We start from the raw sequence: 72,089 nt of genomic DNA, 5'->3' as shown, positions 1-72,089 counted from the left end.
TCCAAAGACTGCTTTCAGAACACGTTACGGTCATTACGAGTTTATGGTCATGCCGTTTGGTTTAACTAATGCACCAGCTGTGTTCATGGACCTTATGAACCGAGTGTGTGGACCATACCTTGACAAGTTTGTCATTGTATTCATTGATGACATACTTATTTACTCAAAGAATGACCAAGAACACGGTGAACATTTGAGAAAGGTGTTAGAAGTATTGAGGAAGGAAGAATTGTACGCTAAGTTTTCAAAGTGTGCATTTTGGTTGGAAGAAGTTCAATTCCTCGATCACATAGTGAACAAAGAAGGTATTAAGGTGGATCCGGTAAAGATAGAAACTGTTGAAAAGTGGGAAACCCCGAAAACTCCGAAACACATACGCCAGTTTTTAGGACTAGCTGGTTACTACAGAAGGTTCATCCAAGACTTTTCCAGAATAGCAAAACCCTTGACTGCATTAACGCATAAAGGGAAGAAATTTGAATGGAATGATGAACAAGAGAAAGCGTTTCAGTTATTGAAGAAAAAGCTAACTACGGCACCTATATTGTCATTGCCTGAAGGAAATGATGATTTTGTGATTTATTGTGACGCATCAAAGCAAGGTCTCGGTTGTGTATTAATGCAATGAACGAAGGTGATTGCTTATGCGTCTAGACAATTGAAGATTCACGAACAAAATTATACGGCGCATGATTTGGAATTAGGCGCGGTTGTTTTTGCATTAAAGACTTGGAGGCACTACTTATATGGGGTCAAAAGTATTATATATACCGACCACAAAAGTCTTCAACACATATTTAATCAGAAACAACTGAATATGAGGCAGCGTAGGTGGATTGAATTGTTGAATGATTACGACTTTGAGATTCGTTACCACCCGGGGAAGGCAAATGTGGTAGCCGATGCCTTGAGCAGAAAGGACAGAGAACCCATTCGAGTAAAATCTATGAATATAATGATTCACACTAACCTTACTACTCAAATAAAGGAGGCGCAACAAGGAGTTTTGAAAGAGGGAAATTTAAAGGATGAAATACCCAAAGGATCGGAGAAGCATCTTAATATTCGGGAAGACGGAACCCGGTATAGGGCTGAAAGAATTTGGGTACCAAAATTTGGAGATATGAGAGAAATGGTACTTAGAGAAGCTCATAAAACCAGATACTCAATACATCCTGGAACGGGGAAGATGTACAAGGATCTCAAGAAACATTTTTGGTGGCCGGGTATGAAAGCCGATGTAATGACCCGGACTTTTACGATTGATCTATACTTATAAGATTAATATTTACATAAATTAAACCTTACCAACATGATAAGCAATCCAAATTGTTGAGACTTATGTTTTTGAAAAGAGTTTTACACAACGTTTGACCGTCTAGTTTGACCGATGATATCACGAACTATATAATATATGATAATTATACGTTTGTGTATATATATGTATATATACATATTTAACATAATCTAAGGATGTTTTAATATTTCATTTTGTATTAATAACAATAAGATATATGTATATTTTGAAACTACTAACTTAAGTTTTCAAAACAATAACCATACGTAACGTTCTTTGATATAAATACTTATAACCTATAATGTTTATACATATATCGTATATGTAATGTATTTAATCACTTTTTAAGAACTTAAATACATAAAACAATATAAGTATATTCACAAAAGATAACTATATTTGAATCCTCGTTCCATTTTCACAAGATTTCTATACATATATCTACGGTATATGTACCCGTAACATACCTAGCTTCTATACGTATTTACTATTAGTATATACACATCAAATCACCACCAACCAGCCCTTGTTCATGCCTTATGTATAAGGTAATTACTTTTGTATGATTGTATGACTAATTACACAAGATTACAACATGTGAACTTGTCCTTGTATACCATAAATCACGCCACCACCACCTTAAATACTTCCATCCATTTTCAATTTTTACCACATTACTTCTCTAGTTAGGAACACATACTTACTAGCTTCATGTATCTCTAAGAACTACAGCAAAAATCCTCTCAAGAATCACCTTAAACACCACCATAACAAGATCAAACAAAAACACTACAAAAATACAACTTTCATTTCAAGTTTATGTCTTAAGTTGCTTCCAATCTTTCATCCAACTCCATCACTCTTTTGATTCTAGGTTTTTACTTCTCTTTTACAACAACCTTGTACAAGTAACTTGAGGTAGTAACTTTGTTCATAACCTTATTCGATTCATATATATATAGTTATCTTATTTTATGGTATAAAATTTTAACAACAAGAACATAGTTTGAATGTTTTCAAACTTGTTTGCAAACTAAATAGATCCTTCTAACTTAACTTTTAAAATACTTCAAGACCTGTAATATATCATAAGGATATGCTAACTTAACAAGGTAAAACTTGGTTTTTCAAAGAACACCTTAAAAACTGAATTTACGTCGTCGGAGTACAACCGGGGGCTGTTTTGGGTTGGATAATTAAAAACCATCTTGAACTTTGAATTGGAGGCTTATTTTCTGGAAAATTGATATTTACTATGAATATTTTAACACATAAAAATTTCATGATTTAACTCAAAGTATAAGTATTTTTAGAAAAATAATCATTTAAGGTTGTTTACATGATGGAAAATGATCAACTTCATAAGTTTCACCAAAGTTTGACCTATGACCTGTGATTTTGAATACAAACTAAGGTATTTACAGTTCATATTCTTAAAGAAGGACTCTATCCAAGGAAGTGGCAAGTTGAACCAACGAAAACGGAGTTGTAACGAAGAAACTTTGACTAAAACAAGATCGGATATCCAAAACTAGTTTAGCCACGAAAATAATTGGAGAAAAATTAAATAAATCACATCTTTCTAAAATAACATGATATTTTATATATATGTACTCATAATTTAATTTTATATATTTCAGGATCACCCATAAACTATACGAGAAGATTAATCATAAGATCCCATGATTGTACGCAATACGTCTTCTTGACAATATAGGTACCATGGGTCAAGATTAATCCCGACCAATACAAATACGATGGGGGTTTTATTTATTTCGATGGGGGTTTTATTTATTTCGATGGGGGTTTTATTTATTTATTAAACACCTAAATATGAACCATTAAAATTGAATTGCTAACTACGGACTAAGAAGACATTAAAAGTATTATAAGTATATATACGTGACGATTGTTTAAAATGAAAATATATTGATATATTATATATAGATAGGTTCGTGATATCAACCGGAGACCAAGTCAAAATATATATATCTTCAAGGCAAAAGTGAGTATATAGTCCCACTTTTAAACTCTAAATATTTCGGGATGAGAATACATGTATTTTATGTTTTACGATATGGACACAAGTAACTGAAAAATATATTCTACGTTGAGTTGTACCACTGGCATAATTCCCTGTAGCTTGGTAACTACTATTTACAGCGGTATTGTAAACGCGAATCCTGTTGATAGATCTATCGGGCCTGACAACCCCAACCGGACTGGACGACCAGTATTCAACGGTTGCACAGTACTTCGTTTCGGTGACTACACTTGGTACGGTGTAGTAAGATTTCATAATAAAGGGAATATGCGACGTGATTAAATGTTAAGTATGGTTACCAAGTGCTCAACCACTTAGAATATTTTTATTAAAATGTTTACATATGAAATCTTGTGGTCTATATTTATACCGCTGCCGGCATTAAACCTATATCTCACCAACTTTATGTTGACGTTTTAAACATGTCTATTCTCAGGTGATAACTAAAAGCTTCCGCTGCAACATGTTGAATTTAAGCAAGATCATGTGTACGCATATTTGTGTCAAAAACAAAACTGCATATCCGAGGAATTGTAATGTAAAATATGCTAGAAATCGTATTGTTATCATCACATATAAAGTTTGTAAGTCTAAGATTATCGCTAAACGATAATCATCTTTTTATTGTCTAAAGCTTGTATTAAAATAAGAGTTATGGTTTGTAATGTAAAATAAATGCAGTTGTTCTTTTAAAAATGTCGCATATAGAGGTCAATACCTCGCAATGAAATCATACGTTATTTAACTCGTTCTTATGGTTAAGGACGGGTTATGACATGTGGTATCAGAGCGGTGGTCTTAGCGAACCAGGTTTGCATTAGTGTGTCTAACTGATAAGTCGTTAGGATACATTAGTAAGTCTGGACTTTGACCGGGTCTGATTTAAAAACCATTGCTTATCATTGTTGGTTAAAATTTATATGTAAATATTATGTAGTACTAATGGGTTAGTTGTTGTGTGATAGATGTCGGGCTCAAAACTTGTTATCACATTCAGCGACTCCGAACCAGAATCTTCAGATGGTGTTCCAGTCATTAACTTATCCGATGACGAAAATAATATCTTTGGGGAAGACTCACAAATTCCGGATGAACCAACTATAGAGAACCCGGAAAGTGAACCCGAGGAGGAAAGTGAACCCGAGGAGGAAAGTGAACCCGAGGAGGAAAGTGAACCCGAGGAGGAAAGTGAACCCGAGGAAGAAATACAGGAAATTACAAAAGACAAGTTCGAACTAGGAAAGAAACGAAAGGCTAATGAATTAGAAAATTCAAATCCCGAGTTTAGTGAGGATGATGTGGCACCAACTCCACTAGACACTACCACCCCTATTCCCGCTATTCCTATTCGTTCTATCCCGGCATCCAGTTCTTCAGCCCCACAGCCAAAATATAGGGAGACACCACCAAAATATAGGCAGACAGCCAGGATAAGCGTTAAGCGATTCTTTGAACCTAAACGTCCTAGAAAATAGACCAAACGATGCGCTGCCGTATTAAACCATGGGATCATATAATGTTTTGTATAATATTATTAGTGTGGTTTGCTTAATGTTCGATGTAAGATAAGCATATGTAAAAGAGTGAAGTATGAAATGCAATAATTTTCCATGGTTAAGTATTATTTAGATGGTAGTAATTGGTTCTGTACTAAGCTATTAAGTATGGACATTAACGGGTAGGTACTACCCTAGATATAATTATAAAACGCTAATAAGAAGAAAAGGCTTTTATAATAATACCTGGTTCATATTATTAATAAGCTATAATGTACTGTAAATATACACTACATCTATAATATTCCATGTGAATAATTATTTTCTTTTCATTCTTATAGAAGAATATGGCGCGATTGAATCGAATGACGGAACAAGAAGTCGAGGAATTCATCAACCAGCGAGTGAACGACAGAATTTTATGGGTCGAGGCTGCAAGAGCTGCTGCAGTTAACCCAAATCCTCGTGTAGGATGCACCTACAAAACTTTTCAAGCTTGCAAGCCCTCATCATTCAGTGGAACAGAAGGACCGATTGGTTTAACCCGGTGGATAGAAAAGATGGAGACTGTGTTTAAAATCAGTGGTTGTGTTGAAAAGGACATGACCAAGTATGCATCGTGCACTTTACAAGATAGTGCACTCACGTGGTGGAAAAATTATGTGAAGGCTGTAGGAGGAGATGTAGCTTATGATACTCCATGGGAAGAATTCAAAATAATGTTAATCAACGAGTATTGTCCAAGGAACGAGGTTAGGAAGTTGGAAGATGGATTACGAAGCCTGAAGGTTGTTGGTACTGAAATCACCAACTACAATCAGCGATTCATGGAATTAGTTTTGCTATGTCCTGAATTGGTTCCAACCGAAGAACGGAAGATTGAAATGTACAAAGATGGTTTGCCCAAAAAGGTCAAGGCAAATGTTACAGCATCGAAACCTAAGACAATTCATGAAGCTATAACCATGGCAAACGAGCTAATGGATCAGGTCATCATGGATAAGAAAGTATCCAATACTGATGTGAAGGTATCAGGTAACAAAAGAAAGTGGAATGGAAATTATGATCGAGGTAACCAACAACAATCTTTTAAGAAACAAGAAATCACGCAAGGTGCGGGTAGTGGTTTAAGCTTTGGTTACAAAGGACAAAATCCTTTATGTAACCGATGCCACAAACATCACTCTGGCTACTTTAATGTGGTATGCAACAAATGTAATCGAAAGGGTCATCTTGCTGAAGATTGTAGGGCTCTCGTTACAAATACAAATGGTACCAAGACTCCTGCCACCAATGCAAATAGAACTGCTTTGGCTACCATTACTTATTATGGGTGTGGAAAACAAGGTCACTATAAGAGCCAGTGCCCGAATCCTGAGAAGAATATCGGACCTGCACGTGGGAGAGCATTTATTATTAATGCTAGAGAGGCATGTGAAGACCCGGAGCTTGTTACGGGTACGTTTACCATTAATAACTTATCAGCATCTATTATATTTGATACTGGTGCCGATAGAAGTTATGTGTGTAGAAATTTTTACACTAAATTGAATTGTTCATCATTACCTCTAGATGCTAAGTACATGATTGAGTTAGCTAATGGTAAACTAATTAAAGCCGATAAAATTTGTCGTGATTGTAAAATAAATTTAGCCGGAGAAACGTTTAAAATTGACTTAATACCCGTAGAATTAGGAAGTTTTGATGTAATAGTCGGCATGGACTGGATGTCCAAAGTAGGAGCTGAAGTTGTGTGTGCCAAGAAGGCAATTCGCATTCCTTGTAAGGATAAAATGCCGGTGATGATTTATGGAGAGAAGGGTAACTCAAAGCTAAAACTCATTAGCTGTTTGAAAGCCAAGAAGTGTTTAGAAAAGGGATGTTATGCTATTCTATCACATGTTAATAAAGTCGAAAAGAAAGAAAAAGAGAAGTGCATCAACGACGTGCCTGTGGCAAGAGATTTTCCTGAAGTTTTTCCAGAAGAGTTGCCGGGATTACCTCCATTTAGATCTGTAGAATTTCAAATAGATTTAGTACCAGGAGCTGCACCAGTTGCCCGTGCTCCATATAGACTTGCACCGTCCGAGTTAAAAGAACTTCAGAGTCAGTTAAAAGAATTACTGGATCGAGGATTCATACGACCAAGTACTTCACCGTGGGGAGCTCCGATTCTATTTGTTAAAAAGAAAGATGGATCTTTTAGGATGTGTATAGATTATCGTGAATTAAATAAGTTAACTATCAAGAATCGGTATCCACTACCGAGAATTGACGACTTATTTGATCAACTCCAAGGATCATGTGTGTACTCGAAAATTGACCTAAGATCGGGCTATCATCAATTACGCGTCAAAGAAGAAGATATACCAAAAACTGCTTTTCGGACACGTTACGGTCATTACGAATTTTTGGTCATGCCGTTTGGATTGACGAATGCGCCAGCTGTATTCATGGACCTCATGAATCGAGTTTGTAGTCCATATTTAGATAAGTTTGTTATTGTTTTCATTGATGACATTCTTATCTATTCCAAGAGTGAGCAAGAGCATGAGCAGCATTTAAGGTTAATATTAGAGTTGTTGAGAAAAGAACAGCTATACGCTAAATTTTCTAAGTGTGCTTTCTGGTTGAAAGAAGTGCAATTTCTTGGTCACGTTGTTAGTAGCAAAGGAATTCAGGTTGATCCAGCTAAAATTGAGGCCATTGAAAAATGGGAGACTCCTAAAACACCAATGCAGATACGCCAATTTTTGGGTTTAGCCGGTTATTATAGAAGGTTTATTCAAGATTTTTCCCGAATAGCTAAGCCGTTGACAGCATTAACGCAAAAAGGGAAGAAATACGAATGGACCTCGGAGCAGGAGAACGCATTTTAATTACTGAAGAAGAAGTTAACTACGGCGCCTATTTTATCGTTACCTGAAGGGAATGATGATTTTGAAATATATTGTGACGCTTCGCGACAAGGTTTTGGTTGTGTTCTTATGCAACGAAAGAAAGTTATTGCATACGCATCCCGACAATTGAAGATTCACGAGCGGAATTATACGACGCATGATCTAGAACTGGGAGCAGTCGTGTTTGCGTTGAAGATATGGAGACACTACTTATATGGGGTTAGATGCACTGTGTTTACTGATCATAAAAGTCTTCAACATATTTTTGATCAGAAACAGTTGAACATGAGGCAACGTAGGTGGGTCGAGCTGATAAACGACTATGATTGTGAAATTCGTTATCATCCCGGGAAGGCGAACGTGGTGGCCGATGCTTTAAGCAGAAAGGAACGAGAACCAATTCGAGTTCGAGCGATGAACATAAAAATTCGCATGAATCTCAACTCACAAATCAAAGAGGCTCAACGAGAAGCACTTACTAAAGAAAATATAGGAAATGAAATAATGAAGAAGTATGAGAAGCAACTCATTATACGGGAAGATGGAACTCGATATTTTGCAAATCGTATTTGGGTACCGAAGTTGGGTGGATTAAGGAAGTTGATATTGAACGAGGCACATAAGACAAGATACTCGATACATCCTGGAGTTGGAAAGATGTATCAAGATCTTAAGACGCATTATTGGTGGCCTAATTTGAAGACAGACGTTGCAACATATGTTGGGGAATGTTTAACTTGTTCTAAAGTCAAAGCAGAACACCAGAAGCCGTCAGGATTACTTCAACAACCAGAAATCCCAGAATGGAAATGGGATGGTATTACCATGGATTTCATCACAAAATTACCTAAGACTGCCTGGGGTTATGACACCATTTGGGTAATAGTTGATCGTCTCACCAAATCTGCACATTTCTTGCCTATAAAGGAAACGGATAGAATGGAGAAACTATTACGATTATACATAAAGGAAATTGTTTCAAGGCATGGAATACCTATTTCCATTATATCCGATCGTGATAGTAGATTTACATCAAAGTTCTGGCAATCATTACAGGAGGCCCTAGGAACTCGTTTGGATATGAGTACCGCATATCATCCGCAAACTGACGGGCAGAGTGAAAGAACAATTCAGACTCTTGAAGACATGCTTAGGGCATGTGTGATTGATTTTGGAAACGGATGGGATAAATATCTACCATTAGCAGAATTCTCGTATAATAATAGTTATCATGCGAGCATTAAAGCTGCACCATTCGAAGCACTGTATGGAAGGAAGTGTAGATCCCCTATCTGTTGGAACGAAGTAGGAGATCGACAATTAACTGGACCCGAGATCATCCATGAAACTACTGAGAAGATAGTGCAAATCAAGGAGAAATTGAAAACAGCCCGTGGTCGCCAAAAGAGCTACGCCGATGTCCGAAGGAAACCATTAGAGTTTCAGATCGGTGACATGGTTATGCTAAAGGTGTCACATTGGAAAGGTGTAATACGTTTTGGAAAAAGGGGTAAACTAAACCCAAGGTATGTAGGCCCGTTCAAAATTATCGAACGCATCGAACCTGTAGCTTATCGACTCGAGTTACCGCAACAACTCGCCGGAGTACATAATACATTTCACGTCTCGAACCTTAAAAAGTGTCTTGCAAAGGAAGACCTCACCATTCCTCTTGAAGAAATTCAAGTTGACGAGAAACTACAATTCATAGAAGAACCAATCGAGATCATGGACCGTGAAGTTAAACGGCTCAAGCAGAGCAACATACCGATCGTTAAAGTTCATTGGAATGCACGAAGAGGTCCCGAGTTTACTTGGGAGCGAGAGGATCAAATGAAACAAAAGTATCCACACTTGTTTCCCGACGAAGCAAAATAGGTACAATTTTAAAATTTCGGGACGAAATTTATTTAACGGGTAGGTACTGTAATGACCCGGAATTTTACGATTGATCTATACTTATAAGATTAATATTTACATAAATTAAACCTTACCAACATGATAAGCAATCCAAATTGTTGAGACTTATGTTTTTGAAAAGAGTTTTACACAACGTTTGACCGTCTAGTTTGACCGATGATATCACGAACTATATAATATATGATAATTATATGTTTGTGTATATATATGTATATATACATATTTAACATAATCTAAGGATGTTTTAATATTTCATTTTGTATTAATAACAATAAGATATATGTATATTTTGAAACTACTAACTTAAGTTTTCAAAACAATAACCATACGTAACGTTCTTTGATATAAATACTTATAACCTATAATGTTTATACATATATCATATATGTAATGTATTTAATCACTTTTTAAGAACTTAAATACATAAAACAATATAAGTATATTCACAAAAGATAACTATATTTGAATCCTCGTTCCATTTTCACAAGATTTCTATACGTATATCTACGGTATATGTACCCGTAACATACCTAGCTTCTATACGTATTTACTATTAGTATATACACATCAAATCACCACCAACCAGCCCTTGTTCATGCCTTATGTATAAGGTAATTACTTTTGTATGATTGTATGACTAATTACACAAGATTACAACATGTGAACTTATCCTTGTATACCATAAATCACGCCACCACCACCTTAAATACTTCCATCCATTTTCAATTTTTACCACATTACTTCTCTAGTTAGGAACACATACTTACTAGCTTCATGTATCTCTAAGAACTACAGCAAAAATCCTCTCAATAATCACCTTAAACACCACCATAACAAGATCAAACAAAAACACTACAAAAATACAACTTTCATTTCAAGTTTATGTCTTAAGTTGCTTCCAATCTTTCATCCAACTCCATCACTCTTTTGATTCTAGGTTTTTACTTCTCTTTTACAAAAACCTTGTACAAGTAACTTGAGGTAGTAACTTTGTTCATAACCTTATTCGATTCATATATATATAGTTATCTTATTTTATGGTATAAAATTTTAACAACAAGAACATAGTTTGAATGTTTTCAAACTTGTTTGCAAACTAAATAGATCCTTCTAACTTAACTTTTAAAATACTTCAAGACCTGTAATATATCATAAGGATATGCTAACTTAACAAGGTAAAACTTGGTTTTTCAAAGAACGCCTTAAAAACTAAAATTTACGTCGTCGGAGTACAACCGGGGGCTGTTTTGGGTTGGATAATTAAAAACCATCTTGAACTTTGAATTGGAGGCTTATTTTCTGGAAAATTGATATTTACTATGAATATGTTAACACATAAAAATTTCATGATTTAACTCAAAGTATAAGTATTTTTAGAAAAATAATCATTTAAGGTTGTTTACATGATGGAAAATGATCAACTTCATAAGTTTCACCAAAGTTTGACCTATGACCTGTGATTTCGAATACAAACTAAGGTATTTACAGTTCATATTCTTAAAGAAGGACTCGATCCAAGGAAGTGGCAAGTTGAACCAACGAAAACGGAGTTGTAACGAAGAAACTATGACTAAAACAAGATCGGATATCCAAAACTAGTTTAGCCAAGAAAATAATTGGAGAAAAATTAAATAAATCACATCTTTCTAAAATAACATGATATTTTATATATATGTACTCATAATTTAATTTTATATATTTCAGGATCACCCATAAACTATACGAGAAGATTAATCATAAGATCCCATGATTGTACGCAATACGTCTTCTTGACAATATAGGTACCATGGGTCAAGATTAATCCCGACCAATACAAATACGATGGGGGTTTTATTTATTTCGATGGGAGTTTTATTTATTTCGATGGGGGTTTTATTTATTTCGATGGGGGTTTTATTTATTTATTAAACACCTAAATATGAACCATTAAAATTGAATTGCTAACTACGGACTAAGAAGACATTAAAAGTATTATAAGTATATATACGTGACGATTGTTTAAAATGAAAATATATTGATATATTATATATGGATAGGTTCGTGATATCAACCGGAGACCAAGTCAAAATATATATATCTTCAAGGCAAAAGTGAGTATATAGTCCCACTTTTAAACTCTAAATATTTCGGGATGAGAATACATGTATTTTATGTTTTACGATATGGACACAAGTAACTGAAAAATATATTCTACGTTGAGTTGTACCACTGGCATACTTCCCTGTAGCTTGGTAACTACTATTTACAGCGGTATTGTAAACGCGAATCCTGTTGATAGATCTATCGGGCCTGACAACCCTAACCAGACTGGACGACCAGTATTCAACGGTTGCACAGTACTTCATTTCGGTGACTACACTTGGTACGGTGTAGTAAGATTTCATAATAAAGGGAATATGCGACGTGATTAAATGTTAAGTATGGTTACCAAGTGCTCAACCACTTAGAATATTTTTATTAAAATGTTTACATATGAAATCTTGTGGTCTATATTTATACCGCTGCCGGCATTAAACCTATATCTCACCAACTTTATGTTGACTTTTTAAACATGTCTATTCTCAGGTGATAACTAAAAGCTTCCGCTGCAACATGTTGAATTTAAGCAAGATCATGTGTACGCATATTTGTGTCAAAAATAAAACTGCATATCCGAGGAATTGTAATGTAAAATATGCTAGAAATCGTATTGTTATCATCACATGTAAAGTTTGTAAGTCTAAGATTATCGCTAAACGATAATCATCTTTTTATTGTCTAAAGCTTGTATTAAAATAAGAGTTATGGTTTGTAATGTAAAATAAATGCAGTTGTTCTTTTAAAAATGTCGCATATAGAGGTCAATACCTCGCAATGTTGCTAAATACGTAGGAGAATGTTTGACGTGTTCTAAGGTCAAAGCTGAGCATCAAAAACCATCAGGTCTACTTCAACAACCCGAAATCCCGGAATGGAAATGGGAAAACATTACCATGGATTTCATCACTAAATTGCCAAGGACTGCAAGTGGTTTTGATACTATTTGGGTAATAGTTGATCGTCTCACCAAATCAGCACACTTCCTGCCAATAAGAGAAGATGACAAGATGGAGAAGTTAGCACGACTGTATTTGAAGGAAGTCGTCTCCAGACATGGAATACCAATCTCTATTATCTCTGATAGGGATGGCAGATTTATTTCAAGATTCTGGCAGACATTACAGCAAGCATTAGGAACTCGTCTAGACATGAGTACTGCCTATCATCCACAAACTGATGGGCAGAGCGAAAGGACGATACAAACGCTTGAAGACATGCTACGAGCATGTGTTATTGATTTCGGAAACAGTTGGGATCGACATCTACCGTTAGCAGAATTTTCCTACAACAACAGCTACCATTCAAGCATTGAGATGGCGCCGTTTGAAGCACTTTATGGTAGAAAGTGCAGGTCTCCGATTTATTGGAGTGAAGTGGGGGATAGACAGATTACGGGTCCGGAGATTATACAAGAAACTACCGAGAAGATCATCCAAATTCAACAACGGTTGAAAACCGCCCAAAGTCGACAAAAGAAGATCCGATATTCTTCAACGAAGATCTCACTATTCCGTTAGATGAAATCCAAATCAACGAAAAACTTCAATTCATCAAAGAACCCGTCGAAATAATGGATCGTGAGGTTAAAAGACTTAAGCAAAACAAGATACTAATTATTAAGGTTCGATGGAATGCTCGTAGAGGACCCGAGTTCACCTGGGAGTGTGAAGATCAGATGAAGAAGAAATACCCGCATCTAATTCCAGAAGATTCGTCAACACCTTCAACAACTTAAAATTTCGGGACGAAATTTATTTAACGGGTAGGTACTGTAGTGACCTGAACTTTTCCATGTTTATATATATTAATTGAGATTGATATTTACATGATTAAATTTTTCCAACATGCTAAGCAATCAAACTTGTTAAGACTTGATTAATTGAAATATGTTTCATATAGACAATTGACCACCCAAGTTGACCGGTGATTCACGAACGTTAAAACTTGTAAAAACTATATGATGACATATATATGGATATATATATAGTTAACATGATACTATGATAATTAAACATATCATTAAGTATATTAACAATGAACTACATATGTAAAAACAAGACTACTAACTTAATGATTTTTAAACGAGACATATATGTAACGATTATCGTTGTAACGACATTTAATGTATATATATCATATTAAGAGATATTCGTACATCATAATATCATGATAATATAATAATTTAAAATCTCATTTGATATTATAAACATTGGGTTAACAACATTTAACAAGATCGTTAACCTAAAGGTTTCAAAACAACACTTACATGTAACGGCTAACGATGACTTAACGACTCAGTTAAAATGTATATACATGTAGTGTTTTAATATGTATTCATACACTTTTGAAAGACTTCAAGACACTTATCAAAATACTTCTACTTAACAAAAATGCTTACAATTACATCCTCGTTCAGTTTCATCAACAATTCTACTCGTATGCATCCTTATTCGTACTCGTACAATACACAGCTTTTAGATGTATGTACTATTGGTATATATACTCCAATGATCAGCTCTTAGCAGCCCATGTGAGTCACCTAACACATGTGGGAACCATCATTTGGCAACTAGCATGAAATATCTCATAAAATTACAAAAATATGAGTAATCATTCATGACTTATTTACATGAAAATAAAATTACATATCCTTTATATCTAATCCATACACCAACGACCAAAAACACCTACAAACACTTTCATTCTTCAATTTTATTCATCTAATTGATCTCTCTCAAGTTCTATCTTCAAGTTCTAAGTGTTCTTCATAAATTCCAAAAGTTCTAGTTTCATAAAATCAAGAATACTTTCAAGTTTGCTGGCTCACTTCCAATCTTGTAAGGTGATCATCCAACCTCAAGAAATCTTTGTTTCTTACAGTAGGTTATCATTCTAATACAAGGTAATAATCATATTCAAACTTTGGATCAATTTCTATAACTATAACAATCTTATTTCAAGTGTTGATCTTACTTGAACTTGTTTTCGTGTCATGATTCTGCTTCAAGAACTTCGAGCCATCCAAGGATCCATTGAAGCTAGATCCACTTTTCTCTTTTTCAGTAGGTTTATCCAAGGAACTTAAGGTAGTAATGATGTTCATAATATCATTCAATTCATACATATAAAGCTATCTTATTCGAAGGTTTAAACTTGTAATCACTAGAACATAGTTTAGTTAATTCTAAACTTGTTCGCAAATAAAAGTTAATCCTTCTAACTTGACTTTTAAAATCAACTAAACACATGTTCTATATCTATATGATATGCTAACTTAATGATTTAAAACCTGGAAACACGAAAAACACCGTAAAATCGGATTTACGCCGTCGTAGTAACACCACGGGCTGTTTTGGGTTAGTTAATTAAAAACTATGATAAACTTTGATTTAAAAGTTGTTATTCTGAGAAAATGATTTTTATTATGAACATGAAACTATATCCAAAAATTATGGTTAAACTCAAAGTGGAAGTATGTTTTCTAAAATGGTCATCTAGACGTCGTTCTTTCGACTGAAATGACTACCTTTACAAAAATGACTTGTAACTTATTTTTCCGACTATAAACCTATACCTTTTCTGTTTAGATTCATAAAATAGAGTTCAATATGAAACCATAGCAATTTGATTCACACAAAACGGATTTAAAATGAAGAAGTTATGGGCAAAACAAGATTTGATAATTTTTCTCATTTTAGCTACGTGAAAATTGGTAACAAATCTATTCCAACCATAACTTAATCAACTTGTATTGTATATTATGTAATCTTGAGATATCATAGACACGTATACAATGTTTCGACCTATCATGTCGACACATCTATATATATTTCGGAACAACCATAGACACTCTATATGTGAATGTTGGAGTTAGCTATACAGGGTTGAGGTTGATTCCAAAATATATATAGTTTGAGTTGTGATCAATACTGAGATACGTATACACTGGGTCGTGGATTGATTCAAGATAATATTTATCGATTTATTTCTGTACATCTAACTGTGGACAACTAGTTGTAGGTTACTAACGAGGACAGCTGACTTAATAAACTTAAAACATCAAAATATATTAAAAGTGTTATAAATATATTTTGAACATACTTTGATATATATGTATATATTGTTATAGGTTCGTGAATCAACCCGTGGCCAAGTCTTACTTCCCGACGAAGTAAAAATCTGTGAAAGTGAGTTATAGTCCCACTTTTAAAATCTAATATTTTTGGGATGAGAATACATGCAGGTTTTATAAATGATTTACAAAATAGACACAAGTACGTGAAACTACATTCTATGGTTGAATTATCGAAATCGAATATGCCCCTTTTTATTAAGTCTGGTAATCTAAGAATTAGGGAACAGACACCCTAATTGACGCGAATCCTAAAGATAGATCTATTGGGCCTAACAAACCCCATCCAAATACCGGATGCTTTAGTACTTCGAAATTTATATCATATCCGAAGGGTGTCCCGGAATGATGGGGATATTCTTATATATGCATCTTGTTAATGTCGGTTACCAGGTGTTCACCATATGAATGATTTTTATCTCTATGTATGGGATGTATATTGAAATATGAAATCTTGTGGTCTATTGTTACGATTTGATATATATAGGTTAAACCTATAACTCACCAACATTTTTGTTGACGTTTAAAGCATGTTTATTCTCAGGTGAATACTAAGAGCTTCCGCTGTTGCATACTAAAATAAGGACAAGATTTGGAGTCCATGTTTGTATGATACTGTGTAAAAACTGCATTCAAGAAAATGATTTCGATGTAACATATTTGTATTGTAAACCATTATGTAATGGTCGTGTGTAAACAGGATATTTTAGATTATCATTATTTGATAATCTACGTAAAGCTTTTTAAACCTTTATTTATGAAATAAAGGTTATGGTTTGTTTTAAAAATGAATGCAGTCTTTGAAAAACGTCTCATATAGAGGTCAAAACCTCGCAACGAAATCAATTAATATGGAACGTTTTTAATCAATAAGAACGGGACATTTCAGTCCAGACCATCTTGATTTCAATTTTCCAGGAAATAGCTTGAATCATGAATTGAAAAGAAGAACTCTGTCTCCTTCTTTAAATTCTTTTGAACTTCTGATTCTTTTATCATGCCATTTCTTCGTTCTTTCCTTATAGATTAACGAATTTTCGTATTCTTCATGTCTTAATTCTTCTAATTCGTTTAATTGACTTAATCGTAGACGTCCGGCTTCATATAAATCAAGATTACATGTCTTCAAAGCCCAAAATGCTTTGTGTTCAATTTCTACTGGAAGATGACATGCTTTTCCATAAACGAGTCTGAAAGGTGTGGTTCCAATTGAAGTTTTGTAGGCTGTTCTAAAAGCCCAGAGTGCATCCTCCAATTTAATGGACCATTCCTTCGGATTTGATCCTACGGTTTTCTCTAAAATACGTTTTAAAGCTCGGTTGGTATTTTCAACTTGTCCACTTGTTTGTGGATGATATGCAGTGGAGATTTTATGAGTTACTCCATATCTTTTGAGAACTTTCTCAAGTTGATTATTACAGAAATGAGTACCCCGATCACTTATTAAAGCTTTCAGTGTTCCAAACCTTGCAAAAAGACGTTTTAAAAAGTTGACTACAACTTGTGCATCGTTAGTTGGGAGAGCTTGTGCTTCCGCCCATTTAGATACATAATCAATGGCTACGAGAATGTATAGATTATTATGAGATTTTGGAAATGGACCCATAAAGTCAATACCCCAAATGTCAAATACTTCACATACTTGAATGACATTTTGTGGCATTTCATCACGTTGACTTATTTTTCTGGCCCTTTGACAAGAATCACAGGATTTGCAAAGAAGGTGTGCGTCTTTGAAAATTGCAGGCCAATAGAATCCAGCATCGTAAATTTTTCTTGCTGTGAGTTGAGGCCCATAATGCCCTCCTGTTGGTCCTGTGTGACAATGGTTTAAGATTTTACTAGCTTCATCTCCGAATACACATCGGCGTATTATTCCATCGGGACAACTTTTAAACAAATGTGGATCTTCCCAGAAATAGTGTTTTATATCACTGAAGAATTTTTTTCGTTTTTGGTACGATAATCCTTTTTCAAGGAATCCACATACTAATTAGTTTGCATAGTCTGCAAACCATGGAATTTCATTATAATCTATCTTCAATAGATATTCATCAGGAAAGTTGTCTTGTATGGCCGATTCATTTAGAACTTCTAATTCGGGATTTTCAAGACGAGAAAGATGATCAGCGGCGAGATTTTCTGCTCCTCTTTTATCTCGGATTTCAATATCGAACTCTTGTAAGAGTAAGATCCAACGGATTAATCGTGGCATCTTGTTTCGAAAATAGGTATCTAAGAGCAGAATGGTCAGTATAGACTACCGTTTTAGCTAAAACGAGATATGATCGAAATTTGTCAAAAGCAAAGACAATAGCAAGGAGTTCTTTTTCAGTAGTTGTATAGTTTGTTTGTGCTCCTTGTAACGTCTTACTAGCATAATATATAGGTTGAAATCGTTTTTCAATCCTTTGTCCTAAATGGGCTCCCATTGCAAAATTACTTGCATCGCACAAAGTTCAAACGGTAGATTCCAATTTGGTGTTATCATGATCGGCGCATTAGTGAGTTTCTCTTTAAGAATATTAAAAGATTTGATACGTTCATCTGAAAAGATGAATGGAGCATCCTTTTCTAGGAATTTATTCATAGGAGTGGCAATTTTAGAAAAATCTTTTATGAAACGTCGGTAAAAACCGGTATGCCCTAGAAAACTCCTAACTCCTCTAACATTGGTGGGATGTGGAAGTTTAGCAATTACATCTACTTTAGCTCTATCCACTTCAATTCCTTTTTTTGAAATTTTATGTCCAAGAACGATGCCTTCTTTGGCATTTCTCCCAATTAAGTACTAGATTTGATTGTTCACATCTAATAAGCATTCGTTCCAGATTAACTAGACATGATTCAAAAGTATCACCGAAGACTGAAAAGTCATCCATGAAAACTTCCATGCATTCTTCTATCATGTCGTGAAAAATCGCCATCATGCACCTTTGAAAGGTTGCAGGGGCGTTGCAAAGTCCAAATGGCATGCGTTTGTAAGCAAAAGTACCATAAGGGCATGTGAATGTGGTTTTCTCTTGGTCTTCGGGTGCTATTGGAATTTGAAAGTATCCGGAAAATCAATCAAGAAAACAATAGTAACTGTTTCCGGCTAATCTTTCCAACATTTGATCAATGAAAGGTAAGGGAAAGTGATCTTTTCTGGTGGCGTCATTTAATTTTCTATAATCAATACAAACACGCCATCATGTTACAGTCCAAGTAGGAATAAGCTCATTTTTCTCATTTGTAATAACAGTCATGCCACCCTTCTTATGCACGCATTGAACTGGGCTTACCCATGGACTATCAGAAATTGGATAAATTAAACCTGCATCTAGCAGTTTAATAATTTCTTTTTTAACTACATCTTGCATATTTGGATTTAGTCTTCGTTGGCGTTGCACATACGTTTTATGACCTTCTTCCATAAGGATTTTATGTGTGCAATACGAAGGACTTATTCCTTTAATATCATGAATCTTCCATGCAATGGCTGGTTTATGAGCTTTCAACACAGAAATGAGTTGTGATTTCTCATTTTCAGTAAGAGAAGACGATATTATTACAGGTAATTCAGATTCACCATGTAAATAAGCGTATTCCAAATGGTTTGTGTAACGACCCGTCAAAATCGCTATTGACGCGGAACGTTAATCATTGATTCCACAGTGAGGTTTTGACCTCTATATGATACGTTTTGATAAAATATTGCATTCATTAAAATAAGTGACTTTCTAAACATAGAAAGTTATAAACATGTGGGCGAGTGCTTAGGTATAAGCAAAACCCCAAAATACATAAGTCTTTAATTTACAGGTTGACATCACAGTCCAATTATTTATTACACAACGCAGTTTTATTTTGAATGCAATAAACTTAGTACAAAGCATGAGAGACTCCATGCAGGCAACAAGCACATCACAGCGGAAGCATTCTAAGGACCTGAGAATAAAACATGCTAAAAAGTCAACACGAATGTTGGTGAGTTATAGGTTTAATTGCTCGAGTCATAAACATATATAAAGATAGACCACAAGATTTCATCAAAAGTTTATCAATAGATTCTACGTAACAGAGCACCCTGGTAACTAAACTTAACGCTATAGTGATAATTACCCCATTCGTTTTAATACACGCAAACCAACGTGTCTTAAACTCAAATAACATACGTCCGTTAAAAGGCTAGCGCTCTAGCTCGGACGGGGATGTCAAGCCCTATGGATCCATATACAATTATTCGCGCCCACCAGTCCATATCCTATGTAATGGCAGCTACTAGTTACCAAAGCTAAGGGATTTTCGGTTTAACTCAGTGTAGAATTTAGTATGTACTTGTATCTTATTGCGTTTAAAATAAATTGCATGTATTCTCAGCCCAAAAATATTTAAAGTATTTAAAAAGGGATCTATAAACTCACTGTTCAATATTGAGACTCAATATTGTAGGCAAATTGCGTAGACGTAATGATGGTAGACGAATGTATGGTTGGCCTTGGATTCAAGAACAATACCCCGAACAATATCCAATACTTCCTTAGCTTAAAGCGGTTTGAAACCTGAATTAAAAACACCCTTGTATATACCTTATTATTATTAAACTTAGATTTAAAATTATAATTATAATATAAATATAAATATTGATTACAGAAAAAAAATGTAAATATTACGTCGAGTAAACTGGCCTTTTATAGGCATGTTTCCTGATTTTGGTCCCCATGCGATCGCATGGGTTTTCAGTGCTTTTGCCATGCGATCGCATGGCTGCCTGAACCCCTTTTGTTTGCTAGTTTGTCGACATCAAATAGTGTTTACTGTAGCTCATGCGATCGCATGGGTTTTCAGTGTTTTTGCCATGCGATCGCATGGCCGTCTTTTCCGTTTTTGTTTGCTAGTTCGTCGACATCAAATAGTGTTTGCTGTAGCAATAGTGTCACTGTAGCAAATAGTGTTTACTGTAGCAAATAGTGTTTTACTGTGTGCAAATAGTGTTTTACTGTAGCAAATCACTGTAGCAAAGTCGTTTTCACTGCAGCACTGTAGCAAAATACGGTTTCACTGTAGCAAATAGTGTTTTACTGTAGCAAATAGTGTTTTACTGTAGCAAAGTAATTTTTACGGTAGCAAATAGGGTTTTACTGTAGGAAAGTCGTTTTTACTTGTACATATATATATACATACATATAATTGTTCATGAATCGTCGAGAGTAGTCAAAGGTAATTGTATATATGAAACAGTTCTAAAATTTTGAGACTCAATCTAACAGACTTTGTTTAACGTGTTAAAATAATAAATCGTATAGAGAATTGGTTTAAATAAGTCAAAAAATTTCGGGTCATCACAGTACCTCCCCTTTAAAGAAAATTTCGTCCCGAAATTTTGAGTAGTACCTGTTTCATGAGTGATATCAGTGAACAAATGTGGATACTTTTGCTTCATTTGATCTTCACGTTCCCAAGTAAACTCGGGTCCTCGTCTTGCGTTCCAACGAACCCTAACTATCGGTATTTTGCTTTGTTTTAATTGTTTGACCTCACGGTCCATGATTTCAACATGTTCTTCGACAAAATGGAGTTTATCATTAATTCGTATTTCGTCAAGAGGAATTACGACATCCTCTTCAGCTAAACATTTCTTCAAATTTGACACGTGAAATATGTCGTGAACACTACTAAGTTCTTGCGGTAGCTTTAATAGATAAGCAACAGCTCCAATTCTTTCGGTGATTTCAAAGGGTCCTACGTACCTAGGACTTAACTTTCCTCGTTTACCAAATCGTACAACGCCTTTCCAGGGTGACACTTTCAACATGACTTTGTCGCCCACTTGAAATTCTAGCGGTTTTCTTCTTACATCAGCATAACTCTTTTGGCGACTCATGGCCGTTTTCAATCGCTGTTGTATTTGAATGATCTTTTCGGTGGTTTCGTGAATAATTTCTGGTCCTGTAAGTTGTCTTTCTCCTACTTCACTCCAACAGATAGGAGATCTGCACTTTCTACCGTAAAGTGCTTCAAATGGCGTTGCGTTGATGCTCGTATGATAGCTGTTATTGTATGAAAATTCTACCAACGGTAAGTGTCTATCCCAACTGGTTCCAAAGTCAATCACGCATGCCCGTAACATGTCTTCCAATGTTTGTATTGTTCTTTCACTTTGACCATCTGTCTGTGGGTGATAAGCGGTGCTCATATCTAATCGAGTTCCCAATGCTTTTTGTAATGACTGCCATAAACGTGATGTGAATCGGGTGTCGCGATCAGATATGATGGAGATAGGTACACCATGCCTGGAAACTACTTCCTTCAAATATAGGCGTGCTAATTTCTCCATACTATCTGTCTCCTTTATTGGTAGAAAGTGAGCTGATTTAGTTAGACGATCAACTATCACCCAAATAGTATCATGACTACTTGTAGTCCTTGGAAATTTCGTAATGAAATCCATGGTTATTCTTTCCCATTTCCACTGCGGAATTTCTGGTTATTGCAGTAATCCTGACGGCTTTTGGTGCTCAGCTTTGACCTTTGCACACGTCAAACATTTGCTTACATAAGTAGCAATTTTCGTCTTCATATTAGGCCACCAATAAAACTTCTTGAGATCGTGGTACATTTTCCCATTTCCTGGGTGAATTGAGTACCTCGTTTTGTGTGCTTCATCCAGTACTAGTTGCCTTAGATTACCATGTTTTGGTACCCATATCCTATCAGCAAAATACAGGGTTCCATCGGCTTTTACTTCAAGCTGTTTTTCTAACCCTCTGCTCATTTCGCCTTTTTCATTTTCTTCTTTTAAAGCCTCTAACTGTGCTGCTTGAATTTCCTTTGTGAGGTCAGTACGAATTGTAATATTCAAAGCTCGGACCCTAAGAGGTTTTACTCTTTCTTTTCGACTTAGGGCATCAGCTACAACATTAGCCTTTCCGGGGTGGTAACGGATTTCACAATCGTAATCGTTTAACAACTCTACCCAGCGACGTTGCCTCATATTGAGTTGTTTTTGATCAAAAATATGCTGAAGACTCTTATGGTCAGTGTGCACTGTACACTTGGTGCCATATAGGTAGTGTCTCCATATTTTGAGTGCAAAAACTACTGCTCCAAGTTCCAAATCGTGCGTCGTATAGTTCTTTTCATGAATTTTTAGTTGTCGTGAGGCATATGCGATAACTTTTGTGCATTGCATTAATACACATCCTAAACCTTGGCGCGAAGCGTCACAATAGATCACGAAATCATCATTTCCTTCCGGTAATGACAAAATGGGTGCAGACGTTAACTTCTTCTTTAATAACTGGAATGAGGATTCCTGTTCCGTGGACCAATCATACTTCTTTCCCTTTTGAGTCAATGCAGTTAAGGGTTTGGCGATTCTAGAGAAATCTTGAATGAATCTTCTGTAGTAACCAGCAAGACCTAAGAATTGGCGAATTTGTGTTGGAGTCTTCGGGGTTTCCCATTTACTAATGGCTTCGATCTTGGCGGGGTCAACTTTCATTTACTAATGGCTTCGATCTTGGCGGGGTCAACTTTAATTCCATGTTTACTGACAACATGGCCCAAAAATTGTACTTCTTGTAACCAGAAATCACACTTTGAAAATTTTGCGTACAATTCTTCTTTCTTGAGTATCTCCAATACCAGTCTTAAGTGTTGCTCATGTTCTTCCTTGTTCTTCGAGTAAATCAATATGTCATCGATAAAAACAATGACAAATTTGTCTAAATACGGTCTACAGATGCGATTCATTAGATCCATGAATACTGCTGGAGCATTAGTTAATCCAAAAGGCATGACTAGAAACTCATAGTGACCGTAACGGGTTTTGAACGCGGTTTTAGGAACATCTTCTTCCTTCACTCTCAGCTGATGATATCCGGAGCGTAGATCAATCTTAGAATAAACACTTGATCCTTGCAATTGATCAAACAAATCATCAATCCTCGGTAATGGGTACCGATTCTTGATCGTTAATTTGTTTAATTCTCGGTAATCTATGCACATTCTCATAGATCCATCCTTCTTCTTGACGAACAGAATAGGAGCACCCCAAGGTGAAAAACTGGGACGAATAAATCCACGATCCGATAATTCTTGCAACTGGTCTTGTAATTCTTGCATTTCTGAAGGTGCAAGTCTATATGGGGATCGGGCTACAGGTGCGGCTCCTGGTATGAGATCAATATGGAATTCTACACATCTGTGTGGAGGTAGCCCCGGTAATTCTTCTGGAAATACTCCAGGATATTCTCTTACAACCGGCATGTCATCAATGCTTCTTTCTTCAGTATCGATCTTCTTTACGTGTGCCAGAATAGCATAACAACCTTTTCTTATAAGTTTTTGAGCCTTCATACAGCTGATAAGGTTCAGCTTCGAGTTGCTCTTCTCCCCATAAATCATTAATGACGTTTCATCCTTTCGAGGGATGCGGATCGCTTTCTCAGCGCAAACAACTTCCGCTCTTGTTTTAGACATCCAGTCCATGCCAACGATTACGTCAAAACTTCCTAATTCTACGGGTATCAAATCGATTTTGAAGGTTTCACCAGCGAGATTTATTTCGCAACCATGGCAAATTTTATCGGCTTTTATCAGTTTACCATTAGCTAATTCAATAGTATATTTATCATCTAGAGGCAATGATGCACATTTTAGTTTAGAACTAAAGTCTTTACACATATAACTTCTATCAGCACCCGTATCAAACATAATAGAAGCTAGTTGATTATTAACGGTAAACGTACCCGTGACAAGGTTAGGATCCTCACGTGCTTCACTGGTACTAACATTAAATGCCCTTCCACGTGCGGGTTCTTTGTTCTTCTCCTTATCAGGGCATTGATTTATAAAGTGACCAGACTTCCCGCATCGAAAACATTTCTTGACATCGGTCGGTTTTGTCTTTACTTCAGAAACGGTGGCATAACAATCTTTCATCACATGTCCTTTCTTGTTGCACTTATCACAGACCACTTGGCAATAGCCTGCATGATGTGTGTAACATCTTTTGCAGAACGGATGGGGTCCCTTATAGTTTGGACTTGCAGTTGCCCCATCCTGTTTACCTTTAAAGGTTTCTTGTTTCTTTAGGTGAGTACTTTTGCCCTTATAGTCTTCCCATTTCCTCTTTCCTTCAGTTGTCTTGACTTTGGTAATTGGTGCCTTAATCGAACTCTCTGTGATCTGGTCCATGAGTTAGTGTGCCATTGTCATGGCTTCCTGCATCGTATTCGGTTTGGAAGATGTAACATTTCCTTTGATATTGATCGATAAACCGTCAATATACATTTCTATCTTTCGTTTCTCGTTTGGCACCAATTCGGGACACAACAAGGCTAGTTCCATGAAACGCTTTTCATAGTTATTGAGATTCGCACCGATAACCTTCAGATTACGTAACTCAGATTCCATTTTTCTGATCTCGTTTCGAGGACAGTACTCCTCGATTAGCATCTTTTTCAGTTCTTCCCAAGAGATATCATATGACGTATCTATTCCTTCTGCTTTAGCATAATTGTTCCACCAAGTAAGTGCACCATCTTGCAACGTGCATGAAGCATACTTTGACTTGTCTCCGTTTGCACAATTACTGATTTTGAAAACGGACTCCATCTTTTCAAACCATCGGGTTAGACAGACTGGTCCCTCGGTTCCACTAAACGTCTGTGGTTTGCATCCTTGAAAAGTTTTGTATGAGCATCCGTTTCGTGAGTTTGTGTTTACGGCTGCTGCTTTAGCTGCTGCTTCGGCTTTTGCTTTTGCTGCCTCGGCTGCAGCAATTCTTTCATTCACACGTTTCTCGACTAGTTGCTCAAACTCAGCATCCGACATTTGAGACATGTTTCTTCAATAAACACAACAGATATAATTTAATCATATAGAATATTATAGGTAAAATGAGTTGTCAATAGTTAATCGTAGCATATTAATAATATGAACCGATTATTATAAAAGCCTTTTCTTCTTATTAGCATTTTATAATTATTTCTAGGGTATTACCTACCCGTTAAGTTCATACATAATAGCTAGTACAAGGAATTAACTACTAAAATCCTAATAATATTCCTCTATGAAAAATTATAGCGAGTTATTACATTATTATGTAATAATAATAATAAGAAGTAGTAATAATACAAATAATCATTCCATGCATTTATTATTAATAAACCAAAATAATACAATACCATACAATACCGATATTTTACATATGCATATTTTACATAACAAGATAGAGTAGCACACATAAGCAATAAAATAGCGCATGGAAGATTTATGGTTGCGAGGTCGTTTATTCAGAACTATCAGAAACTTCTTTCCATTTGGTTCTCTCTGCCAATTGTTTGTGTGCACATGGTCCGACAGACATTCTGGCAGTGTATTTTATTTTTCGTTGGGGTTTTGAGGTACCCGTTGCCTCAGTGGGTTTAATACAATAAGGGTGGTTACGGATCAAATGGTCCTGTTCCTTTTTAATAATTAAAGACTTTTTATTATTGTGGTTATTTTTATTATCTATAGCAAGTTGGAATTTCTCCTTAGTGATCTCTTTTATTTCATTAGCGAAATCCTCCTCCTTACTGATCTCGTCTGATGACGAACTGTCTGAGTCATGTGTAGGAGAATATGATGACGAACTGCGAGAATATGTACCGATGGTCATGAACCGAAATCTGCCAGGCGTAATCGGCACAACCCGCCCGTCGGCGGTATATCTGGACCAATGTCCATATTTGTTTAGAAATGGACGATCCTTGTTTACTCCAGGGATCATGGGTCCATGCCAACGATACTGTGGCTCCGGAAAACTAGAGTTGGGTGGAGCTGGAACCTCCTCTGGGTTTACCGGGAGTTGAGATTCCCCGGCTAACACAATTTCTTCTTTAATAGGTATTGGAACGCCTTTTTTCAGTTGTGGATAGAATAGATTCAGTGTCCGATTCCGAGTCGTACAAAATGATAGGATTAGAAGAAGTCATCTATCACATAATTGAAACAACAATTACGTTAGCATATAAATATATCACATATAATGTTTTTGACCAAATAATAAGCAAAAATCAGTAAAAACAGATATGGTCATAGTCCAGACTCACTAATGCATCCTAACAATTACCAGTTAAACACACTAATGTAATTTCTGGATCCCTATGACCTCAAGCTCTGATACCAACTGTAACGACCTGTCAAAATCGCTATTGACGCGACACGTTAATCATTGATTCCACAGTGAGGTTTTGACCTCTATATGATACGTTTTGATAAAATATTGCATTCATTAAAATAAGTGACTTTCTAAACATAGAAAGTTATAAACATGTGGGCGAGTGCTTAGGTATAAGCAAAACCCCGAAATACATAAGTCTTTAATTTACAGGTTGACATCACAGTCCAATTATTTATTACACAACGCAGTTTTATTTTGAATGCAATAAACTTTGTACAAAGCATGAGAGACTCCATGCAGGCAGCAAGCACATCACAGCGGAAGCATTCTAAGGACCTGAGAATAAAACATGCTAAAAAGTCAACACGAATGTTGGTGAGTTATATGTTTAATTGCTCGAGTCATAAACATTGATAATGCTAAAAACGAACATATATTTCATAGCATTATTCCTCAAGAAAGACAAGCTTTTAGTTGCAATTGTTCTATTTACAAGAGATATTCGTTTAAATAATAAAAGGTGAAGACAAAAGACAGATTCGACGAATTGAAGACGCAAACGACCAAAAAGCTCAAAAGAACAAAAGACAATCAAAAAGGTTCCAATTATTGATAAGAAACGTCTCGAAATTACAAGAGTACAAGATTCAAAACGCAAAGTACAAAATATAAAATTGTACGCGAGGACGTTCGAAAATCCGGAACCGGGACCAGAGTCAACTCTTAACGCTCGACGCAACGGACTAAAAATTACAAGTTAACTATGTATATAAATATAATATAATATATAATTAATTATATTAATTATATATATATTATATTTATATATAAAAAACCGTCGGCAGAGAAAACTCCAAGGACTGAGCTGTAAATACTATCTCCGCGACTCGCGGAGATTGAAGGGGTTTTTGCCGCGAGTCGCGGAGCCCCAATTTTCAACTCTGGCTATAAAGCCAACCGAATTCTGATCAAATTTCATAATCTTTTTCTCTCTTCTCTATCTATATCGTATATATTTATATTTATATTTTAATTTTAATTTTAATTTTAATTATAATTCTAATAATAAGGGTATGTTAGCGAATGTTGTAAGGGTGTAAGTCGAAATTCTGTCCGTGTAACGCTACGCTATTTTTAATCATTGTAAGTTATGTTCAACCTTTTTACATTAATGTCTCGTAGCTAAGTTATTATTATGCTTATTTAAAACGAAGTAATCATGATGTTGGGCTAATTACTAAAATTGGGTAATTGGGCTTTGTACCATAATTGGGGTTTGGACAAAAGAACGACACTTGTGGAAATTAGACTATGGGCTATTAATGGGCTTTATATTTGTTTAACTAAATGAAAGTTTGTTAATGTTAATATAAAGATTTACAATTGGGCGTCCCTATAAATTACCATATACACTCGATCGGACACGATGGGCGGGGTATTTATATGTACGAATAATCGTTCATTTAACCGGACACGGGAATGGATTAATAGCCACTAGAATAATTAAAACAGGGGTGAAATTACATTCAAGGGTAATTGGTGTAATTATTAACAAAGTAGTAAAACCTTGGTTTACACGCAGTCGATAACCTGGTGTATTCATTAAACAAAGTATTAAAACCTTGTTACAATTCGAATCCCCAATTAGTTGGAATATTTATCTTCGGGTATAATAATAATTTGACAAGGACACTTGCAATTTATATTTATGACTGATGGACTGTTATGGACAAAAACCAGACGGACATATTAAATAATCCAGGACAAAGGACAATTAACCCATGGGCATAAAACTAAAATCAACACGTCAAACATCATGATTACGGAAGTTTAAATAAGCATAATTCTTTTATTTCATATTTAATTTCCTTTATTTTATATTTAATTGCACTTCTAATTATCGCACTTTTATTTATTGTTATTTAATCGCACTTTTAATTATCGCAATTTCATTATCGTTATTTACTTTATGCTTTAATTTAAGTCTTGTATTTATTTTATATTTTACATTAGGTTTTAACTGCGACTAAAGTTTTAAAATCGACAAACCGGTCATTAAACGGTAAAAACCCCCCTTTATAATAATAATATTACTTATATATATATTTGTATTTTTATAAAAGTAAACTAATATAGCGTTGAACTTTGTTTAAAGATTTCCCTGTGGAACGAACCGGACTTACTAAAAACTACACTACTGTACGATTAGGTACACTGCCTATAAGTGTTGTAGCAAGGTTTAAGTATATCCATTCTATAAATAAATAAATATCTTGTGTAAAATTGTATCGTATTTAAGAGTATTTCCTGCTAAAATTTAATAGTATTTTATACCCCTTAGCTTTAACATCAAGTATTTTTTGGCGCCGCTGCCGGGGAACTATCTTAAAAGCCGGAAGCGCAACGCTAATAATAAGAAGAAAAAAAAAGATTTTTTAGTTTACTTTTATTAAAATTCGCTTTTGTAAAAATACGTTTTAATTATTCAAAAATATAAAAAAAAGAAAAAACAAAAATATAAGCATTTTTAAGATTTTGTTAAATATTTAAGTTTTATAAGTTTCTTTATTTCTATTTTAGTTTATAAAAATATAAGTTTTATTTTAAAATCTTTTATTTATTTAAAAAACAGAAAACATAAAATAAAAAAAAAAATAAAGAAAAACGCGTAAAAATTGAAAGCTGTCAACAGAAATTCTGAACCCCGCGACTCGCGGGGTTTTCCTCATTAATCACCGCAACTCGCGGAGCCACTCTGACACGCGCACAGAAGCCCTAAAACTGCATTAATTACGGGTTATTAATTATTATTATTATTATTTAACCTAATTATTATTATTATTATTATTAGTTTTAGTTTTATTTTTACTTTTTACTTTTTATTTATATATTTTAGTTAAATTAGTTTTATTAAATTATAAAATTAATAGTTTTATAAAATAAATAATATAAAAATAATATTTTTATAAAAATTGTACTTTTTACAACTTTTTGTATATTTTTATATTTTGTCCCTTTTTAATCGTTGTAGCGTAATATTTATATTTTTAGCTCATATTTAATTTTAAACTTAGTTTTTGCTATAGTTATTTTTACTCCTATATTTTTAGGCTTTGCCGTAGAATTCCTTAAGTGCTTTTTCTTTAGACTAAGATTTAGGTGCTTTAGAATTTTGCGACGCCTTTTTAAGTTTTAGTTTCTTTTTAAGTTATTTCCATTTGGGATTTAGTTTTTCCTGTAAGCTTTAATATTTTTAGACCTTTTACTATGTACCAATTATCATTCCAATTAGTAATATCAATTTGCGATTATAATTTTAAGTTAGTTGTAGTAATAAGGTTAGGTTAGTCAAGTATTTTTAAGTTTTTATAAGTTTCTTTTATTTTTCCGTCACCTTTTATTTTTCAACCATTTTTTCTTTTTCGACCTTTTACGACGAACTCTTTTTCTCTCTTATTTCTCGCTATTCTAGTTTTAGGACTTAGAATTTTTTCTACTTCTTATCTAAATTTCTTAAAATTACGAAAATTTATTTTAAGTGGTTAAATTGATAGACATCAAAATTTTCTGGTTCGTAGTAATAGTTGGATTTGTACGTGGACCGGGTTATTGGAGCCAAACAGTCCTCAATTATATTGAGACCAAACGAATCCTGCCCCTCTGCTGCATCTTTTGGCTATTCGAAACGTGGGCAAAATCAGAAAAGTCTATTGATTGGATAACTTATTATAATTTTTCTTTCCTTTTTAAAACTAATAGGATATTCAGTGAATGCACCGAGCAAGACGTTCATCACCTTTTGTACGTTCACCACCTGTAACTAGATCAAGACGTTTAACAAATATAACCGCCGTTGATTTTTCTTTAGAATCGTCATCCAGTTGACCAAGTACTTCAGTTCAAATTTCCGATAATCCATTTTTTGAACCCGACCTCACAATTGAGAATCCAGAGAATATTCAGGAACGGTTCGTAGATCCTGAACCACTAAACTTTTCTCCGGAACCACCAATCATTCAAACAGAGATTGTTGAGGAACGAACTATTAAATCAGAATCATCTAGTGATACCGATTCAACAAATTCAATTATGGAGAATCTGGAACCTTTAAGTATGGAAGACCGAATGAGAGCTAAACGCACTGGCCAAGGTCACGCAATTACTCATCCAGACATTAATGCGCCAGATTATGAAATCAAAGGACAAATTCTACACATGGTGACTAATCAATGCCAATTTAGTGGTGCGCCGAAGGAAGATCCAAATGAACATCTACGTACCTTTAATAGGATCTGCACACTATTTAAAATCCGAGAAGTGGAGGATGAACAGATATATCTCATGTTATTTCCCTGGACTTTAAAGGGAGAAGCCAAAGATTGGTTGGAATCGTTACCTGAAGGGGCGATTGATACATGGGACGTTTTAATTGACAAATTTCTTAAACAATTCTTTCCTGCATCTAAAGCCGTAAGACTTCAAGCAGAAATTGTTACGTTCACACAGAAGCCAAATGAAACTCTATATGAGGCGTGGACAAGATATGGAAAGTTGTTAAGAGGATGTCCGCAACATGGTTTAGACACCTGTCAAATAGTACAAATATTCTACCGAGGATGCGACATCACTACAAGGAAAGACATAGATATAGCAGCTGGTGGTTCTATTATGAAGAAAACCGAAACTGATGCTTACAAAATTATTGATAATACTGCTTCCCACTCACATGAGTGGCACCAAGAAAAAGACATCATTAGATCATCTAAAGCAGCTAGAGCCGATTCTAGCCATGACTTAGATTCCATTTCGGCAAAGATAGATGCTTTCGAGAGACGAATGGAAAAGATGACTAAGGATATTCACTCAATACGAATTAGTTGTGAGCAGTGTGGAGGACCACATTTGACAAAAGATTGTCTAAGTATTGAATTAACAATGGAACAAAGAGAGAATATTTCATACATAAACCAAAGGCCTGGAAATAATTATCAGAATAATTATCAACCGCCAAGACCGATTTACAATCAAAACCAGAATTATAACCGAAATATTCCATACAATAACCAACAAGGTCCTAGCAATCAACAAGTATCCAATAATACTTACAATCAGCAAAGACCAAATTTTCAAAACAAACCACCACAACAAACCGATGATAAAAAGCCGAATTTAGAAGATATGATGACGAAGCTAGTTGAAACTCAAACGCAGTTTTTCACATCTCAAAAACAAACCAATGAACAAAATGCTCAAGCATTTAGAAATCAACAAGCTTCTATTCAAAATCTGGAATAAGAAGTAAGTAACCTGGCAAGGTTAATAGGTGAAAGAAAACCGGGAAGTCTACCTAGTGATACAAATACTAACCCCCGGAATGAAACAGCTAAAGCCATTACCACAAGAAGTGGTACAACACTTAAACCACCTAAAATACCTGTAACTTCCGATGAAACTATTCCTACTCCACAAGAACCACAACCTGATCAAGATAAGGAAAAAGAACCAGTAGTTGAAAAGGTTAATGAAGATAACACAGTTAAGGATAAACCTTATGTTAAACCATACCAACCACCACTTCCTTACCCGAGTAAAATGAAGAAAGAAAAACTTGAAGCCGAGCAATCCAAATTCTTGGATATGTTTAAACAGATAAATGTAAATCTTCCTTTCATTGATGTGATTTCAGGAATGCCAAGGTATGCTAAATTCTTGAAAGATCTAATCACGAATAGAAAGAAAATGGAAGAACTCTCGGCTGTTACTATGAATGCTAATTGTTCAGCAGTGCTGTTGAATAAGATACCAGAAAAACTATCTGATCCAGGAAGTTTCACAATTCCATATTTTCTGGGTAGTCTTAGTTCAATAGAAGCATTGGCAGACTTAGGTGCTAGTATAAATCTAATGCCGTATTCACTATACGCTAAACTAGACCTTGGAGAATTGAAACCAACAAGAATAAGTATACAACTAGCCGACCGATCAATAAAATATCCTAGAGGGATAATGGAGAACATGCTAGTTAAAGTTGGTACTTTAGTATTTCCAGTAGATTTTGTTGTTTTGGACATGGAAGAAGATTCTCAAGTTCCTCTCATATTAGGAAGACCATTCTTAAACACGGCTAAAGCAATGATAGACGTGTTCGGTAAGAAACTGACCCTAAGTATAGAGAATGAGAGTGTTACCTTTTCAGTTGATAGAGCAATGCAACAACCACAATCTGCAGATGATACATGTTATTATATTCAAACTATAGATGCACATGCAGAATTATTAGAAGAATTTCCAGAATTACAAGGAACGGGAGAATGTTCTTTAGGAGAAGTTAATGAACCAATTGATGAAGCTGAAATGTTAGCTACACTTATAGCTAATGGATATGAACCAACAACAGAAGAAATTCAAATGCTAAAAGAAGAAGACAGATATCGATACAAATCATCGATAGAAGAACCTCCGAAATTAGAGTTAAAGCCACTTCCAAACCATTTGGAATACGCTTATTTACATGGTGAATCTGAATTACCTGTAATAATATCGTCTTCTCTTACTAAAAATGAGAAATCACAACTCATTTCTGTGTTGAAAGCTCATAAACCAGCCATTGCATGGAAGATTCATGATATTAAAGGAATAAGTCCTTCGTATTGCACACATAAAATCCTTATGGAAGAAGGTCATAAAACGTATGTGCAACGCCAACGAAGACTAAATCCTAATATGCAAGATGTAGTTAAGAAAGAGATTATTAAACTGCTAGATGCAGGTTTAATTTATCCAATCTCTGATAGTCCATGGGTAAGCCCAGTTCAATGCGTGCCTAAGAAAGGTGGCATGACTGTCATTACAAATGAGAAAAATGAGCTTATTCCTACTAGGACTGTAACAGGATGGCGTGTATGTATTGATTATAGAAAATTAAATGACGCCACCAGAAAAGATCACTTTCCCTTACCTTTCATAGATCAAATGTTGGAAAGATTAGCCGGAAATAGTTACTATTGTTTTCTAGATGGATTTTCCGGATATTTTCAAATTCCAATAGCACCCGAAGATCAAGAGAAAACCACATTCACGTGCCCTTATGGTACTTTTGCTTACAAAAGAATGCCATTTGGACTTTGTAACGCCCCTGCAACCTTTCAAAGGTGTATGATGGCGATTTTTCATGACATGATAGAAGAATGCATGGAAGTTTTCATGGATGACTTTTCAGTCTTCGGTGATACATTTAAATCATGTCTAGTTAATCTGGAACGAATGCTAATTAGATGCGAAAAATCAAATCTAGTACTTAATTGGGAGAAATGCCATTTCATGGTTAAAGAAGGCATCGTTCTTGGACATAAAATTTCAAAAGAAGGAATTGAAGTGGATAGAGCTAAAGTAGATGTAATTGCTAAACTTCCACATCCCACCAATGTTAGAGGAGTTAGGAGTTTTCTAGGGCATGCCGGTTTTTACCGACGTTTTATAAAAGATTTTTCTAAAATTGCCACTCCTATGAATAAACTCCTAGAAAAGGATGCGCCATTCATCTTTTCAGATGAGTGTATCAAATCTTTTAATATTCTTAAAGAAAAACTCACTAATGCGCCGATCATGATAACACCAAATTGGAATCTACCATTTGAGCTAATGTGCGATGCAAGTGATTTTGCAATGGGAGCCGTTTTAGGACAAAGGATTGAAAAACGATTTCAACCTATATATTATGCTAGTAAGACATTACAAGGAGCACAAACGAACTATACAACTACTGAAAAAGAACTCCTTGCTAATGTCTTTGCTTTTAACAAATTTCGATCATATCTCGTTCTAGCAAAAACGGTGGTCTATACCGACCATTCTGCTCTTAGATACCTATTTTCAAAACAAGATGCTAAACCAAGATTAATCCGTTGGATCTTACTCTTACAAGAGTTTGATATTGAAATCCGAGATAAAAGAGGAGCAGAAAATCTCGCCGCTGATCATCTTTCTCGTCTTGAAAATCCCGAATTAGAAGTTCTAAATGAATCGGCCATACAAGACAACTTTCCTGATGAATATCTATTGAAGATAGATTATAAAGAAATCCCATGGTTTGCAGACTATGCAAACTACTTAGTTTGTGGATTCCTTGAAAAAGGATTATCGTACCAAAGACGAAAGAAATTCTTCAGTGATATAAAACACTATTTCTGGGAAGATCCACATCTGTTTAAAAGTTGTCCCGATGGAATAATACGCCGATGTGTATTTGAAGATGAAGCTAGTAAAATATTAAACCATTGTCACACAGGACCAACAGGAGGGCATTATGGGCCTCAACTAACAGCAAGAAAAGTTTATGAAGCTGGATTCTATTGGCCTACAATTTACAAAGACGCACACCTTCTTTGCAAATCCTGTGATGCATGTCAAAGGACCGGAAAAATAAGTCAACGTGATGAAATGCCACAAAATGTCATCCAAGTATGTGAAGTATTTGACATTTAGGGTATTGACTTTATGGGTCCATTTCCAAAATCTCATAATAATCTATATATACTCGTAGCCATTGATTATGTATCTAAATGGGCGGAAGCACAAGCTCTCCCAACTAACGATGCACGAGTTGTAGTCAACTTTTTAAAACGTCTTTTTGCAAGGTTTGGAACACCGAAAGCTTTAATAAGTGATCGGGGTACTCATTTCTGTAATAATCAACTTGAGAAAGTTCTTAAAAGATATGGAGTAACTCATAAAATCTCCACCGCATATCATCCACAAACAAGTGGACAAGTTGAAAATACCAACCGAGCTTTAAAACGTATTCTAGAGAAAACCGTAGGATCAAATCCGAAGGAATGGTCCATTAAATTGGAAGATGCACTCTGGGCTTTTAGAACAGCCTACAAAACTCCAATTGGAACCACACCTTTTAGACTTGTTTATGGAAAAGCATGTCATCTTCCAGTAGAAATTGAACACAAAGCATTTTGGGCTTTGAAGACATGTAATCTTGATTTACATGAAGCCGGACGTCTACGATTAAGTCAACTAAATGAATTAGAAGAATTAAGACATGAAGCATACGAAAATTCGTTAATCTATAAAGAAAGAACGAAGAAATGGCATGATAAAAAAATCAGAAGTTCAAAAGAATTCAAAGAAGGAGACAGAGTTCTTCTTTTCAATTCACGATTCAAGCTATTTCCTGGAAAATTGAAATCAAGATGGTCTGGACCATTCATAGTCAAAAGAGTTTTCCCATACGGAACGATAGAATTAATAAATTCAAATGGGATTGAATTTAAAGTTAATGGTCACAGAGTTAAACATTACATACATGGTCCGATGGAAGTCGACAACGAAGTTAATCACAATTTCGACACCACAGCTAACTAAGTGTGGGAAGAATCAAGTCTTTAAAGGATAATATATATTTCTGTTAGAATTAGATTGTCTGTTTTCGTGTAGTTCTCGAAAATGGAACACGTATGGTCTTTCCCTAGCAGACCCTAAAGAACTAGTCTTCTCCCCCCATTCTGAATTTTTATTTTTTTAGGTTTTTACGAAATGAAGACTGCCTGTGAACTAAACCATGGTCTAATGCTACACGCTTTGATCACTAAATGTAATAATGACATACTACCGAGCGAATTAGTATCAGTAATCAGAGAAAGAATGGACGGAGTTAGAAAAGGATCCAGATGCGAAGATAATAAGTTACAATTTGGTAAAGGAAAATCAAAATCCGCAGCGAAAAGAAGAGCACGACACCTAGAACGATGTCACAAATGCGGAAAATGGTCACATGGAGGTAAATGTTCAAATAATCAAACCTATTCAAATACCGAATTTGTTACTTTATGCAGAGACGGACCGTTCATATGTTTAGAAGAAAAGACACTGAATGCTCGAGGTTACACCTTTGGAGCCATGGAAAACCAATTAAACCGACTATCTTATGAATGGAATAGATCATATAACTAAGAAATCTATTTCACAGGTATGTCTGTACAGTTTTTATTTTTATTTTTATTTTTAACCTTTTGATAATAAACGCTAATTTGTTCGCTAAAAAGTATTAAATTGGTATTGAATAAAATTAGGTTTGGCGACCGAAATTATTGATATCATTCAAAAATTTATTACATCACTGCGAAATTTAACGTTTATTCTTAAGGTATAAATATCTTTAATCAATCAACCCAAAATATTTCAAAAATTCGTCATGAGTTAAATTAGGTCTTGGAACCGAAATTACTTTACCGAAAAGAGGGGCGCATATTTTTGATAATATTTGATTGATTAAAGTGGGATAAAAAGACAAAAAGATTTTTAATTTTATTTTTACCATATTTTTAAAATTAATATTTAAATCTTAAATTAATATTGTAAACTTTGTAAAAACAATATATTTAAAATTGTAAAAATTTGAAAAATTAATATAAGTTTGATATGAATTTATGAATTTTTAAATTAAGTTTGGTGTGAATTTTTAATTTTTTAAAATATGAAATTTTAATTTTATGCATTTCAAATTTTAAGTTTGGTGTGAATTTTTAATTTTTAATTTTTAATTTTGAATTTTATATTTATGTTGTGTGAATTTAAAAACAAAAATTTACTTTATCTCATTAAGTTAAGAATATGATTTTTAAAATTCGTCGTAAGTTGAAGACTAGGTCTTTGAACCGAAATTGCTTTACCCGAGGGAGGGACGAGAACTTTTATTATCATTATTTTTAATCTTATTGATTTAAAGTATGCCAAAAACATTGAAAAAAAACCAAAAATCCTAGCTTTTAAAACAATCGCTACAAAAAGACAAATTTTAAAATTTTGTCGAAGGACGGACTAGGACATCGATCCGAAACGACCTCGTCCTAAATAACAAGGGAAACAAAATTTTAAAATTAAATACTTAATTGTTTTATAAGTTAAAGATTATAAAAAAAAAAAAAAAAGAGCAAACTCCGCGACTCGCGGAGTTTGAAGTACAAAACCTCCGCGACTCGCGGAGGGATCAAAACCCAGAAAAAAAATAAAACGCAAAAACTGATCAGTTTACTCCCCAAAACAAAAACATACTGCGAAACTGCACGCGAAAAACCCCGAAAATACACCCAAAAACACCCCAAAAATCCCAATTTTTAACCGTTAATCACCAAATTTTTTGCTAAAATCATGTTGAGAAGGATGCTATCTAAGAATTACTCAAGAAAAACGGTAAATTTCTACACCTAAACACCATTAATTCGAAATTAGGTGTTCTTGAGCTATTTTTTCCCCAATTTGATTTTGATGCTTTTTAGTGTAATTAGACTTAAATTGTTTATGTATTATGCTTGTATAACCTAGATTGATGCTGTTTAACATGATTAGAAGCCTTAAACTTCAAATTTTGAATAAACTAGGGTTTGTGTTCTTGAGCAATTTGGGGTTTTTTTTGATATAAACAGGTTATGGCCGATTTTTGTCATGAATTGTTGCTAAATTGAGTAGTGTAACATGTCTAGGTAGTTAAATGATCCAAACTTTGAGCCTAAACATGATTTTGAGAATTAAAGTGGACTTTTTCAAGTCTAAAATTCATGAACTTGATTTTTGAAAGATAATGCCATTTGAGACTTGTTTGATTGTTAGTAATGATTATTTTGACATGTTATTTGAGTTGAATGCTTATGAACTTGACGAACATTTTCGTATATGCTTATTTGAAAAAGTGTAGATTTGATAAAAATGTGAAAATGAGCTTAAGTTTGATATAAATTGATAATGTCATTGTAATTATTTTGATTGATGATTTTGCTGACCCTAATGCATATTTGGATGCACAAAATTTGTGTTTGATGTGTTTTGCAGAATGAAAGGGGTGAATCTTCATCCCAAGCCCGCAATGCTCCTGCTGAGAATTTGGAACAACAGGAGGTAGATAACTACTACAAGCAGGATGTACCTCATCCAGTCATGACCTTTTCAGATATGCACTTGGAAGAGTTGCACCCGAACCTGAGATTTGACAGACTTTGGATAGATTATCCAAAATATCAACGGGGTTTGCATACTCTTCATTCCAAGGTTGTTGAGGTACCGAGGGTCATAGAATGGGGACCCTTAGAAGCTGTAGAATTGGCCGGGCCAATTAGGGAATTACTTGTACAGAGGTATGGTAGTTCTTCTTTTAATGACTGGATATGTTTATTCACCATACGCAGACCTGTATATAAAGTATGGTGTGAAGAGTTGTTATGTAGTATAGAGTTGAATGATCGGGTAGCTAGTTTAACCGATCGTTCTTTTATTAGATTTTTGTTAGGCGGTTCGATGCGCCACATGTCTTTACTGGACATGGCTCAGGCTTTACGTATATATACGCCTGAGGAGTTAGCGTCTGCCGATTGTAGAGGATTGATACTAAACGGTAGAAAGATAGATGAGAATTTTGATACACACGGTGTGTGGAGTCAAATGACAAGCCATCACCGTTTCAAAGGGGGAAACTACTCTTATTTGGATATAGATAGAGCCGAATTAAGAGTAATACATAGGTTTTTAGCTAATTCGATTACACAAAGGGGTAAGAACAAAAAAAAAGTAAATGAACAGGATTTGTTTTACCATATGTGTATTCGAGACCCACAGAGCGCTGTAAGTATACCATATTGTGTGGGTTATTATTTATCAGCTATGGTTCGGGGGATGCGACCACATAGCATAATAGGAGGTGGTATTTTTATTACTTTGATTGGTGAATATCTCGGTGTGGATATAAGTCGGGGGGGATTATTACTAGAAGAGCCGGAACCCCGCGACACTATAGGTTTAAATGTATACCATGGTGTGAAAGTTTTGAAGCGGCGAAATAACGCCGCAGTACGATACCATGGTAGACATCCACAGGTGGAGAGAAACCAGGAACAAGGTAATGTAGGAGGGGGGAATGAGATGCAAGAAATGCATAGGTTTATAGCTTCTCAGGAATACGAAAATGCTAGACAGAGAGCATTTGAAGATTGGCAAGTTCATCAGAACCAGATCATAGCGCATTGCCAACATATAGGTAGAAACTATATTCCTACACCGAAACCCGTCTTCCCTCCTTGGTCGATAGAGATGCAGCCACCATATCCTACGTATGACCCTGCCGAAGCATTCTATAGCACTTATGGTTATGCCTGGAACCCCTATTGGTACCAATATCATCCTTAGTTTACTTATTATTTTTTTATTATTTTGTAATTTGTAATTATTGATACATTTAATATTTTTGTTAATATTGTAATCATTTTTATAATTATCTAACTTTTATTCTTAGATTTTAATAATTTTTGAATGTGGGGTAATAAACCAAACTTCAAAAATATGTATATATGTTTGCAGTTTATCTTATGTACACAACAGGGTAAAACAACGCATTTTCAAAGACTGGCATTAAGTTCAGCAAAAGCAACTAATTTTGACGACAAGATGCAAAATATATGTGAAATAACAACAAGACGGAATGAACAAATGATGTGCACCATTTATCATTCAGCAAACAAACGCCAATATATTTGGAAACTTTGGTAAAAATTTAATCATTTTCACACAAATCACCCTCAATAATTTAAATTGTTACTGATTTCTTGCAAATGAGGGCATTGCAAGATCTTAAGTGTGGGAAGGGGTTAAATTCTTTCGGATTTTAAAATTTTTATATTAAACACTTGGTTACCATTAAAAATACTAGTAAAGCAGTAGTTGTATTAGAATCTAGTGCTCTCTGATAAAAAAGAACAGCCCTAGTCTTATATACTGACTACCCAATTCTAGTAAAATTTTTCAAAATTTTCAATTAAATGAATTCAAAATCATGTTTATACATATTTATGAACGATAAAACTAGGTTTTAACACCGAAATTATTGTTACCTCGGAAAGGACATAAATTGAGAAACAAACTAAAATGTTAAAATTCAGTTAAAATGGAATAGAGGACGATAAAAAGAAAAATAAAAGCCAAGTGTGGGAAAATTTACCAAGTTATCTTAACATATGTCGCATATATCTGTAACAAATAACTGAAAATACTTTTGCTTTGGACTAAACTAAACTGTTTTACCCAATGAAAGAAAAGAAGAGATGGATCTACATGATGAATCAATTCCATCATTAAAAGGAAGTAAAGTCTTCCGAAAAAGAAACGCGCTTCTTGATTTAGGTCATGAAGTTGTCGTCCAGACCAGCTGTAGGTTGACGAAAAATCTAGAAAAGTCATCACTAAAATCAGCAGGAAATCCACGGACCTCAGCATTAAACAGGGTCGCCAAGTGGTCAGATTTATCCTAACCATGAGAAGGATTTATCTTGTACAATGGGGGGGCACCATGCAAATTAGCTGGATAAGACTAATGAATCAGATCCCCAGAAAGGATAATCTCCTTAAAGATTAAAAATCAGCTTTTAAGACTGATATTACTCAATCCTAGAGATTGACCTTAAAGATTGAGAATTCAAACTCATGGAATTCAATGATATCTAAACTCGAGCTTGAACGAGAAAATATTTTGATCAAAAAAAAATTACAAACCGATTTGTTTTCTGAAAACCCTATTTTCAATGCGTTCATTACCATTGAATGTAAAATCCTAGGAATTCACCTGGAATTCATTAGGTCACCTGAACTAAATCGGGTGTCAACCGTAAGAACGGTGGTTGCATAGCATGGTCAAAGACAGGACCTTGTGCCAGACCAAAAAATTATAAGGGTGAGCTTTACTATTGCTCCTACCAAGGATAGTAATTGCGTCCGACACGTTATAGACCATAATCAAAAGCATGTCACGGGACATTGCCTTAACAGTTGCTTGTTCAACGCTTTCCTTTACAACCGGACGGTAGTTTGCCGAAAGGTAATATACGGAACAAGTAAACTGGACGTGTTGCTTTCCAAATACAAGGTTAGCAAGTGGGTGACACAAAACCGCAAGTTTTGAGCTAAAATTTTCAAATCTGAAACCCACCAAACCCACAAAAATATTTTGCAAACACCGGTAAAGGGTTATTCTGGAAAATTTATCTAGGGTAAAAACTAGATTTAATTTTCAAAAGATCAAATGTTTTCATAAAGATCCAATTTCCTTAATGGATCTAAATTTTTTTAGTCATGTGGGACTGTAAACCATATCGTTACTACCATTGTTTATACCGCCGTATAGAAATCACTGATGTACAAAGTGTGAAGAATAAAGAAGTGATTCTAGTATTTCAAGACAATATTGCTTGAGGACAAGCAACGCTCAAGTGTGGGAATATTTGATAATGCTAAAAATGAACATATATTTCATAGCATTATTCCTCAAGAAAGACAAGCTTTTAGTTGCAATTGTTCTATTTACAAGAGATATTCGTTTAAATAATAAAAGGTGAAGACAAAAGACAGATTCGACGAATTGAAGACGCAAACGACCAAAAAGCTCAAAAGAACAAAAGACAATCAAAAAGGTTCCAATTATTGATAAGAAACGTCTCGAAATTACAAGAGTACAAGATTCAAAACGCAAAGTACAAAATATAAAATTGTACGCGAGGACGTTCGAAAATCCGGAACCGGGACCAGAGTCAACTCTTAACGCTCGACGCAACGGACTAAAAATTACAAGTTAACTATGTATATAAATATAATATAATATATAATTAATTATATTAATTATATATATATTATATTTATATATAAAAAACCGTCGGCAGAGAAAACTCCAAGGACTGAGCTGTAAATACTATCTCCGCGACTCGCGGAGATTGAAGGGGTTTTTGCCGCGAGTCGCGGAGCCCCAATTTTCAACTCTGGCTATAAAGCCAACCGAATTCTGATCAAATTTCATAATCTTTTTCTCTCTTCTCTATCTATATCGTATATATTTATATTTATATTTTAATTTTAATTTTAATTTTAATTATAATTCTAATAATAAGGGTATGTTAGCGAATGTTGTAAGGGTGTAAGTCGAAATTCTGTCCGTGTAACGCTACGCTATTTTTAATCATTGTAAGTTATGTTCAACCTTTTTACATTAATGTCTCGTAGCTAAGTTATTATTATGCTTATTTAAAACGAAGTAATCATGATGTTGGGCTAATTACTAAAATTGGGTAATTGGGCTTTGTACCATAATTGGGGTTTGGACAAAAGAACGACACTTGTGGAAATTAGACTATGGGCTATTAATGGGCTTTATATTTGTTTAACTAAATGAAAGTTTGTTAATGTTAATATAAAGATTTACAATTGGGCGTCCCTATAAATTACCATATACACTCGATCGGACACGATGGGCGGGGTATTTATATGTACGAATAATCGTTCATTTAACCGGACACGGGAATGGATTAATAGCCACTAGAATAATTAAAACAGGGGTGAAATTACATTCAAGGGTAATTGGTGTAATTGTTAACAAAGTAGTAAAACCTTGGTTTACACGCAGTCGATAACCTGGTGTATTCATTAAACAAAGTATTAAAACCTTGTTACAATTCGAATCCCCAATTAGTTGGAATATTTATCTTCGGGTATAATAATAATTTGACAAGGACACTTGCAATTTATATTTATGACTGATGGACTGTTATGGACAAAAACCAGACGGACATATTAAATAATCCAGGACAAAGGACAATTAACCCATGGGCATAAAACTAAAATCAACACGTCAAACATCATGATTACGGAAGTTTAAATAAGCATAATTCTTTTATTTCATATTTAATTTCCTTTATTTTATATTTAATTACACTTCTAATTATCGCACTTTTATTTATTGTTATTTAATCGCACTTTTAATTATCGCAATTTCATTATCGTTATTTACTTTATGCTTTAATTTAAGTCTTGTATTTATTTTATATTTTACATTAGGTTTTAACTGCGACTAAAGTTTTAAAATCGACAAACCGGTCATTAAACGGTAAAAACCCCCCTTTATAATAATAATATTACTTATATATATATTTGTATTTTTATAAAAGTAAACTAATATAGCGTTGAACTTTGTTTAAAGATTTCCCTGTGGAACGAACCGGACTTACTAAAAACTACACTACTGTACGATTAGGTACACTGCCTATAAGTGTTGTAGCAAGGTTTAAGTATATCCATTCTATAAATAAATAAATATCTTGTGTAAAATTGTATCGTATTTAAGAGTATTTCCTGCTAAAATTTAATAGTATTTTATACCCCTTAGCTTTAACATCAAACATATATAAAGATAGACCACAAGATTTCATCAAAAGTTTATCAATAGATTCTACGTAACAGAGCACCCTGGTAACTAAACTTAACGCTATAGTGATAATTACCCCATTCGTTTTAATACACGCAAACCAACGTGTCTTAAACTCAAATAACATACGTCCGTTAAAAGGCTAGCGCTCTAGCTCGGACGGGGATGTCAAGCCCTATGGATCCATATACAATTATTCGCGCCCACCAGTCCATATCCTATGTACTGGCAGCTACTAGTTACCAAAGCTAAGGGATTTTCGGTTTAACTCAGTGTAGAATTTAGTATGTACTTGTGTCTTATTGCGTTTAAAATAAATTGCATGTATTCTCAGCCCAAAAATATTTAAAGTATTTAAAAAGGGATCTATAAACTCACTGTTCAATATTGAGACTCAATATTGTAGGCAAATTGCTTAGACGTAATGATGGTAGACGACTGTATGGTTGGCCTTGGATTCAAGAACAATACCCCGAACAATACCCAATACTTCCTTAGCTTAAAGCGGTTTGAAACCCGAAGTAAAAACACCCTTGTATATACCTTATTATTATTAAACTTAAATTTAAAATTATAATTATAATATAAATATAAATATTGATTAAAGAAAAAAATGTAAATATTACGTCGAGTAAAGTGGCCTTTTATAGGCATGTTTCCTGATTTTGGTCCCCATGCGATCGCATGGGTTTTCAGTGCTTTTGCCATGCGATCGCATGGCTGCCTGAACCCCTTTTGTTTGCTAGTTTGTCGACATCAAATAGTGTTTACTGTAGCCCATGCGATCGCATGGGTTTTCAGTGTTTTTGCCATGCGATCGCATGGCTGTCTTTTCCGTTTTTGTTTGCTAGTTCGTCGACATCAAATAGTGTTTACTGTAGCAAATAGTGTTTAATGTAGTAAATAGTGTTTTACTGTAGCAAATAGTGTTTTACTGTTGCAAATAGTGTTTTACCGCGCGGGGCCTTGGCGCGCCGCGCCAATAGCTGATCAAAGAATTTTTTTTTATCTTACATTTTTGGTTGGCTAAAGGGTTGGGTTGTTACATGTATACATGTACGAGAAACGATTTTGAATAGATATTTTAATTCTTCAAGTCAACTTCAGTTTACTTGGATTGAAATCCTATTTTAATCTTTAATTTCATAATTTTTCTGTTAACTCCACATTTTTGAAACTGTAATCATTTCTAGTCGATTTGCTATTCAGTTCAATCAATGTGTGTATGCACGTTGAATCAATCAAATTTATATACGCTGCTTTACAACAGTTTATTATTAGAAAGTATACACTATGACTAAAACAGAGAAAGTTTTAGCTTTGTTATTGGTATTTGTTTTGTTTATTTTTTGATATAAAATGTATTGTATTATGATATTATATAAGCTTATTTTATATTCTAAAATTTGTATATATGTTCGATTATATATATTATTTTAGTATGATACTTACAAAGTTAATAATATAATGTTTATTTATATCGTGAGAAAAAAGAAAAAAAATCGATGTGGAAGTTAATTTGGTTTTAACCGAAACCAAACCTAATTCAAATTTGGTTTTCGGTTCGATTTTAGTTTTGGTTTTGATATTTGAATTTGGTTTCGGTTTGGTTTTTGGTTTTAATTTTTAGAATTTCAAAACAGAAAAAACCGAACCGAATAAACCGAAAAACCGAAAACCGAACCAATGAACACCCCTACTATAAACCCTAATATCTAAACCCCAATAGCTAAAACCTCAATATACGCTCAAAAAACACGATAATTGTTATATATTACTTCTTCGAGCGTTTTCCCGCCAAAATAAAAACATTTATCACAAAGTGTCTCTACTAAATGTTCATTTTTTCATCTCATCTATAATGTTCGTGAACAAAGTTTTTTCAAAAAACGAAAAAAAAAAGTTTTTGCTTCCCCCCGCTTCCCCCGATTGGTTACTTCCTTCTTGATCCTATCACTATATATATATATATATATATATATATATATATATATATATATATATATATATATATATATATATATATATATATATATATGAAGAGTGAGGAAATCACTAATAACGATACCTCTTTTGCATCTTTCCGAGGAATTCCTTCTCGCAGGCCAACAATTCTCTCAACGACATCAGGCTGCAATGGCTTAAGTTAGCACCTTATATCCACACATACATTTATTTATAAAAACTGAACATTATTAAAAACAAGAGTGACTTTTATGGCGATCGCATGGGTTTTCAGTGTTTTTGCCATGCGATCGCATGGCCGTCTTTTCCGTTTTTGTTTGCTAGTTCGTCGACATCAAATAGTGTTCACTGAAGCAAATAGTGTTTACTGTAGCAAATAGTGTTTTACTGTAGTTAAATAGTGTTTTACTGTTGCAAATAGTGTTTCACTGTAGCAAAATACGGTTTCACTGTAGCAAATAGTGTTTTACTGTAGCAAAGTAATTTTTACGGTAGCAAATAGGATTTTACTGTAGGAAAGTCGTTTTTACTTGTACATATATATATACATACATATAATTGTTCATGAATCGTCGAGAGTAGTCAAAGGTAATTGTATATATGAAACAGTTCTAAAATTTTGAGACTCAATCTAACAGACTTTGTTTAACGTGTTAAAATAATAAATCGTATAGAGAATTGGTTTAAATAAGTCAAAAAATTTCGGGTCAACACAGTTTGGAAGTGGATTTAACTCTAATGTCGGTGGTTCTTCTATCGATGATTTATATCGATATCTGTCTTCTTCTTTTAGCATTTGAATTTCTTCTGTTGTTGGTTCATATCCATTAGCCATTAGTGTAGCTAACATTTTAGTTTCATCAATTGGTTCAGTTCCTTCTCCTAAAGAACATTCTCCCGTTCCTTGTAATTCTGGAAATTCTTCTAACCATTCTGCATGTGAATCTATAGTTTGAATATAATAACATGTATCATCTGCAGATTGCGGTTGTTGCATTGCTCTATCAACTGAAAAGGTAACACTCTCATCCTCTATACTTAGGGTCAGTTTCTTACCGAACACGTCTATCATTGCTTTAGCCGTGTTTAAGAATGGTCTTCCTAATATGAGAGGAACTTGAGAATCTTCTTCCATGTCCAGAACAACAAAATCTACTGGAAATACTAAAGTACCAACTTTAACTAGCATGTTCTCTATTATCCCTCTAGGATATTTTATTGATCGATCGGCTAGTTGTATACTTATTCTTGTTGGTTTCAATTCTCCAAGGTCTAGTTTAGCGTATAATGAATACGGCATTAAATTTATACTAGCACCTAAGTCTGCCAATGCTTCTATTGAACTAAGACTACCCAGAAAATATGGAATTGTGAAACTTCCTGGATCAGATAATTTTTCTGGTATCTTATTCAACAGCACTGCTGAACAATTAGCATTCATAGTAACAGTCGAGAGTTCTTCCATTTTCTTTCTATTTGTGATTAGATCTTTCAAGAATTTAGCATATCTAGGCATTCCTGAAATTACATCAATGAAAGGAAGGTTTACATTTATCTGTTTAAACATATCCAAGAATTTGGATTGCTCGGCTTCAAGTCTCTCTTTTTTCATTTTACTCGGATAAGGAAGTGGTGGTTGGTATGGTTTAACATAAGGTTTAGCCTTAACTGTGTTATCTTCAATAACCTTTTCAACTACCGGTTCCTTTTCCTTATCTTGCTCAGGTTGTGGTTCTTGTGGAGTAGGAATAGCTTCATCAGAAATTACAGGTATTTCAGGTGGTTTAAGTGTTGTACCACTTCTTGTGGTAATGGCTTTAGCTGTTTCATTCCGGGGGTTTGCATTTGTATCACTAGGTAAACTTCCCGGTTTTCTTTCACCTATTAACCTTGCTAGGTTACTTACTTCTTGTTCCAAATTTTGAATAGAAGCTTGTTGATTTCTAAATGCTTGAGCATTTTGTTCATTAGTTTGTTTCTGAGATGTGAAAAACTGCGTTTGAGTTTCAACTAGCTTCGTCATCATATCTTCTAAATTCGGCTTTTTATCATCGGTTTGTGGTGGTTTGTTTTGAAAATTAGTTCTTTGCTGGTTGTAAGTATTATTGGATACTTGTTGATTGCTAGGACCTTGTTGGTTGTTGTATGGAATATTTCGGTTATAGTTCTGGTTTTGATTGTAAATTGGTCTTGGCGGTTGATAATTATTCTGATAATTATTTTCAGGCCTTTGGTTTATGTATGAAATATTCTCTCTTTGTTCCATTGTTAGTTCAATACTGAGACAATCTATTGTCAAATGTGGTCCTCCATACTGCTCACAACTAATTCGAATTGAGTGAATATCTTTAGTCATCTTTTCCATTCGTCTCTCGACAGCATCTATCTTTGCGAAAATGGAATCTAAGTCATGGCTAGAATCAGCTCTAGCTGCTTTAGATGATCTAACGATATCTTTTCTTGGTGCCACTCATGTGAGTGGGAAGCAGTGTTATCAATAATTTTGTAAGCATCAGTTTCTGTTTTCTTCATAATAGAACCACCAGCTGCTATATCGATGTCTTTTCTTGTAGTGATGTCGCATCCTTGGTAGAATATTTGTACTATTTGACAGGTGTCTAAACCATGTTGCGGACATCCTCTCAATAACTTTCCAAATCTTGTCCATGCCTCATATAGAGTTTCATTTGGTTTCTGTGTGAACGTAACAATTTCTCCTTTAAGTCTTACGGCTTTAGATGCCGGAAAGAATTGTTTAAGAAAATTTTCAACTAAAACATCCCATGTATCGATCGCCCCTTCAGGTAACGATTCCAACCAATATTTGGCTTCTCCCTTTAAAGTCCAGGGAAATAACATGAGATATATCTGTTTATCTTCAACTTCTCTTATTTTAAATAGTGTGCAGATCCTATTAAAGGTACGAAGATGTTCATTTGGATCTTCCTTCGGCGCACCACTAAATTGGCATTGATTAGTCACCATGTGTAGAATTTGTCCTTTGATTTCATAATCTGGCGCATTAATGTCTGGATGAGTAATTGAGTGACCTTGGCCAGTGCGTTTAGCTCTCATTCGGTCTTCCATACTTAAAGGTTCCAGATTTTCCATAATTAAATTTGTTGAATCTGAATCAATAGAGGATTCTGATTTAATGGTTCGTTCCTCAACAATTTCTGTTTGAATAATTGGTGGTTCCGGAGGAAAGATTAATGGTTCAGGATCTATGAATTGTCCCTGAATATTCTCCGGATTCTCAATTATGAGGTCGGGTTCAAAAAATGGATTATCGAAAATTTGAATTGGAGTACTTGGTCGACTGGATGATGATTATAAAGAAAAATCAACGGCGGTAATATTAGCTAGATGTCTTGATCGAGTTACAGGTGGTGAACGTACAAAAGGTGGTGAACGTCTTGCTCGGTGCATTCACTGAATATCCTATTAGTTTTTAAAAGGAAAGAAAAATTATATAAGTTATCCAATTAATAGACTTTTCTGATTTTGCCCACGTTTCGAATAGCCAAAAGATGCAGCAGAGGGGCAGGATTCGTTTGTCTCAATATAATTGAGTACTGTTTGGCTCCAATAACCCGGTCCACGTACAAATCCAACTATTACTACGAACCAGGAAATTTTGATGTCTATCAATTTAACCACTTAAAATAAATTTTCGTAATTTAAAGAAATTTAGATAAAAAGTAGAATAAAAATCTATGTCCTAAAACTAGAATGGCGAGAAATAAGAAAGAAAAAGAGCGCGCCGAAAAAGGTCGAAAAAGAAAAGAATTGAAAAATAAAAGGCGTCGAAAAATAAGAAAGAAAAAGAGTGACTTATAAAACTTTAAAATACTCGACTAACCCAACCTTATTACTATCACTAACTTAAAATTAAAATTGCAAATTGAGATTACTAATTGGAGTGATAATTGATACATAGGTAAAGGCGTCGAAAAATAAAAATAAGAAAGTAGCGCGTCTAAACTTAAAAAGGAACTAAAAACTAAAAATTAAAAGTTGCGTCTAAAAATATTAAAGCTTACGAGTAAAACTATATCCCAAATGGAAATAACTTAAAAAGGTACTAAAACTTAAAAAGGCGTCGCAAAATTCTAAAGCACCTAGATCTTAGTCTAAAGAAAAAGCACTTAAGGGATTTTACGGCAAAGCCTAAAAATCTAGAAATAAAAATAACTATGGCAAAAACTATATTTAAAACTAAATACGAGCAAAAAATACAAATATTACGAATAAACAAATAAAAATATACAAAATATAAAAATATACTAAAATTTGTAAAAAGTACAATTTTTATAAAAAAAATATTATTTTTATATTATTTATTTTATAAAACAATTAATTTTTATATATTAATAAAACTAAATAAACTTAATATTACAAATTAAGTAAATAAAACTAAATTAATTAATATTAATTAACTAATCAACCCCTAATTAGGGTTTTATTAATAAAAATTAAAATATACTCCGTAATTAATGCAAGATTAGGGCTTCCTGTGGCCTGTCAGAGAGAACTCCGCGAGTCGCGGTACTCCCAGCTGGAAAACTCCGCAAGTCGCGGGGTTTGATAATACTGGGCTCCGATTGGGCTGAAACAGTTCGGCCCAGTTTCGTTTTATAATTAAAATATGCTTTGGGCTTCGATTTTAATCTGGCCCAGTTCGTTTTTTATAATAATTTGATAAAATAATAGATATATAATTTATATAAAATATATTTCAAAAACTTAAAATAAAAATACTTATTAAAAATAAAAATCTTAAAAATAAGTTAATATTTTTTTTTTCGGTTTTAAATTTTTTTATATGTTTTAAATAAATATAAAATATTTAAATAAGACTTATATTTTTATAAAATAAAAATAAAGAAACTTTATAAAACTTAAATATTTAACAAACTCTTAAAAATATTTATATTTTTGTTTTTCTTTTTATATTTTTGGATTTTTAAAATGTATTTTTACGAAAGCGTAATTTTTTAATAAAAGTAAACTTAAAAATAAATTTTTTTTATATTAGCGTTGCGCTTCCGGCTTTTAAGCTAGATTGTTCCCCGGCAGCGGCGCCAAAAATACTTGATGTTTAAAGCTAAGGGGTATAAAATACTATTAAATTTTACTAGGAAATACTATTAAATACGATACAATTTTACACAAGATATTTATTTATTTATAGAATGGATATACTTAAACCTTGCTACAACACTTATAGGCAGTGTACCTAATCGTACAGTAGTGTAGTTTTTAGTAAGTCCGGTTCGTTCCACAGGGAATCTTTTAGACAAAGCTTAACGCTATATTAGTTTTATTTTATAAAAATACAAATATATATATATATATAAGTAATATTATTTATATAAAGGGGGGTTTTTACCGTTTAATGACCGGTTTGTCGATTTTAAAAACTTTAGTCGCAGTTAAAACCTAATGTAAAATATTAAATAAATAAAAGACTTAATTTAAAGCGTAAAATAAATAACGATAATGAAATTGCAATAAATAAAAGTGCGATAAAATAAACTTGCGATAATTAAAAGTGCAATTAAATACAATAAATAAAAGTGCGATAATTAGAAGTGCAATTAAATATAAAAATAAAAGAATTATGCTTATTTAAACTTCCGTAATCATGATGTTTGACGTGTTAATTTTAGTTTATTCCCATGGGTTAATTGTTCTTTGTCCTGAATTATTTAATATGTCCATACGGATTTGTCCATAATAGTCCATCAGTCATAAATATAAAGAGCGAAAGCCTTCGTCAAATTATTCTTATTCCCGAAGTCAAATATTCTAACTAATTGGGGATTCGAATTGTAACAAGGTTTTAATACTTTGTTTAATGAATACACCAGGTTATCGACTGCGTGTAAACCAAGGTTTTACTACTTTGTTAACAATTACACCAATTACCCTTGAATGTAATTCACCCCCGTTTCAACAAGTCTATTAACTATTAATCCAGTTCCGTGTCCGGTAAAATGAATAATTATTGGTATTTATAGATATCCCGCCCACCGTACCCAGTCAAGCGTATGTGGTTATATATAAATACGTCAAATTATAAGTTTGTATATTAAATTAACAAGGTATTGTTTAGTTAATATAAACCCATTAATAGCCCATAGTCTAATTTCCACAAGTGTCGTTCTTTTATCCAAACCCCAATTATAGTACAAAGCCCAATTATCCAATTTTAATATTTTTAGCCCAACATCATGATTATTTCGATTTAAATAAGCATAATAACGGCTTAGCTACGAGACATTAATGAAAATAATATAAACATAACTTACAATGATTAAAAATAGCGTAGCGTTACACGGACAGAATTTCGACTTACACCCTTACAACATTCGCTAACATACCCTTATTATTAGGATTTAAAATTAAAATTAAAATTAAAATATAAATTATATATATATATATATATATATATATATATATATATATATATATATATATATATATATATATATATATATATATATATATATATATATATATATATATATATATATATATATTTACGTATATATTGAGAGAGAGATAGATTATATGATATTTTTTACGATCAAACTGCGTTTGCTTTTATAGGCAGTTTTTGAAATTGGGGCTCCGCGAGTCGCGGGATTTTTCTTCTTCAAACTCCGCAAGTCGCGAAGTTCGTAAAACCAGCTCACACCATTTTGTCTTTTAATTTGCCGACGGTTTATATATAATATAATATATATATATTAATTTTAAGAATTAATTATATATTATATTATATTATATTCATGTGCATAGTTGACTTGTAATTTTTAGTCCATTGCGTCGAGCGTTGAGAGTTGACTCTGGTCCCGGTTCCGGATTTTCGAACGTCCTTGCGTACAATTTAATATCTTGTACTTTGCGTTTTGAATCTTGTACTCTTGTAATTTCGAGACGTTTCTTATCAATAATTGGAACCTCTTTGATTGTATTTTGTACTTTTGAGCTTTTTGGTCGTTTGCGTCTTCAATTCGTCGAATCTGTCTTTTGTCTTCACCTTTTATTATTTAAACGAATATCACTTGTAAATAGGACAATCGCAACTAAAATCTTGTCTTTCTTGAGGAATAATGCTATGAAATATATGTTCGTTTTTAGCATTATCAGCGACGAAATCAATTAATATGGAACGTTTATAATCAATATGAACGGGACATTTCTTGTAAGTTGTAAGTATTTTTGCCTATTTATTAAAGTAAAGCATTGTGTGACCAGAAGGAGTGACGACTAGCGAGTATGGGTCAAGGTAACGTTGAGGATGGTGCGACAGTCGGTGCTCTGAAAAGCCATAAAAAGATGAAGGCTGATGTGGGCGTCTCGGTAAAGTTTGCTAGTGGTGAAGACGTTGAGGTGGTTTGTTTTGACCGCGGAGACGTAGATAATAAGAGGGCATCTTTGTCCAAAGGGACTGGAGTTTTAGTTTTTGTCGGCATTTGGCAAGTCAATACGTTTTGCTAAAAGGAAGGGAAGCTTAGAACGAGAAAGTTAGCATCGTTGTTGAGAAGCTTCGAGATTTTACGGACGAGGCCGAATATGTTGGTGGTTCTCTGAGGTAGTAGGGGTCCAGTTTTCTTCTGTTTGGGCGTCGCTAGGTTTGGGTCGGTGTGTCGGTAAACTTTTGTTTCGGTTTGGGCGTTTGCTCGTTTAATTTGGGTTTTCAGGGTTAATTGTTTGTGTTTTGGGTTGTCGTTTTGTGATTTTCGTTTTCTTGTTTTGCTTTTTTGGCCCCTCCTTTGTATTTATTTCGGGTTACTTCATTAATCAGTGAAAGTTATCGTATACAACTTTTTCATATACTTATATGGCCTATATTCTCTTACTTGACTCTACGATTAGAGTATCGCTTTTATACGACTAGAGCCAATGGTTCACATTCAATCGACCAAAAGCCCCGTGATTGCCCGAACGAAAGCAAGCACAGACTAACGGCAAGAAGGTTACCGAATACCGAGTGACCAAAGGATTGGTTGCTCCACTTGTGGCCACTTAATTTTTTCGCACAAAAAATGAGAACTTTATTAATCTGGATAAAAGATAAGAAACTTTCACGGGCCATTTATTGCAATTTACATATTGTAGGGTGCATTATGTAAATATGGTACAACAGTTATATAAGCAAAGCTAGGGTTTTCATTTTAGTTTCAGTAGGACAGCCATCGCCGCGCAGGTATCTTACACAGGTTATCTCGTTTTCTAGATTATATTGTATAATGTATAATTTCATGCTAAATTCTAATTTTGCTTATCTTAAACCTAATGTTGATTCGCCTATACGTTAACTTACTGAAGTTAATCATACAATTTAAAAGAGCTACCTTTTCATGTTGCAATAACCTCGATTGTGATGTGATATAGGCTAATGAATCTTTTGCAATCTATTTTCTATTTTTATATATTAATTTGATTTGATTTAATTACTTTATTAAGAAGGTTGAAGGAGAAGAAGGAAAATGTCGCACAGGAAATTTGAGCATCCGAGACATGGTTCTCTAGGGTTTCTTCCCAGGAAGCGGGCTGCTCGTCACAGAGGAAAAGGTGTTTATTTTTTTAACAATTTAAAATGATTTTTTTTGGCTTCTAATGAGATGTGCTAGCTTAAACTGTATGCTTGTGTGTGTTTTTTATTTTTTTATTTTTTTGGTTATGGATTCTGCTAGCAGCATTCTAATACTTCATTGTTTTAAGTTTATTAGATGATTAGGTTGTGTTATACAATATGCCATTTTTTATTATGACCAACTGTTAATCACTAGACCTCTGATTGTATTTGACTTGATCATAATATTTTTGCAACATCAACTTTTTTGTCAAAATATATATGTTTATCATTTCTAGTAGTTCTGATACAAATTATTTATTGCCGGTGGTTAGTTGTCCATCGTTATTATATAATGATATAATATAATGATATGATAGTTGCTGTTTTCAGGAATCAGATGACTTTTTTTTTTTTTAATTATAATGGTGAAGTTATGTTGTAAACGTCAAGCTACTTACTAATCACTTAATTGTGCCTGCTACAGTGAAGGCTTTCCCCAAGGATGACCCAACCAAACCTTGTAAACTAACTGCTTTCTTGGGTTACAAGGCTGGGATGACCCATATTGTCAGAGAGGTCGAGAAGCCTGGATCAAGTAAGCTACATAAACTGTTAAGCATTTTTAGCAATTGAGTTGATTATCCTTTTCTAACTTATGATGAATTTTGATATATAGAGCTTCACAAGAAGGAGACGTGTGAGGCAGTTACCATCATTGAGACTCCTCCCATGGTGATTGTTGGCGTGGTAGCTTATGTCAAGACACCACGTGGTCTTCGATCTTTGAACACTGTTTGGGCTCAACATTTAAGTGAAGATATTAAGAGGAGATTCTACAAGAACTGGTGCAAGTCAAAGAAGAAGGCATTTGCTAAATATTCTAAGAAGTTTGAATCTGATGAGGGAAAAAAGGACATTCAGTCTCAGTTGGAGAAAATGAAGAAGTATGGAACAGTCATCAGGGTTTTGGCCCACACACAGGTAAAATTGTTATATAAGCTTTTACTGCATGCTTTGTATTGGTGGCAATTATGCCTCCGTTATGTATGAATGGCTCCTAATGTTAATCTTTTGTATGTATAACTTATCTGTGTTGTATTTTCAACCCCAAGCATTTTAAATCTCTAAATCGAAAAATAAGGGTAACCTGGCCTGGCTTGGTGCAATGACTTGCTTAGTGTTACCCTTTTGTAATTCGTTGTTGGAAAGTCTTTTGAGGAACTATAACTTTTGACATCTGAGAAAGAAATAATACGTTTCTTACTTTATGTGCCATTAGTGATAACTCTAGATGCATTCTTTGTGTACAGATAAGAAAAATGAAGGGATTGAAGCAAAAGAAGGCACACCTTATGGAGATCCAAGTGAACGGTGGAACAATTGCCCAAAAGGTGGACTTTGCATATGGCTTCTTTGAAAAGCAGGTCCCAGTTGATGCTGTTTTCCAGAAGGATGAAATGATTGACATAATTGGTGTAACTAAGGGTAAGGGTTATGAAGGCGTTGTGACCCGTTGGGGTGTCACCCGTCTTCCCCGTAAGACTCACAGGGGTCTGCGTAAAGTTGCTTGTATTGGTGCATGGCATCCTGCTAGAGTGTCGTACACTGTTGCCAGAGCTGGTCAGAACGGATACCATCACCGTACTGAAATGAACAAGAAGATTTACAAGCTTGGAAAGACCGGACAGGAGTCGCACACCGCTCTTACCGAGTTTGACAGGTTTATACTTCTCACATGCTCTTTTTCCCACATATATATGTTCCTAGTAAAAACTTGTGTATATGGCTGACACATGATTGTCTCAGGACTGAGAAAGACATAACTCCAATGGGTGGTTTCCCTCACTACGGTATTGTCAAGGACGACTATTTGTTGATCAAAGGTTGCTGTGTTGGACCAAAGAAGAGGGTGGTTACTCTTCGTCAGTCGCTTCTTGCTCAGACATCCCGTTTGGCCTTGGAAGATATTAAACTCAAGTTCATTGATACGTCTTCCAAGTTTGGACATGGTCGCTTCCAGACTGCTGAGGAGAAGCTTAAATTCTACAACCGTGTGAAGGCTTAAGAAAAGGGTTGTGTGTTGTTGGGGGGATCATTTAGGCAAGTTTTGTTTAGTCAGACTAAACTGTCATGGTTTTGTTAGTTTTTATTCGTCTCAAATATTCTTAGTGTTTGAAGAAATACTGATTTTGGTTAGAGTTATGTTTATTATTTGCCTTGATATAAACCCATTATGTTTTTGATTGCTCTTATTTTAAACCCATTACCGAGTCAAGCTAAAGATCAAATACCTTTTGACCCATATTTAATTTCAAAAGCGTAATGTCATACCCAAAATCATCAGTTTTTTTTTTTTTTTTTATATGATATCCCAGTGGAGAAAGTACTTGTGAGCAATATGCTACGTATAGTGGTAGTAACATGAGTAGTTTGTAAGCCAAGTGAGTTAGGTAACTAGATCCCCAACAACTGATTTGAACTCCTTGGTCATTTTGGCCAATCTTAAGGAGGTTCATTTGGTGACGCTCTACACACACACACACACACACACGTAAACTGTCAAAATCTGTAATTTTCAAGCTCTTAATACGGAGTAACTGCAAATTACAAGAAGGTTTGAGTTACATTTTTACCTTTCAGACAGGAGGTGACATTTCACTTGGCCATGTATTGTATGGGTGAGCGAGTTGCCATATAAAATCCCCATGAGGCCATGAAAGTGATTAAATGACAAAAAATGCGATGGACAGCCATACAAATCATCTACACTTCAGTTCGGAACTCAAGTTCTCCACCAGGTGTTGGTTCTTGTTTGTCTTTTTACAGCAGCGAGCTAGCCATTCGCTGTACGTCCCCTTTTATATACCTTCCCTAATCCAATTCTACCCATTTTGTTTTTATTGCTTTAATCGTTAATAGCAACTTGTAATTCTCGCTAAAGAAAATTTTTAAGTTGCTTTAAATGACTTCAAGATCTTCTTAGTTGCAGACATGTTAAAAAGGTAACATCAGAATGAAAAAAACACCTTAAACAAATTGCTTTCTTGAAACATTAAACACAAGTATTTTAAGACTTGTAAGATATATAAGAGAGTAGAATGTCTATATATGTATTTTGAAGGACTCAAAATTAGTGTTACATAATTCTGTTTGTATCTTTATTTTCAATATCCAAATAACTAAGAATTCCAGTTTATTCACAAAAGTGGGGATGATATCAATACCAATATCATACTAAATAAGTACCAAACTATATAACATTGATACTGAAAAAAGACACAACTCTTTCCTGGATACCTTACTGACTTGATGGTCAGGTCCCTGGTTCGGTATCAGTACTGGTATCGGTTATTCAATACTTTTATCATATAATACCGAATCTTTATGTCTAGTTAAATTTTGCTTAGTCTTTGTTAGCTCATTAACTTGGCCTATATTAATTTGGGTACAAATGTTGTTACCTCATTAATATGCACTAATTGCAAATATTACATTTGATAGTTATAAATTAATCCATCCATCACATAATATCTCTCGAATGTAATAAATGAAGATTATGTAATAAGTAATATGGAGCAAGGAAAGTAGAAAGACTAGTAAAGCTCTCAAGAGAGTTCAGAACAATTAAGCTATATGCATTTTCCTCGAATTTGGAAAGAAAGTAATTATTTTTGTTTACGTATTATGTTTTTCTTTAACATGGATCATATTATATAATACCAAATGGTCCTTAAGTAATTTTGTATTTTGGTTTCATATTAGGACTCCAGGTACTAAACCACATAGTATCGAAATTATTTTTTGTGCAAACTAGAAACCGATAACAATACCGAATACAATCAATACAATATTTCGGTATTGGTACCAGTACATTATCAGTGCAATTTTGATTTTTCGGTATTTTATCTCATTCCTACACAAAAGCAAGTAACTAAATAAGCCACTCTTAACTAATTCATCCTCTGTAATTTAATAACTTCTTTTAATCCTATGTAATTTAGCCCTAACTTTTGGTTAGTTTTCTTAATAATAAAGCTTCGTCATTGAAATAATAACAAAATAGGCAAAACTCGATTTCACACCCTCTTATTATAATTTACTCCACTCCATACTCTATATTGCCATTACCAATAATACTAAATGTGGTGAGATGACACTTTTCACAGTGGCACCATCATAAATAACCCCAACTTTGGGGGTACTTAGGTAAACAAATTTTTTATTTTTTTAAAATTTTTACTTCATTTATTTTTAATGTTTAATTTCGTCTTTTTGTTCAACGTGGAGACAACTTGCATATTCAAAAACTTTCAGGGTCCATTTTATGCACATAATGTATTTTAGGGAGCATTATGTAAATATGGAACAACTTTTTATAAATAAAGTAAGCTAGGGTTTATACTTTCAGTTTCACTGAGACAGCCATCGCCGCACAGCTATCTTCACAGGTTACCTCCTTTTTTTCGATTTTATTGTATCATCTGGAATAATTTCGTGATTTTCTTCATCTTAATCTTACTTATGATCTGTATATATGCGAACTTGCTGATGTTGATCATACCATTGTAAAGGCTACATTTTCATATTGTAATTAGCTCAATTTTAGCTGTATATACATATGTATTTCTAACACAAACCCTTAAAGATTATCCATATTTGCAGCCGTCATTATCTAATTTTTGCCTCAAACCTCATTTTTATCCACCCCAAATTAACACCCTAACTTCAGGTGGCCATCCTAGCGCCATCGGCTATTCCGATACCTCAGACCATCCCGTCTTCCACCGACCATCCCTCTTCTTTTTGTACCTTTTTACTCAGATTTGTGTATTTGGTGGTCATTGGTGCCGATGTCGGACGGAGTTTCTGGATTGCGGTTGCCGGAGGTAAAACGGAAAGAGGAAGGTCGATGGTTTGGTGGTGGTTGGAAGTCGTTGGCGGCCCAGAAATGATGGTGAACGGTGGCCCTGTATGGAGGTCGATAGTGGTGGTGGTGACCGACGGTGTCGGTGGGAGGTGTTTGGTGGCAGTGGAGTGGTGGTGTTGGTGGAGGGTATATGGTGGCTGTGCCTCCGCCTGACCGCCTCGATATCAACAAAAGCATTCCAAGTCTTTGAAACTACAAAAGGTAAAGGGTATTAAACTTACGTTTTCTTTTTACTTTTATTATTATTAGTTGTTAAAAATAATTAAATAATAATAATAATAATAATCATCATCATCATCATTATTATTATTATTATTATTATTATTATTATTATTATTATTGCACCTTAAGGGGCGGAAATGTAACACATCATGAGTATATTCAAGTGGAAAAAGGAAGAGATGTTGGTCTTAACCACCTTTCAATGTTTGAGGCGAAAGTTGCAAGTGGAAACGGGGAGCATGTTTTAAGCATGTGTATCTTCTGGGTCACATGCTTGATTTTTTTCAGAATACTCACATTTTATTATTATACAACTGTTGTATTCTTCTTTAACACGTTGATGATTTCATTGAAGGTTTATGCGTATTTGTGGGGCCGATTGTGTGTGTGTGTATATATATATATATATATATATATATATATATATATATATATATATATATATATATATATATATATATATATATATATATATATATATATATAGCACTTAAAACTAGAGCATTATGAAGAAATCGAGTCTATGACCTAAACGATACACATCCCTTCTTAAAACTTACTCCTCGTTTTCACTTGCAACTTTCGCCTCAAACATTAAAACTTGCTTAAGACCAACATCTCTTCCTTTTCCGACATGGCTATACTCATGATGTGTCACTTTCACGCCCCGTAACGTGCAGTTAAAACCGGCAAAAATGTCTTCACTTAAGTTAATTAGTCTTAGATGCTTTACTAAGTGCACCACGGGTCAGAAACCAGAACCGATCAAAAACATCTGGATGCCCATAATGCATACGGATCTTAAACGGGTTTGCTAAAACCTTCTGACCCAATGTCACAAAGCTCGTTTCTTGAGCTGACATAACCTAAGCTAGTGAAGAAACTGACCATGTAAAGATATTTTCTCAGACACCTACAATTGTTGGCTTACGAATATCATAATAACATTTGTATTCCTTTAATAAATTCCTCATTTTAAGTGCCTCCTCAAAGTAATTATCTTGGTTCATGTCAATAGTCTGAACAACATCTCCACGAGTAATTACAGGCTCAGAATCATGCCATGATTTTTACTCGAGGAGATGATGTTTAGACTATCGATACGAATCAAGAGAATTATGTAGTGACCCGAACTTTTCCATGTTTATATATATTAATTGAGATTGATATTTACATGACTAAATATTTCCAACGTGTTAAGCAATCAAACTTGTTAAGACTTGATTAAATGAAATAAGTTTCATATAGACAATTGATCACCCATGTTGATCGGCGATTCACGAACGTTACAAAATTGTAAAAACTACATGTTGTGGTATATATAGACATATATATATGGTTGACATAAGATTATGATGAGTAAGTATCGCACTAAGTATATTAACAATGTGTGATATACATAAGAGATGAGATTACTAAGTTAAGAAACTCGAAATGATATATATAACGATTATCGTTATGATAACGTCTACTAAATACATATGTATCATATTAAGATATTGATACACTATATTTAACATGATAAAATGATATTTAAATATATCATTAAGTGTGTTAACAATGAACTACATATGTAAAAACAAGACTACTAACCCAAGAATTACGAAACGAGACTTATATGTAACGATTATCGTTGTAACGATATTTTAATGTATATATCATATTAAGAGATATTCATACATCATAATATCATGATAATATAATAATTTAACATCTCATTTGATATAATAAACATTGGGTTAACAACATTAATTGAGATCGTTAACTTAAAGGTTTCAAAACAACACTTACATGTAACGACTAACGAAGACTTGACGACTCCATTAGAATGTATATACATGTTGTGTTTTGATATGTATTCTTACACTTTTTAAAGACTTCAAGACACATATCAAAGTACTTCTACTTAACAAAAATGCTTACAATTACATCCTCGTTCAGTTTCATCAACAATTCTACTCGTATGCACCCGTATTCATACTCGTACAATACACAGCTTTTAGATGTATGTACTATTGGCATATACACTCCAATGATCAGCTCTTAGCAGCCCATGTGAGCCACCTAACACATGTGGGAACCATCATTTGGCAACTAGCATGAAATATCTCATAAAATTACAAAAATATTAATAATCATTCATGACTTATTTACATGAAAACAAAATTACATATCCTTTATATCTAATCCATATACCAACGACCAAAAACACCTACAAACACTTTCATTCTTCAATTTTCTTCATCTAATTGATCTCTCTCAAGTTACATCTTCAAGTTCTAAGTGTTCTTCATAAATTCCATAAGTATAGTTTCATAAAAATCAAGAATACTTCCAAGTTTGCAAGTCTACTTCCAAGCTTTCTAATCCATTCCAAGTAATCATCTAAGATCAAGGAACCTTTGTTATTTACATTAGGTTATCTTTCTAATTCAAGGTAATATTCATATTCAAACTTTGATTCAATTTCTACAACTATAACAATCTTATTTCGAGTGAAAATCTTACTTGAACTGTTTTCGTGTCATGATTCTATTTCAAGAACTTTCAAGCCATCCAAGGATCCTTTGAAGCTAGATCTATTTTTCTCATTTCCAGTGGTTTTATCCAGAAAACTTGAGGTAGTAATGATGTTCATAACATCATTCGATTCATACATATAAAGCTATCTTATTCGAAGGTTTAAACTTGTAATCACTAGAACATAGTTTAGTTAATTCTAAACTTGTTCGCAAACAAAAGTTAATCCTTCTAACTTGACTTTTAAAATCAACTAAACACATGTTCTATATCTATATGATATGCTAACTTAATGATTTAAAACCTGGAAACAAGATGAACACCATAAAATCGGATATACGCCGTCGTAGTGAAATCGGGGGCTGTTTTGGTTTGGATAATTAAAAACTATGATATACTTTGATTTAAAAGTTGTTCTTCTGGGAAAATGATTTTTCATATGAACATGAAACTATATCCAAAAATCTTGGTTAAACTCAAAGTGAAAGTATGTTTTTCAAAATGGTCATCAAGATGTCGTTCTTTCGACGGAAATGACTACCTCTTTAGTAATTGACATGTAACTTAAATTTCTGACTATAAACCTATACTTTTTCTGTTTGAATTCTTAAATTAGAGTTCAATATGAAACCATAGCAATTTTATTCACTTAAAACGGATTTAAAATGAAGAAGTTATTGGTAAAACAAGATTGGATATTTTTGATCTTTTTAGCTACGGGAAATGTTTAACAAATCTATACAAATCATATCCTAGCTAACTTATATTGTATTATACATGTATTCTAATATATTATGTAATCTTGGGATACCATAGACACGTATGCAAATGTTTTGACATATCATATCGACCCATGTATATATATTATTTAGAACAACCATAGACACTCTATATGCAGTAATGTTGGAGTTAGCTATACAGGGTTGAGGTTGATTCCAAAAATATATATACTTTGAGTTGTGATCTAGCCTAAGACGTGTATACACTGGGTCGTGGATTGATTCAAGATAATATATATCGATTTATTTCTGTACATCTAACTGTGGACAACTAGTTGTAGGTTACTAATGAGGACAGCTGACTTAATACACTCAAATCTTTAAAATATAATAAAAATGGTTGTAATTATATTTTGATCATACTTTGATATATATGTACATATTTGTATAGGTTCGTGAATCGATCCGTGGCCAAGTCTTATTTCTGAGGAAGGAAATATCTGTGGAAGTGAGTTATAGTCCCACTTTTAAAATTTAATATTTTTGGGATGAGAATACATGCAGGTTTTATAAATGATTTACAAAATAGACACAAGTACGTGAAACTACATTCTATGGTTGAATTATCGAAATCGAATATACCCCTTTTTATTAAGTCTGGTAATCTAAGAATTAGGGAACAGACACCCTAATTGACGCGAATCCTAAAGATAGATCTATTGGGCCTAACAAACCCCATCCAAAGTACTGGATGCTTTAGTACTTCGAAATTTATATCATATCCGAAGGGTGTCCCGGAATGATGGGGATATTCTTATATATGCATCTTGTTAATGTCGGTTACCAGGTGTTCACCATATGAATGATTTTTATCTCTATGTATGGGATGTGTATTAAAATATGAAATCTTGTGGTCTATTGTTACGATTTGATATATATAGCTTAAACCTATAACTCACCAACATTTTTGTTGACGTTTAAAGCATGTTTATTCTCAGGTGAATACTAAGAGCTTCCGCTGTTGCATACTAAAATAAGGACAAGATTTGGAGTCCATGTTTGTATGATATTGTGTAAAAACTGCATTCAAGAAACATATGTCGATGTAATATATTTCTATTGTAAACCATTATATAATGGTCGTGTGTAAACAGTATATTTTAGATTATCATTATTTGATAATCTACGTAATGTTTTTAAAACCTTTATTGATAAAATAAAGGTTATGGTTGTTTTAAAAATGAATGCAGTCTTTGAAAAACGTCTCATATAGAGGCCAAAACCTCGCAACGAAATCAATTAATATGGAACGTTTATAATCAATATGAACGGGACATTTCAGTTGATATCCGAGCGTTGGTCTTAGAGAACCAAAAAATTTGCATTAGTGTGTCTTATCGAGTTTGTTAGGATGCATTAGTGAGTCTGGACTTCGACCGTGTTTTCTTTAAAAATTATTGCTTAACATTTTTGTTGGAAACTATATATTATTAACATGTAAATATTATGTGATATATTAATCTCTTAACATGTTTGATATTGTGTGATAGATGTCTACCTCTAGCACAAATCCCATTGACTCACCTAATAATAACGAAGATTCGAATATATATTGGCAAGATTCACAAGTTCCCGAAGAACCGGAAGAAGAGGAAACGGAACCGAAAGAAGAGGAACCGGAAGAAGAGGAACCAGAAGAAGAGGAACTGGAAGAAGAAGAGGTTCCGGAGGGGGGAATAGTAGGAACCACAGAAAACCGGTCAAATAAAAGAAAATCTCAACCAATGGACCAAAGTTAATAATGGTCAATGGTGTTTCCGCTAAGGAAGCAAAATATTGGGAAAATTACCAATTTTCCGATGAATCGGATCCTGATGAGGATTTCGATGATGTTATAGAAATTACCCCGTGTGATGACCCGAAAATTTTTGACCAAATTTAAACTTAATCTTTAACGTTTCCGACACGATAAGCAAAGTCTGTAAAGTTGAATCTCAAAATTTTTGAACTATTCAATTACCTTTCGATTGTTCTCAACGATTCGCGAACAATTATAGGTAAATAGATACATATATATACCATAACTTGAAAACGTAACAAAGTGTTGAGTATATGATATTGTGCATTAAACTTATTGGTTTGATTATCTGATTGATATATTCAGATACAGAGTTAAAAGATTATGCTAAACGATTGAATTAAAAGATAATTATTGAGTCCCTTAAGGATTATGATATTATTACGGGTCTCTGTTGTAAAGTCCACGTTGATTTGGGAAATCATTCATTCTTAACGGTATTCGGAATAAATGGTAAAGTGTTTGTTTAAATAACGTAATTTGGACACATACAATAATAAGGAATATCAACTGTTGGAATTAGATATATGAATAACTAGCGATATGTATTTTAAAACGTGTTTATTAATATCGAAAATATATATTTAACAATACGATAAAATATAATATTAACTTGGTCATAAAAACGAATTGTTATTATATATATATTAACAAATAGCGAGACAATGATTTATAGAAGTAAATGATTAAAATACTCGAAAGTTTAAGATATACTTTGAGTGGTATAGTTTAGGGATAATTTAAGGCTATATTTTGACAAAGGTAAGTGACACGAAATGTAAAATACAAGTTTTCTCAGCGTACGAAAGGACATTTGAAAAACCGGAATCGGGACATAAGTCGAGTGATGACGTATGACTTATCGGAACAAAAATTACAATTCAACTATGTAGGTGAATTTAATATAATATATAATTAATTATATAAATTAAATATATTATATATATTATATAAAATTATGTCGACAAACAAAAAGTTAAAAGTTTGTGAGCTGGATCAGAGGGCCATGCGATCGCATGGCCTTGAAGCAAAAATCCCATGCGATCGCATGGGGTACTTTTTCAGAAAAGGTTCTATAAATTGCTCGACTTTTGGCTCAGTTTCTCTAATCATATATTACTCCGTATTTATTTTATTTATTATTATTATTATTATTATTATTATTATTATTATTATTATTATTATTATTATTATTATTATTATTATTATTATTATTATTATTATTATTATTATTAAGATTAATATTATTATTAAGATTAATATTATTATTAATCTTATTATTATTAATATTATTAATTAGTATTATACATAAAATACTACGACGAGGTTATGAGCGTGTCACTTTTAAAATGGTTTTCAAGCGGGATAGAGCTAAGGAAATTATGGGTTATTGCCAAAGAGGTTATGAGTAATGTTCGGGGGTATATTTGTGAATCAAACCTACTGTTTATCATCTCCGTTACGTCTACGTACTTTCCTACAATATTGAATCTCAATACTGATACGTAAGCACTCATATCTTATCTTTTATATATTAATTATGTATCCATGTCTAGTGCTCGAGTATATATATTTATATATGCTTGTATGCTAAATTTCGTCGTTAAACAGTTTATAATGAATCACTAATTAAATACATATATTACTGGTAAAAGGTATATGATATACATATTTTTGGAAAGCTGGCGAAAAATCAATAACTTTTCATTTAGATATCGAATAGTTTCGATGAACGGATTAAAAGATATGATCAACTGAATTATGATTGACGTTAATTGAAATTGCTTTTAAATCTGCAATTAAGACTTAAACAACTTATTTACGAGATTGATAAAGTGAACTTTTAAATATTACCAACCGAGTAAATGAATCCTTATATAAGGCACGTCTCGTTTTGTTGAACTATTGTCAAAATTGACTTTTTGAAACGACTTTGGATAACTATTATATGTTGATCTCGAGCATTAGGATTGTGATACACAATGACTTGACCTAGCTTGATAGACATTTATTGACCAACATATGTTCTCTAGGTTGAGATCTACGATTAATTGGTAATCCAAGTTTCGGTCACATTTTGGTGAACAACTTTATATGCTGCTAAGGTGAGTTTCATTGGTCCCTTTTTAATTGCTTTTGTAATATATATTTTTGGGCTGAGAATACATGCAATTTATTTTAAACGCAATGGATATAAGTACATACAAAATTCTACACTGGGTTTGAACCGAAAATCCCTTAGCTTTGGTAACTAGTAGCTGCAAGTACATAGGATATGGACTGGTGGACGCGAATAACAGTATATGGATCCATAGGGCTTGACATCCCCGTCCGAGCTAGAGCGCTAGCCTTTTAACGGACGTATGTTATTTGAGTTTTGGACATGTTGGTTTGCGTGTATTAAAACGAATGGGGTATTTATCATTATAACGTTAAAGCTTAGTTACCAGGGTGCTCTGTTATGTAGAATCTATTGATAAACGTTTCTGGATGAAACAACTGAAATCTTGTGATCCACTTTTATATACAGATTATGCGAAACACTAAAACTATGAACTCACCAACCTTTGTGTTGACACTTGTTAGCATGTTTATTCTCAGGTTCTCTAGAAGTCTTCCGCTGTTTGCTTACATGTTATACAAGCTATGTGCATGGAGTCTTGCATGCTTTATTCAAGAAAACGTTGCATTCACAAAATCATCACCATGTATTTTATTTTGACTGCATTGTCAACGGAATTACTATTGTAAACTATTATTTACGGTGATTGTCTATATATAGAAATCATCAGATGTCGAGAATCTTTGATTTAAATATTCATTGATGGTGTGCCTTTTCAAAAGAATGCAATGTTTACAAAACGTATCATATAGAGGTCAATACCTCGCAATGAAATCAATGAATGACGTGTTCGTCCATATGGATTTGGAGCAATCGTCACAGTTGGTATCAGAGCATTGGTCCTAGCAAACCAGGTCTTGCATGAATGTGTCTAACTAATAGTTGTTAAGATGCATTAGTAAGTCTGGACTTCGACCGTGTCTGCATGTTAAAAGTTTTGCTTATCATTTCTTGTCGGAAATTACATGCTTATCATTCTTAAGTCTAGACACGTTTTCCTGCATTTATTGCATAAATAGTGTATAGACAAAAATTCATATCTTAGCGTATCTGTTACTGTAAACTTTTCCTGACATCTTTCGAAAATTTCTCCGTGATTTATGGAATTTGGTATTATATATACATATGTAAATTATGTATTGAAGAATACCAAACTAAATTCTATAATCTAATTCATATATAAAAAAAAAATCATCTCCCTAATTATACAAGATGGATCCCGTATCTAGTTCAAATTCCTTAAACTCTGACAGCTATTCTGATATGGATATTCACCTGAACTCTGAAGAAAGTGTAACCGGAATGGATCAACTAATTAGCCATCATCTATTCTGGATGAATTGGGGATGGGTTTGTAGCCTACTTAATTATTGGATACAAGAAGAAGGCGATCCCTTCCATCCACCACATTGCCCTCTTGGCGAAGAACCTGAAGTACTTACCGGCGAACCTGTTCGTAATACCATTTTCTCTCTCATCTCCAGAATATCTCGTCATGATCATATACTCTCTCAAATTCTGGATCTTATTCATCCGCTCGTCCGAACCTCCAATCATCCCGGTGTAGTAGAAGAAGTCAACGAGCTTCGCGCTCGGGTAGTGGCTTTGGAGAATATGGTGCAAAGGTTACAAGCACCAGCAGCATCACCGGCATCAACAATACCACCGACAACAACACCAACAGTACCATTACCACCACCAACAACATCCGCATCGAAAACCTCAACTTCACAATCTGTTCCACGATCATCAACGTCATACGCACCGTAGTTACTAAGAAATACCAGCAACAATAATCGATGAAGTATTAACTCATTTCTCCTGAAGAAATTTTATGTATATTTAATATATATGAATTTTGAAATCAAAATAAATCTTTTCGTACCAAGTTATTAAGTGTGAATCTTAACTGGTAGGTACTACTCGGTTAATTCATATTACTAGTATGCTATGATGTACATCCTTCGTTAACGACTTAACCATCGTTAACTACAATCTCTGTTTTCAACTCAATGAATTCCATTTCATAATAAACTAAGTATATTATTCAATTATATGGTTGATTTTATACTTTCATCTTCGATGTATTCGAAACTTTCTAGAAAACATCATTCGTACCTTGCGAAGTTAGCAAGAGTTCCATGACCACCAACATGATTCACTGAGAAAATATCAATAAAACTGAGTATTGATTACATTAGTGAAATACTCCGTAAAGATTATTAAATCTTTAATGTTTTAGAGATTATTCATTTCTAATTCAAGTCAAAAATCAAATGAGCTTAATATGATATTAACTCATCAAATCTGTATTACATCTGAAGAAAATATACATACATATATTTTCATAAAGACGGTAATAAAAATTCTTTTGTACAAAATATTACTTGTGAAATCTTTAACGGGTAGGTAATTCCCGGGAAATATATAAGTTCACAATTAATATGTTATACTGTACATTCTTCAACTTTGATTCAAAAATTATTAACTATGCTCACAGCGATATACAATCGTTTCCATACAAATTCAATTACATATTCTGATATTGACGGATCAGAATCCAAGTCAAGATTTAACGGGTGACATCATTCTTAGATCTCTACATCTTTCAAAGCTATACTTTGACTTCAAAAATGTGAAAGATCCTTTAGCATTGTTATTACTGAAAATAACCTTGCAATTTCTTTTCAAAGTATCAAGTATTATCAACCGTTCAACCAGTCAACGACGACCTTTCAGACTTGTAACTTTGGCATATACATTTTTGTTATCGGGGAATCTTTCATGTTCCACCACATTAGCAGTAAATTTACCAACAACTTCATTGATCTTTGACCTTCCGAAAAATCCTTATACTCATTGAAACCGTATCATGTACTCAACCATATCTTGTAACGGCAATTGCCATACCAACTATCGGGAATTAGCAATCAGTATTTTGAAATCTTGTAGCACGTCTACGCCAACAGTTATATGTGTACATATAACGTCTACCTCCTAGACTTACATACTTCGAATGTGAAGTTTCCGAAAAACACCCCAAACTACGAAACTAGATCTCCGAATTTTGGAAAAATATTGATGAAGCAGCAAAAACTATAAACGACCTTAACAGTCAAAAGTTTGATGATAAAGAATAGTATGGTGGTAAAGCTGAGAAAAAGAGAAGGTTTGGAATTGAAAAACAGATTGAGCAAAGTATGAAGGAAGCTGTAGACAAATCACAAGGACGAAATCTACCTTCAAAGAATCCAAATGATTCAGTGTCTGCTGAAACCATTAGTAAGAATCTTACCTCTTATTCTAAACCTTCACAGAGAGATTTTCCGCATCATCCTCTGATATTAGAAATTCTAAGATATCATCGTATCTTCCATTATAAATATCCTCCATATTTCTGAAGATATTTTCATAACTATTCTTATTTGAAATCATTTATCTCTTCACGCTATCTGTGTTACATCATAAAAGAAACTATTTTAGTTTCTAATTTCTGAAAATTTCGAAAAATGGATGTATTTGAAGTAGTGTTGGGAATTGAAGCATGAGTTAGTATAATATAATGACACTTGATCAACGTGATTATATTACAGTAAGTCATGCTGAGTTTTTAATGGAACGTGATAAAGGTTCACAGATCATACCCTCATCATGAACCATGTTACATAACTCTTTCATTCTATTTAACCTCTAAACATATCAAGAAAATATTTTTCTTGATGATTCGGTCTTTTTCGAGGTATTCTGGTAATTTGACAAGTCAGATTGTGTCATTACCGTTTCTTTCTTAGAACATTAATTATGTTCATTTCAAAATCCATACCTACGAATTTTGGACCATTATTCGCTTGACTTAAAGTCGGGAAGAGAAAACGAAAGCATGAAGCTTCGAAATATAATGGAAAATATAAAGCCCGAAAACAACCCCGAAATTACAAATCGTATATATCAATGCGTATAGCAATATAAAGACACGGGAGAATGAAAAACAATATAACCCCAAGGTATTAGTAGAAGAAAATAACCTCCTCTGGTGGCAGATGAAAAAGAAGAATGAATGATATGATAGCCAAGAAAATATCAAGAATCAGAACTGGATGAAGCATTTTCACAAATCTTTTGTAAGTATGAAATAAGAAAGAAGATTATAGGAGTGGTAAAAATAAATGAAACGGAAGAGGTCAATTTATAGCAAAATATCAGACATAGCAATCGAGGCAGATTACGCATTTAATCAAAGGAAATCCTAATTTCCTTAAATTCCGAAGAATCAAATCTTATTTAAATTATGAAGATTTTCTATTCCTTAAATTCCAGAAATCAATCGTTACTACATCAAGAGATAAGACGAATCTCTATTCTCCATTTCACTCTATTACGATAACTTCTCTCATACGCTTCGAGTAATCGGATTGTTTTATCCGTATTATTCAATGGTGATAAAATTCTATTTACCAACTCATATTCGTCATGAAAACATTTTTATTGTCAGCCATGACGACCTCACTCAAATTTCGAGACGAAATTTCTTTAACGGGTAGGTACTGTGATGACCCGAAAAGTTTTGACCAAATTTAAACTTAATCTTTAACGTTTCCGACACGATAAGCAAAGTCTGTAAAGTTGAATCTCAAAATTTTTGAACTATTCAATTACCTTTCGATTGTTCTCAACGATTCGCGAACAATTATAGGTAAATAGATACATATATATACCATAACTTGAAAACGTAACAAAGTGTTGAGTATATGATATTGTGCATTAAACTTATTGGTTTGATTATCTGATTGATATATTCAGATACAGAGTTAAAAGATTATGCCAAACGATTGAATTAAAAGATAATTATTGAGTCCCTTAAGGATTATGATATTATTACGGGTCTCTGTTGTAAAGTCCACGTT

At 33.8% G+C, this 72,089-nt stretch overlaps 1 protein-coding gene and 1 non-coding gene across 5 annotated transcripts; both read left to right on the top strand.

The window, feature by feature from the left end:
• The first annotated feature begins 48,847 nt into the window (after positions 1–48,847).
• On the top strand, positions 48,848–48,954 carry LOC139860858 (small nucleolar RNA R71). Its single transcript, XR_011763477.1, has one exon. It is a non-coding gene; the product is annotated as a small nucleolar RNA R71 (small nucleolar RNA).
• Positions 48,955–54,428: 5,474 nt separating this feature from the next.
• On the top strand, positions 54,429–57,069 carry LOC139856827 (large ribosomal subunit protein uL3z-like). 4 transcript variants are annotated; one of them, XM_071845535.1, is made up of 6 exons: positions 54,429–54,445; positions 54,709–54,813; positions 55,302–55,412; positions 55,494–55,798; positions 56,128–56,537; positions 56,624–57,069. In XM_071845535.1, exons 2-6 carry the CDS (start codon positions 54,729–54,731, stop codon positions 56,880–56,882), a joined length of 1,170 nt encoding a protein of 389 aa, XP_071701636.1. In that variant the 5' UTR covers positions 54,429–54,445; positions 54,709–54,728; the 3' UTR covers positions 56,883–57,069. The 4 variants fall into 4 exon arrangements, with proteins under 4 accessions (XP_071701636.1, XP_071701632.1, XP_071701634.1 ...); XM_071845531.1 differs by having other exon boundaries at positions 54,706–54,813; XM_071845533.1 differs by having other exon boundaries at positions 54,429–54,458; positions 54,706–54,813.
• Positions 57,070–72,089: the final 15,020 nt, after the last annotated feature.

The sequence above is a fragment of the Rutidosis leptorrhynchoides genome, chromosome 7 (assembly GCF_046630445.1).
Source record: "Rutidosis leptorrhynchoides isolate AG116_Rl617_1_P2 chromosome 7, CSIRO_AGI_Rlap_v1, whole genome shotgun sequence".
Lineage (NCBI taxonomy): Eukaryota > Viridiplantae > Streptophyta > Magnoliopsida > Asterales > Asteraceae > Rutidosis > Rutidosis leptorrhynchoides.
This window is presented reverse-complemented; position numbering and strand designations above follow the sequence as displayed.

Excerpts from the sequence above, each read along its gene's own strand:
- LOC139856827 (XM_071845535.1), top strand. The coding sequence starts at position 54,729 with ATGTCGCACAGGAAATTTGAGCATCCGAGACATGGTTCTCTAGGGTTT. Across the intron at positions 55,413-55,493 it reads GGTCGAGAAGCCTGGATCAA|AGCTTCACAAGAAGGAGACG; the intron begins GTAAGCTACATA and ends TTTGATATATAG. Across the intron at positions 55,799-56,127 it reads GGGTTTTGGCCCACACACAG|ATAAGAAAAATGAAGGGATT; the intron begins GTAAAATTGTTA and ends CTTTGTGTACAG.